We start from the raw sequence: 72,089 nt of genomic DNA, 5'->3' as shown, positions 1-72,089 counted from the left end.
TATTCCACCTGTTCTCTGGAGTGAAGCCTCCTCCCTCTCCTTTGCCTATCAATGCTTCTGATCTCTTAGAAACCTTCTCTAACCAACCTCTTCCTCCAGCTGGCTCTAGGGTCTCCTTTGGCCTCCTGCTGCTTCCTGAACATACCTCAATCATTAACTTACTGCCTGTAATAGCAACTATGGTGTATATATCTACTTATAAAATACAATGGAATCCCCACAGGCAATACCTTAGCTCTGACTTTCCTCATTTCTGAACTTTATTATTTAATGGTTTTCTAATTTTTCCTCCTATCTCCAGTTTCAGTTTTCATTTTCAATTTATACCCCGTAGTGAATTGAATAGTCTCCCCCTAAAATTCGTGTCTATTGGGAACCTCAGAACATGACCTTATTTGGAAATAGGGTTAAGGATCGTGTGGTGATATCATACTAAATTTGAAATGAACCTTAAGTCTAATGACTGGTGTGCTTATAAGAAGAGGAGAGGACACAGAATCACAGAGGTAAAGCTGATAGAAGAAAGAGGCAGAGATTGGAGTGATGTGTCTACAAGGAGCACAAGGAACCCCCAGGAGCTGGAAGAAGCATGGAAGTATTCCCTCCTAAAGCCTATGGAGTGGGTGTGGCCCTGCTGGCACCTTGGTTTTGGACTTGTGGCCTCAAGAACTCTGAGAGAGACATTCACAGAAAGATAGACAAAATGAAAAGGCAGAGGACTATGTACCAGATGAAGGAACAAGATAAACCCCAGAAAAACAACTGAATGAAGTGGACATAGGCAACCTTCCAGAAAAAGATTTCACAATAATGATAGTGAAGATGATCCACGACCCTGGAAAAAGAATGGAGACAAAGATTGAGAAGATGCAAGAAATGTTTAACAAAGACCTAGAAGAATTAAAGAAAAAACACCTAGAAGAATTAAAGAACAAACAAACAGAGATGAACAATACAATAACTGAAATGAAAAATACACTAGAAGGAATCAATAGCAGAATAACTGAGATAGAAGAATGGATAAGTGACCTGGAAGACAGAATGACAGAATTCACTGCCGTGGAACAGAATAAAGAAAAAAGAATGAAAAGAAATGAAGACAGCCTAAGAGACCTCTGGGACAACATTAAACGCACCAACATTCGAATTATAGGGGTCCCAGAAGAAGAAGAGAAAATAAAAGGGACTGAGAAAATATTTGAAGAGATTATAGTTGAAAATTTCCCTAACATTGGAAGAGAAATAGCCACGCAAGTCCAGGAAGCACAGAGAGTTGCAGGCAGGATAAACCCAAGGAGAAACACGCCGAGACACATAGTAATCAAACTGACAAAAATTAAAGACAAAAAAAATTATTGAAAGCAACAAGGGAAAAATGACAAATAACATACAAGGGAACTCCCATAAGGTTAGCAGCTGATTTCTCAGCAGAAATTCTACAAGACAGAAGAGAGTGGTATGACATATTTAAAGTGATGAAAGGGAAGAACCTACAACCAAGATTACTCTACCCGGCAAGGATCTCATTCAGATTTGATGGAGAAATCAAAATCTTTGCAGACAAGCAAAAGCTAAGAGAATTCATCTCCACCAAACCAGCTCTACAACAAATGCTAAAGGAACTTCTCTAAGTGGGAAACACAAGAGAAGAAAAGGACCTACAAAAACAAACCCATAACAATTAAGAAAATGGTCATAAGAACATACATATCGATAATTACCTTAAACGTGAATGGATTAAATGCTCCAACCAAAACACACAGGCTTGCTGAATGGATACAAAAACCAGACCCATATATATGCTGTCTACAAGAGACCCACTTCAGACCTAGGAACACATACAGGCTGAAAGTGAGGGGATGGAAAAGATATTCCATGTAAATGGAAATCAAAAGAAAGCTGGAGTAGCAATAGTCATATCAGTCAAAATAGACTTTAAAATAAAGAATGTTACAAGAGACAAGGGAGGATGCTACATAATGACCAAGGGATCAATCCAAGAAGGAGATAGACCAATTATAAATATATATGCACCCAACACAGGAGCACCTCAATACATAAGGCAACTGCTAACAGCTATAAAAGAGGAAATCGACAGTAACACAATAATAGTGGGAGACTTTAACAACTCATTTACACCAATGAACAGATCATCCAGACAGAAAATTACTAAGGAAACACAAGCTTTAAATGAAACAATAGACCAGGTAGATTTAATAGATATTTATGGGACATTCCATCCAAAACCAGCAGATTACACTTTCTTCTCAAGTGCACATGGAACATTCTCCAGGATAGATCACATCTTGGGTCACAAATCAAGCCTCAGTAAACTTAAGAAAATTGAAATTGTATAAAACACGTTTTCCAACCACAATGCTATGAGATTAGAAATCAGTTACAGGGAAAATAATGTAAAAAACACAAACACACGGAGGCTGTTACTAAATAACCAAGAGATCACTGAAGAAATGAAACAGGAAATCAAAAAATACCTAGAGACAAATTACAATGAAAACACGACGATCCAAAACCTATGAGATGCAGCAAAGCAATTCTAAGAGGGAAGTTTATAGCAATACAATCCTACCTCAAGAAACAAGAAAAATCTCAAATAAACAATCTAACCTTACACCTAAAGGAACTAGAGAAAAAAGAACAAACAAAATGCAAAGTTAGTAGAAGGAAAGAAATCATAAAGATCAGAGCAGAAATAAATGAAATAGAAACAAAGACAACAATAGCAAAGATCAATAAAACTAAAAGCTGGTTCTTTGAGAAGATAAAATTGATAAACCTTTAGCCAGACTCATCAAGACAAAGAGGGAGAGGACTCAAATCAATAACATTAGAAATGAAAAAGGAGAAGTTACAACGGACATCGCAGAAATACAAAGCATCCTAAGAGACTACTACAGGCAACTCTATGCCAATAAAATGGACAACCTGGAAGAAATGGACAAATTCTTAGAAAGGTATAACCTTCCAAGACTGAACCAGGAAGAAATAGAAAATATGAACAGACCAATCACAAGTAATGAAATTGAAACTGTGATTAAAAATCTTCCAACAAGTAAAAGTCCAAGACCAGATGGCTTCACAGGTGAATTCTATCAAACATTTAGAGAGGAGCTAACACCCATCCTTCTCAAACTCTTCCAAAAAATTGCAGAGGAAGGAACCCTCCCAAACTCATTCTACAAGGCCACCATCACCCTGATACCAAAACCAGACAGAGATACTACAAAAATAGAGAAAATTACAGACCAATATCACTGATGAACATAGATGCAAAAATCCTGAACAAAATAGTAGCAAACAGAATCCAACAACACATTAAAAGGATCATACACCATGATCAAGTGGGATTTATCCCAGGGCTGCAACGACTCTTCAATATATGCAAATCAATCAGTGTGATACACCATATTAACAAATTGAAGAATAAAAACCATATGATCATCTCAATAGATGCAGAAAAAGCTTTTGACAAAATTCAACACCCATTTATGATAAAAACTCTCCAGAAAGTGGGCATAGAGGGAACCTACCTCAACATAAAGGCCATATACGACAAACCCACAGCAAACATCATTCTCAATGGTGAAAAACTGAAAGCATTTCCTCTAAGATCAGGAACAAGACAAGGATGTCCACTCTCTCCACCATTATTCAACATAGTTTTGGAAGTCCTAGCCACGGCAATCAGAGAGAAAAAGAAATAAAAGGGATACAAATTGGAAAAGAAGAAGTAAAACTGTCACTGTTTGCAGATGACATGATACTATACATAGAGAATCCTAAAGATGCCACCAGAAAACTACTAGAGCTAATCAATGAATTTGGTAAAGTTGCAGGATATAAAATTAATGCACAGAAATCTCTTGCATTCCTATACACTAACAACGAAAGATCAGAAAGAGAAATTAGGAAACAATCCCATTCACCATTGCAACAAAAAGAATAAAATACCTAGGAATAAACCTACCTAAGGAGGTAAAAGACCTGTACTTAGAAAACTATAAGACACCAATGAAAGAAATCAAAGGTGACACAAACAGATGGAGAGATATACCATGTTCTTGGATTGGAAGAATCAACATTGTGAAAATGACTATACTACCCAAAGAAATCTACAGATTCAATGCAATCCCTCTCAAATTACCAGTGGCATTTTTTTACAGAACTGGAACAAAAAAATCTCACAATTTGTATGGAAACACAAAACACCCTGAATAGCCAAAGCAGTCTTGAGGGAAAAAAACAGAGCTGGGGGAATCAGACTCCCTGACTTCAGACTATACTACAGGGCTATAGTCATCAAGACAGTATGGTACTGGCACAAAAACAGAAATATTGATCAATAGAACAGGATAGAAAGCCCAGAGAAAAAACCCATGCACATATGGTCAACTTATATTTGATAATGGAGGTAAGAATATACAATGGAGAAAAGACAGCCTCTTCAATAAGTGGTGCTGGGAAAACTGGACAGCTACATGTAAAAGAATGAAATTAGAACACTCCCTAACACCATACACAAAAATAAACTCAAAATGGATTAAAGACTTAAATGTAAGACCAGACACTGTAAAAGTCTTAGAGGAAAACATAGGAAGAACACCCTTTGACATAAATCACAGCAAGATCTTTTTTGATCCACCTCCTAGATTAATGGAAATAAAAACAAAAATAAACAAATGGGAGCTAATGAAACTTCAAAGCTCTTGCACAGCAAAGGAATCTATAGACAAGACGAAAAGACCACCCTCAGAATGGGAGAAAATATTTGCGAACGAATCAGCGGACAAAGGATTTATTTCCAAAATATATAAACAGCTCATGCAGCTCAACCTAAAATCTAGTGTCTTCATTTATTAGATTAGACTAGATTAGGAGAAGTGAAGTCAAATTTAGCTAAAGAGGTAATAATTCTCCTGGTATTCATATACTAGTCTACAGGGAAAAAAATATCCAATTTGCTCTTAATACCTCCTTGCTTTAAAAGTTATTATAAAGCTAACCTTTCAATAATGTGAAATGAATCACCTCTTAGTTTATCCATTTGTTTTAGCAAACCACCCTAAAAATTAGAGGTGTAAAGCAACCATTATATATATATATATATATATTTTTTTCAACCATTATATTTTGATGACGATTTTATAGGTCAGGAATTCAGAAAGGACTTAGCTGGACAGCTCCTTTCTGCTCCTTGTGTCCTAGGCTAAGGCAGGAAAGGAGGAGGGGATGGGGAAGGGGGCAGGAGGGTAGATAGTCCACTTCCAGGAGAGCTTCTTCACGCACATATCTGGCGCCTTTGGTTTCATTGGACTCTTTCTCCATGTAGTGTCTCATGCTCATTATCAGAGCATGATGGGCTCAGGGTGGGCATACTTCTTAAATGGCAGCTGGCTTCCAAGAGAGAAAGCAAGAGCTGCCAGGCCTCTTAAAGGCATCATTTTTGCTGTATTCTGTTATTCTGTTGGTAAAGCAGTTTCAGCCCAGCCCAGATCCAGGGGGTGGCAAAATAGACTCTCTTTCTAGATAGGAAAGAATGTGTGTCCACTTTAAATTTGACACATCATCTGTCAGTTATTGTTTGGACATATGAGGCCTGAATCACATTTCTGGAGCCATCGTGAGTCCCTGATGAGAACTGCTTAGCTTATATCTATTGGCTGTATAAGTATCTTATTCTGCCTTAAGATCCTCGCTGAGTTCAGACAAATATCAAGCATTTAAAAAATAATAACTATGAAAGTTATATCACCTTTTATTTGGTTGAAAATGCCAATGTTTTTATCTTGCAAAAACTGTCATTTTTTTTTCCTCGCCCAGTCCACCAAAATATTCACTGGAAGAAGGCTAGAAAATAACTATTTAAATAGAAGTGTTGATTGAAGAATTATTGTGATAAAATCCTGCAAAAAGCAAAATTCAGCACAAACCAGGTTCTTCTCGGTTAAAAAATCTCTGGGTAAAGCAAAGATCACTTGTAACTAAGCAAGTCCCTGTTTACATCAGAACCTGGGAGACCGGGGGAGATCTATGATGCCTGCCTGTTGTTCTGATATTTAATGTTTGGAATACTATTTAATATTAAAAAACATTTCTATTCCTAATTATTTTTTGCAATTTTCTGCAATCTCATTGTAGGCTCATTTCCTCCAGTTAGTCAAAGTGATTACAGTAGCATGGCTCAGTTTTAGGGGAGAATAGGGTTAGAACTTTTAACACCCAATTATAGATATGTCAAGTTTTTAAAATTATTTTTGCTTTTGTTTTGTTTATTTTATAGTCCACTAAGCTTTAGTAAATCAGTATATGTTTCTACTACAGAGGAAAAGTAGGATTTTACAGAGGAAAAGTAGGATAAAAGATAGAATTTTTTCCTATCTTTTAATTTTTCCACCATATTTTTATTTAATTTACTACCTTCAAAGTGAAAACATCCAACCAGGTTTAGGTTGAACTAAAGTTAATTTCATTTGCTAATTTCCTGAACACTTTCATGACATACCTTGAGGCAGTTGGAGAAAAATAGAGATTCGAAAACTCAGGACTAAGAATCATTAAGTCTGCTTATTAGATAAAGCAGAGGTTCTATTAGAAAGTTTTTTAGATCATTTGGCCTTCCTTGAAAACAGCAAATGGACACAGTCTGTTCCTCTGATGTCAGCCAGCTAATAGGCACATCTGTATGTCTCTATCACAAATGGGACCAAGTAACAGGACAATACCAATATGTGTGTTGATGATGAATCAGCAGCGTGATAGTCAAAAACAAAGAATTGCATCTTTTTTTTTTTTTTTTGCGGTACGCGGGCCTCTCACTGTTGTGGCCTCTCCCGTTGCGGAGCACAGGCTCTGGACGCACAGGCTCAGCAGCCATGGCTCACGGGCCCAGCCGCTCCGCGGCATGTGGGATCCTCCTGGACCGGGGCACGAACCCGTGTCCCCTGCATCGGCAGGCGGACTCTCAACCACTGCGCCACCAGGGAAGCCCGACACAATACTTTTATATCAAATTTCATAATCTTATTCCTGCATTCCTTCTTTCAGTTCCTGTGTATACTCCGTCTCTCACATTATCCTTTGAACCAGCTTTATTTTCTGATTAATGAGAGAAATAAGTCTGTGATACGTGCTCACTTTATATGAAAGTCACGTTTTTAACATTTAAAATATTATACTTTGATAAACCCTCATTTGAAAGTTGAAATTTTTATGGAGTAGTAGTGAGGCCTTTGAGAAAGAATTTTAAAAATAAAACTTAATATGAAAGTCTTTTTCTTCTTTTAGCAAGTTTGGAAGAATTAGAGGTAAATAGCCGGAGCACCTAGTCACCAGTGATAGAGAGTAGGTCCAGACAGTGCTGTTCTGAATGATGCAAATGTGATCATCAGAAAGATGTACTAAGACTGAGATATTACATGACAAAGAGCTGAACTGAGTGATTTGCCAGCCAGATGCCCGCCCCTCCCCGCCAACCCTTCGTTTGGGTTCATTTAACTTTAAAGTCTGTGTCAGTTTTGAATTTAAAATAAACTATTACTTGACAATTCTTCTAACCTAAAAGAAACCCAGGAAAATGGATTAAGATGAAAATGCTGTAGCTCTTTTATTTTGCTTTCAGTACAACTGGTAATTTTCAGCATTCTCTTGATTCCTTTCTTTGTTTGCCATGTATCCACGGGCATATGTAAAGGCTAAAAACTTACTTTGAGATACTACTTTCTTTTGCTTTGAGAGATTTGACAGTTTTCGGTCGTATCTTTCCTGGCAAGCCTTTGGAAGAAACATCAGTCTTCCCCAAAATTGAGATATGTTGGAGTTTGGGCCCTAGGCCCAGTATAATTTGGTGGTGGAAAGTTCAGGCTCGCTGTGTATACTGTCTGGGTTCAAATCCCAGCCCTACTATTCCCTAGATACACTCCAATTATTTAACCTCGCTAAGCTTCAGTTTCCTCATGTGTGAAGTGGGGACAATAATAGGACTTATGAAACAGAGTCCTTCTGAGGTGCTCGGCATAGTGACTGGCAAACAGTAAGCATTCAATTAGTGGGAGCTATTATTATTTTGAAGGTAGGGAACATGTAAATGTGTAAATGTTTCCCATTTGTACGTGGCTCACATTTCGGGTATCTCTAACCATTTCCTCTCTTTCTCCTTCTTACCCAGTAGCACCGTAGTGAGAAATTAATAGGATTTTAATATTCATTTGTGTGTAATCCAATAAAGTTTTTTTTCCTATTTTATTGGAAAGCAAAACAAAAAAATGAAAATCAGAAAAGTTAAATATTTCCTATTTCTGAAGGAGAGGATTGATTAAGTTGCATTATTTCCCAGGAGTATATTCGTATTTTTTTCCCTTGTGGACACCAATGCTCCCTCAGCACACTGCATTGGATTATTTGACTTTTTCTGCACCTTTAAGTCCAGTCATGGGGAGGAGGTCACGGCTCTCCCTTCATTCCTACAGCGGCAGTCTGGGTGTAACCTAACGCCGTAACATTCCATGAGACAGGAAAGAAACATCCACATCAGTCATGATTTGAGCTGTGTTCCCATCCCTGGTTTCATCAAGTATGACAGCCTAATTATAAGGCTTCCTATACGAGTTACGTAGGCAACCAAGATCCTCTGCCTGCTTTCTCCTTCTGATGTGTCTCTTGTCTTGTAATGAAGTTCTTTACTGGTGTGTTCTTCATAGAATATGTTTATATGAGACTAATCTTTTAAGGGTCTCTGCGTGATTTCACCCCAAATTTCCTAAAGTTGTCTAAGACAATCTACTTATAATGACAACTCCAGGGGCCATGGGTGGCATATAGTGGAGGAATTCTAAAGATGCTGGAGGAAGTGTTGGTGCTTAGTGTAAATGTTAACTATGCTAAGATGAACAACTGGATGAGAGCATTCAGGGCTGACAAAAATTCAGGTGAGAAGTCCTAGCTGGTGGGGGCAAAGAGTTTAGTTAACTTCCAGCCCAACATGAGCCAGCAGTGTGATCCAGCTGGGGGTGCCTGAAGACGGAATAGACCCGGTCTATGATTTTGTGTTTCCTCTAGTTGAAGCTTAGCAGTCGTCCACTTGGGCTGTTGTATGGAATTTTCCGGCATTGAAATAGAGGAGATAAAGGTGAAATGATCTTGAAGATCCCTTACAACTGTAAGTTTGGATGCTGCTTTATTTTCTTTTTCTCAATTTTTTTAAAGTATAATTTACCGCTAATGAAACATACAGATATTAAGTGTTTGATAGTGTTGATGAGTTTTGTTGAAGATATACATCCATGTTACTCCCTCCCAATTAAAGACATAGAACACTTCCATTACCCCATAAAGTTCTTTGTACTCCTCTACAGTCAATGTCCCCTCTCCGTAGGTAATCACCACTCTGATTTCTATTAACACAGATTCTAGAACTTCATACAAAGGGAACCATATAGTATGCACTCATTTATATCTGGCTTCTTTCACATAACATAATGTTTTTGAGATTCATCCATGTTGTGTGTATCAGTGGTTCATCCTGTTTTATTGCTGAGTTTTATTCCATCATGTGCATATACCACAATTTGTTTATTCAGTCTCCTGTTGATGGACGTTTGAGTTGTTGGCTACTTCGAATAAAGCAGAATAAATATTCTTGAACAGACCTTTCAGTGGACATATGGTTTTGTTCCTCTAGAGTAAATACCTAGGAATGGAACTGCTTGATCATAGGATAGTTGGATTTTCACTTTATAAGGAGCTGCCAAAAAGTTTTCCAAAGTAATTGTACCATTTAACGCTGCCAGCAGCCATGTATTGAGAGTTCCAAGTGCACCACAATCTGGCCACTCTGTTTTTCTTTTCATCATAGGCATTCATTTCCCTTGGGTGTGTTCCTAAGGAAACCATAGAGATGATCACTGTTACTAGCAAAGGTTCACTTGAAAGTTAGCCTAAGCTAATAGGAAAAACCAGAAAACAGCATGCATTGGTCACATTGGACTTGACTTTTGATTAAGGATTAGCATAAATCATGTGATTTACGAATAATCATGGGTGGGGGAAACATGCTTGTTAGTTTGTCATTTCCTCATAGCTCCTTATATGGCCAGAAAGCTCTCCTTTCTGGTGTTGTTTTTTTTTTTTTTTTTTTTTTTTTGCGGTACGCGGGCCTCTCACTGCTGTGGCCTCTCCCGCCGCGGAGCACAGGCTCCGGACCCGCAGGCCCAGCGGCCATGGCTCACGGGCCCAGCCACTCCGCGGCATGTGGGATCCTCCCGGACCGGGGCACGAACCCGTGTCCCCTGCACCGGCGGCGGACTCTCAACCACTGCGCCACCAGGGAAGCCCTTTCTCGTGTTTTTATATTAAGAACTTTGACAGTTGTCCTGTCAGGACAGGACAGTTTGTCCTCTTATCAGGAGGAAAGTAGTAATTTGCTCAACCATCAAATTTTGAGGTAGTTTTGGAAAGGGAATCCCTGGAAAAATGGTGGTTGGTGTTAGGGGCTCTAGGAATAAAAAAGCAGGGTTGGACAAAATATCATGGATCTAGTATATATGGAAGAAAATGTTGCGTAAGGTGGCTCTCTTTTTTCTTTTTTTCTTAATTTATTGAAGTATTGTTGACTTACAATATTAGTTTCAGGTGTACAACATAGTGATCATAGTGATTCAGTATTTTTATAGATTACAAACCATGCAAAGTTGCTATAAAATATTGACTATATTCCCTGTGCTGTACATTACATCCCTATGACTTATTTATTTTATAGGGTGGCAGTTGGTACCTCTTAATCCCCTTCACCTTTTCGCCCCTCTCCCACCCATCTTCCCTGTGGTAATCACTAGTTTCTTCTCTGTGTCTGTGAGCCTGTTTCTGTTTTGTTTTATTTGTTTGTTTGTTTTGTTTTTTAGATTCCACATATTAGTGAAAACACATAGCACACAAGGGTTCCCTTTTATCCACATCCTCGCCAAAACTTGTTATTTCTTGTATCTTTCACAATAGTCATTCTGACAGGTTTTAGGTGAGATCTCATTGTGGTTTTGATTTGCATTTTTTTGATTATTAGGGACGTTATTGAGCGTTTTTTCATGTGCTGGCCTTCTGTATGTCTTCTTTGGAAAAATGCCTATTCAGGTCCTCTGCCCAGTTTTTTTTTTTTTTTTAATTAATTAATTTATTTATTTTTGGCTGTGTTGGGTCTTCGTTGCTGAGTGCGGGCTTTCTCTAGTTGCAGCGAGCGGGGGCTACTCTTCGTGTGGTGTGCAGGCGTCTCATTGCGGTGGCTTCTCTTGTTGTGGGACATGGGCTCTGGGCTCGCGGGCTTCAGTAGTTGTGGCACATGGGCTCAGTAGTTGTAGCTCACGGGCTCTAGAGCGCAGGCTCAGTAGTTGTGGCTCAAGGGCTTAGTTGCTCCACGGCATGTGGGATCTTCCCGGACCAGGGCTTGAACCCGTGTCCCCTGCATTGGCAGGCGGATTCTTAACCACTGCACCACCAGGGAAGTCCCCCTCTGCCCAGTTTTTAATCTGGTTGTTTGGTTTCTTGATATTGAGTTGTATGAGTTCTTTATATATTTTGGATATTAGCCCCTTATCTGACATATTATTTGCAAATATCTTCTCCCATTCAGTAGGTTGCCTTTCTGTTTTGTTGATGGTTTCCTTTTTTTTTTTTACTGTGCAAAAGCTTTTTAGTTTGATTAGGTCCTATTTGTTTATTTTTGCTTTTGTTGTAGGGCGGCTCTCTTGTGAGTAAAGAAGTATTTTGCATGGTAGATTAATAATGTGCCATCATTTATTAAATGGTTACTATACGCCAGGCACTGGACTAAGTATTTTCATATATTCTTTTACTTTTTGCAACAACCTTACAAAATAGACATTAATTTCCCAGTATTATGGAAGAGAAAAGTGAAGTTCATAGAGGTTAAATAACTTACCCAAAGACACAACTATTACATAGTAGAGCTGTGTAATAGCTCTACTATTTGAACCCAACAGTGCCATGGCTGAGCTATACTTTGGTAAGAAAGTTGAACTGGATGGTCACATGGAAAAAAGTACGTGTGTGTGTGTGTGTGTGTGTGTGTGTGTGTGTGTTACAGGATGACCAGAGTCTTTCCAGCATAAAAATAAATTTCACTAGGATAAAATTCCATGTGAGAAATGGAATGGAAATATGAGATTAAGGAGGAAAAGAAATACTGTAAAATTTCTTTGTATATTAAAAAAAAGAATGATGATAGGTATCAAATGGTATTTAGATTCTGTTGGATATATATATATATTTATTATTATTTTTTTAACATCTTTATTTTTTAACATGCTTTACAATGGTGTGTTAGTTTCTGCTTTATAACAAAGTGAATCAGCTATACATATACATATATCCCCATATCTCTTCCCTCTTGCATCTCCCTCCCTTCCACCCTCCCTATCCCACCCCTCTAGGTGGTCACAAAGCACCGAGCTGACCTCCCTGTGCTATGCGGCTGCTTCCCACTAGCTATCTATTTTACGTTTGGTAGTGTATATATGTCCATGCCACTCTCTCACTTTGTCCCAGCTTACCCTTCCCCCTCCCCGTATCCTCAAGTCCATTCTCTAGTAGGTGTGCATGTTTATTCCCATCTTGCCCCTAGGCTCTTCATGACCTTTTTTTTTTTAGATTCCATATATATATATGTGTGTGTGTTTTAGCATACGGTATTTATTTTTCTCTTTCTGACTTACTTCACTCTGTATGACAGTCTCTAGGTCAATCCACCTCACTACAAATAACTCAGTTTCGTTCCTTTTTATGGCTGAGTAATATTCCACTGTATATATGTGCCACATCTTCTTTATCCATTCATCTGTTGATGGATGTTGGATATATTTAAATAAATAATAAATGACGTATCTGCTTTAATTTAAAATGTCCATATTTATAATGCTTTGGTAATTCTAACCTTTATAAATATTTAAATTTATGATGAAAAATGTGAGATGTCAACTTAAAAATGGGTGAGGAAGTTACATGGTTTTCAAACTTCTTTTAAGCAACACGGTGGTTAACTTTTGAATATCATGACTTGTGAAGGGTAGGGGTCCTGACTACTTAGTCACTTTTTAATCCTTGCACTTAATACAGTGCCCAGAATATACAAAATTCTCAATCTCCATCTGGGGAATGAAGATGCAAGGACAGTGATGCATTGTGAGAGGCTGTGCACAAAAGGCCCAGGGCTGCAGAGAAGACTTCATCAGGACCAGTGCACAGAACTATCCAGCCTTCCAGCTTCATTTCCTCTGCTCAGAAAATAGCGTTCTAAAAGGGTTACCTGATGCCAATAGACTGAAATAATTTTAATGATGATAATTGTTGTGATCATGGTAGTTTACAGCTGAGAAACCCTCTATAGAGATCAGTTCATTATTATCCTGGATGGGAGAGTATGGCCTTTCCTTTCTTTTCTTTCTTTTTTTTTTTTTTTTAATTTTGAGGTTTAATTGACATAGAACATATTAGTTTCAGGTGTACAATATAATGATTTGATACTTGTATATATTTGAAATGATCACCACAATAAGTCTAGTTAACATCCATCACCATCCATAGTTGACAGAATTTTTTTCTTGTGGTGAGAATTTTTAAGATCTATTCTTTTAGCAACTTTCAAATATACAATACAGTATTATTAACTGTAGTCACTGTGCTGTACATTACATCCCCAGGGCTTATTTATATTATTACTGGAAGTTTGTACATACGTAATGACCCCCTTCACCTATTTTGCCCACCCCCACCTTTGGCAACCACCAATCTGTTCTCTGTATCTATGGGTTTGGTTTTTTTAGATTTTACTTTTAAGTGAGATCATACCGTTATTTGTCCTTCTCTGTCTGACCTATTTCACTTAGCATAATGCCCTCAAGGCCCATTTGTGGTGGCAAATGGCAAGGTTTCCCTTTTTTATGGCTGAATAATTTTCCACTGTGTTTATATACCACATCTTTATCCATTCATCCATCAATGGACACTTAGGTTGCTTCCACATCTTGGTTATTGTAAATAATGCTGCAATGAACATAGAGGTGCAGATATCTTTTCGAGTTAGTGTTTTGGGTTTCTTCAGATAAATAACCCAGAAGTGGAACTTCTGGATCATATGATAGTTCTATTTACATTTCCTTTATATATTTTGGTTCCCATTGGCTATGGGCTTTCATCAAGTTGATTTCTCTGCCTCAAACAATGCTACATGGCTTGTGCAAGGGCCAACAATTTGGTGAAGGAGGTAAGGACTGGGGCAGGAAGGAGAGAAAAGGACTTTCCAGCTAAAGTATTCTTTACTCCTAAGACTGTTATGAGTGCAGCATAGGGTCATCGATTTCTATCCATACTGGGGACAAGTGGAATTTCTTTGTGGTTCATCCATCCATCCATTCATTTAATAAACATATATTAAACACTCACTTTGTGCAAGATCTTGGAATAGAGAGGTAAATCATACCCACAGTGACACTTTGGAAGAGGGAAACAGATCAGTAAGTAAATGCATATAAATGGAGAGAGCCTGTTTTCACCTTACAACCTCCCAGCCCTGAGATAAATGCTTTTGCCATTTTCATCAGAAGGAGGGAGAACACAAGGTCAGAGCCTTCCGTTTCCTCACCCACTCAAGTGAATCGAGAAGGGCCTCAGCATTCTCTAAGTGATGTGCTGTCCAAACATATAAGCCGAGGAATGGGGTAAAACTCAGTGGAATTAATGTGAGCTGGGTTCCTGGACTTTTTCCATTTGCTTTAAAAGGTCAGCAAGTTTAATGTGGAATACGTGTGGGGAAAGATGAGCTTTATGCAAGAATGAAGGAAAGATTCAAATACTATCCAAGGTGGATGAAAGGAACTAGCTGTGTTTTATCTTCAAAGAGGCCATGTAATTGGGGTCAGCAGTTATAAGGGGTGGGCATGATGTGTCTGCCAGCCTCACACATCTGTTTAGTGGCAATTTGAATCCTAATGGCGTTTAACCTGGCTCAGGCAATCCTGCCCCCCAGTTCATGCCTATTATCCTGCTGTAGTTATTAACAGCACGCCCTTTTGCTTTCAAAATGTCCTAAGTTAGAAGGCAAATTATGTGGCCATGGTAGTAACTCAAGAAGCGAAAGTCAAGCCCCATCTGCATTCCTCATGGAGAAGTATGACCAAAATATGTTTGTTATTAAAATCTTTCATGTTAACATTTTACTGGTGTGGGAAGTTGTAAATCTGCTGGAAATAATAAGGTCCAACAAACATTGTTTCTGCAGGGCTTGTGTTAAGAGAGTAAAGGAGACAGAAAAATGAATAGGATAGAGGCCTACTCTGGAAGAGTTCATGGACTGACAGAGGTGACACAGAAAGAATAATGTGTGCTTGAGACACTAAAGGTTTACATCCCTAGAACTAAAATGCTGGACCAGGAAGGGACCTGGGGATAATCTTACCACCTCACTTTACAGATGAGGATGCTGTTTGCCTGGGTTTACAAAGCCTTTAGGTGTGGAAACGGGGGCTTTGCCTGGGACTGTCCTTGTTTATGCCTATTGTCCTGGCATAGCTACTAATAGCATCCCCTTTTGATGTCAAGAGTGTCCTGGCTTAGATGGTAAATAATATGGTTCCTCTACGGTAGGGAGAGGGTTTCTTGCCTCTGACCAGTATTTCTCCACTGTGGCACTATTGACATTTGGCACTGGATAACTCTTCATTGTTCGCCGGGCTGTGTCCTGCGCATTGAAGGATGGTTAGCGGCATCCCACTCAAGGCAAGTAGCAGTTTCCCTCCCAGCTGTGACATTAAAACTGCCTCCAGACATTGCCAAATGTCCCCTGGGAGGCATAATCACCCTGGTTGAGAACATCTGCCCTAGACAGTGACCTCGACAGTGGTCAGGCAGACTTTACCAGGTTGCCACAAAACTCTAAAATATAACCTACCAAGAATACTTTTATTTGCTTCTTTTTTTTTTTTTGACCTGTTCATATGACAACCTCAAGGAAACAATTTAAAGCAAATGCTTTAATGGGAAGATATTTATTTCAAAAAGTCCTCAAGCAGAATTATTGTTTTCCAGGTAAATTAATATTTTCTGTGAACAGAATATCCTCCTACGCAAAGGATATAGAATCTGAAATGTTGGTGCACAACTGCGCAACACGTTAAAAATCATATGGATTGCTATTTTAACCTGTTGCCCAAGTGGAAACCAAAAAGGAGAGAGGATAGTAAAATTATTTCTGTAATACTTGGAACCTAATTTTAAAGTGATATTTCTGAGTATTTTTTTAATAAACAGGAAGAGACAGTGCTGCCCCAAACTGTGAAATTGCTATTCTTCTCATACACCCCACTTTCACTACATTCTCTCCAACATTCTCTCCAACTTGGAATTATTATATTAAATTTTACCGTAATGAAAAAGACTTACCTGTTCTCAAGAATAGTTTATTGATTCAAGCAATATATACTAAGTGGCTCCATGCCAGCCTGCTCCAGTGCTGCAGATTCATTGGTGATCCCTAGTCACTGCCCTTGAGATGCTCAATGTCTAATGGAAACTCATTCATGCCCAGGTGGACTTCAATGATAACATTTAGTGCATGGTGGTTCTCAGACTTGAGTGTACATCAGTATCACCTGAAGGGGTTGTTTCTGATTCCCTAGGTCTGGAGTGGGGCGCAGACAAGTTCTTCAGTGATGCTGATATTGCTGGTCAGGAGACCACACTTTGAGAACCATTGGTTTTATCTCAAGGATATTTAGGCTTCATTAGCATTCAGGAGCGCCCAGGCAGGGTGGTAACCTGGCTTCTTTGGCTTCATCTTCCTCAAGTCTCTCCTCCCTGTTTTTGCCCCTTTCCTTCCCCTTTTCATTTCCCATTTCACTTCATGTACCCAGCATTCTCATGCTCCCTTGACCCTCCTCTACCAAACATTGCTCTTAAGGAAGAATTTTATATCAAACATTAGCGTGGCATTAAGGCAATGTCTTACCTTTTCTAGGGTAATTGGCATTAGGACATATCCCTGCTTATGAAATGGGACACAGTGTGTATGTTGACTTTTTAGGACTGATTTAGGCAAATCTCCTCTATATAGGAATCCTTACTGCACTGGACCTGTTGGTGTAGTTGTTACACACACATCAAGGGGTCTCTGCCCTGTGATACACATACACACAAGCACCAAACAAACAGCCACCTGTATAGTGAGGGTGTGATTATTAAGGCACCTTGAAGTCCTGATCTTTTATGATGACTTAAGCAAATCCAGGGTCTGAGTAAACCTTGCTGAAGTGTCAGGATTGTCCTCTCTCTTGTTTAGATGCTAATGACACTTAGAAGACCCCACCACCAGCACCATCACCACTTTATTCATACCTATCAGTTGGCAAGAGAGCAAAACATGTATCCACCCTCCTACTTACTGGGATTATGAAAATTAATCTAAATATGGAAGTATGTGCAGAATGAAAATTTTTAAATGACATCTTGACTTAAGGACTATTATTAAAGTTAAGTCCTCTCACATTCAAAGTAATCACTAGCTATTAACAATAGGAAGAAATACTTCCTTTTTAAAATTTTGATGGTTGTTTTCTCTTCACCCCCAAATTACTGGGGTTAATCTTTGATAAGAAAGGGAAAGAACCTACGATTACTTCTAGTGTGTGAAGTTCAGGGAGATTCAACATGAACACTCAACCTACCAATGAGTTTGTAACAGGTCATGTGTCTGTTCATCTGGGTTAATGTCATGTGCAGTTAATGACTGACTAGTCTAATTGGTTCTTGATCTAGTTAACTTTTAGGTTAATGGTTGGATCTGAATCCCAATTAGAGCAGTGAGTAGAAAATAACATATGTGTAAGTGTTGTGACCAAGAAAGAAAGAAAAAAAGCAAATGCTTTTATCTCTAGAAAAGTGTGGCACAGGCAGAAATTGTCTTACTCTCTCCCATTGCTCCACCTCCACTCTAAGGAGAAGCAGAGAGGAGCTTTGGTGATGAGGGGACAGGAAGGGAAGGAGGAAGACAGTTTCTACCTGGCCTAGAGATTATGTTTCAGGAAAGATATTTGTGTATTACCTCGCATTTCCCCTTCATATTTTAAAAAGTCCTACCCACCCATCCTCTTACCATCTGACCATTCTAGAAGCCAGATACATAATGATGATGCAGACTTAGCAGCCTGCTGAAAGCAATACTAGGTACAGGTTCTGGACATATTATTGGTAGCCTTATCATGCTCTGAAACTGTTTGCAAAGCTACCAAATATTTAAGGGAGGATGAACTGTCCAATCCGAATGAATTGAAGTATCCTAGAACAATAATGATAATAATATCAGCTGCAGATTATAAGACTTCACTGTGTATTCCTTTTTTGAGAAGTACCTTTTACCCCTTTGGTTCCTCAGAGTATTACACTGAAACATTGTGATACATGGAGAGGCTGAAAGCATACTGAGTATACCAATTAGGAATGCATTTGGCTGCAGGTAACAAAACTCACCTTCTAAATACCAGGCAAAGTGTGAAACCCTTTTCAAATATGGTTTTTATCTTTATAGCAACCCTGCAAGATAGTTTTTGTTTTTTAATAAGCACAGAGCAGTTAACTAACTTGCCCAAGGACCAATCTTAAAATAATATCTTTGCCTGGTATTTTTCAAATCAGTAAAAGTTATAACATTGCTTGAGAATATCAAAACTTCTAAATCAATACAGAAAACTGAGGATTAATTTCTATGTCACCTGATGAAACACTCAGATGGGCAAGTTCCTAAGTGGAACAGAGGCCCAGGGACAAGGTTATTGTTTAGTTAGGGATATCCATGGGATGTGTATTTTGTAATTATTACAAGTGGATACCTGAAGGTAAAGATTGCTTAGAGGTAGGGGTGGTTGAGTACAGGGATCACATGTCCCTCATGTGGTAGATATCGTCGATTGTCTCAACAACCCTTTCCAATAGCTTTCATCCTTGCCTTCTTTTGTTATAAAGGATATAGAGCTTGAAACCTTATTTTCTAATGAGATATAAGTGGAAATCTACTTAGGGTGGTTCTGGGAAAGTTTTGCTTTCTGAACATAAGAAGAGACTGTCAACTACCATGGTCCTCTCTCCTTTCTCCCTGCCAGGAATGTAGACTCGACATATGAAGCTACACCAGCCATCTTACAGCCACAAAGACAAAAGCCTGTGCACTAACAATCATGGAGCAGAAAGAGATAAAGAGCTGGGTCTTTGATGATATCATCTGTCTCAGATTGCCTGCCTTTGAACTGCTCGTCACATGAGAAAAATGAACTCCTATTTGTTTCAGCAACCGTAAGTTGAGTTTCATGTTATTTACTGTTGAATGCATTCCCAACTGACATCCCCTCCATGGGATAAGCCTCACCTTCCCCCATAATGTTTTAATATAATAGCCTGACTAACCAAAGGAAAAAAGTATCGTACCTGTCAGAAAAATGATAGAAAGTGAAGCCTTGTAATACATGTAATCAGCTTTGTAAACTGTGAAGCATAAGTCATGTTGCAAATTGTGAAACATAAGTTTCTATTTGTCTACAGCAGTATAAGAATGATAAATGTATAGAAACAGACAAAAAGAAGAAATCAACCTGTAGATTAGACTGTTGTTCATCATGTATTCATTCCTTCCCACCCTACTTCCCCAAAACTCCATGGGAGAAGTGTATTTCCCTTCCACATTGATGTTAGACTTGGCCATGTGACTTGCTATGGTCAGTGGGTTGTGGGCAGAAGTGACCGCCATAGTCTAGGCCTTAAAGAGATATCAGGTGTTTCTGCTCTACACTCTTACATTTCTGTCATCACCATGAGAAGAGCACACCTCGAGTAAGCTGCTGTTCTAACGAGGATGAGAGATGTATGCAGCAGAGATGAACTGAACCCATAGCCTAGAGCCAAGCCCAGCCAAAATCTAACTGACCCCAGGATGCATGAGTAAGAAGTAAATATTTGTTACTGTACCTCACTGGGTTTTTGAGGGGTGTTGTTATGCAGCGTTAGTGTGACAATAGCTAACTGATACACAACCCAGATAGCAAAATCTCACAAAATAAACTATAGTTATTTTAATTTTTTAAACAAATATTAGTGTTGTAATGACCTATAATAACATTCTAAGTGGAACCCAATTTATTAACAAATAAAAAGCCAACATTTACAGACATATTTTTATGCAATAAATTATTTATTTGCTTAATCCCATTACTTCAGGAATTAGGCATCTCCCTAAATTTAGCCAGTTAAAGTAGGTGTTCTGTTTTTTCCTCACCGAAACTTTAGCTTTATTCATTCAATCTGCTTCTGTCCTTCTTCTATTAGTTATGCTGTGATCAATAATACCTACTCTTTAAATTTTTGTTTAACTAGATCAAAGAAAGCCTCTCTTATAAAACAAACAGAAACAAACTATTGAACAGAGAAATGTTTTCTTTGCTTGAAAGTAATATTTGTTCTAAATTCTATTAGTTATCTATTACTGTGTAACAAATTACCGTAAAACTTAGAGGCTTAAAACAGCAGTAAACAGTAAGCAGTCTCAATACGTTAGGGATTCAGGAGTGGTTTGCTGGGTGATTCTGGCTCAGGGTCTCTTATGTGGTTGCAGTCAAGATGTCATCGAGGAATGTACTTCCAGGAATGGCTTCACAGGGGCTGGAGGATCCACTTCCAAGGTGGCTGACTCAAGGCTCTTTCCATGTGGACCTTGCCCATTGGGTTGCTGAGTGTTCTCATGACACAGCAACTAGTTTTCCCAGAGCAAGAAATCTCAAAAAGCAATGTCTCTTATGACCTAATTTGAAAAATCACACTCTCTCAGTTCCACAATATCCTATTGGTTACACAAGTCAGATCTGTTAAGTGTGGGAGAGGACTACACAAGGGTGTGAATACCAGGAAGCAGGATCGTGGGGAGCCCTCTTACAGGCTGGCTACCACACTTTCTAATATACATTTTGGGTTTTTTTGAGGTACGCGGGCCTCTCACTGTTGTGGCCTCTCCCATTGCGGGGAACAGGCTCCGGACGCGCAGGCTCAGCGGCCATGGCTCACGGGCCCAGCCGCTCCGCGGCATGTGGGATCCTCCCGGACCGGGGCACAAACCCATGTCCCCTGCATCGGCAGTCGGACTCTCAACCACTGCGCCACCAGGGAAGCCCCATTTTCTTTTTTTAAAAATAAATTTTATTTATTTATTTATTTTTGGCTGCGTCGGGTCTTCGTCGCTGTGTGTGGGCTTTCTCAAGTCGCGGTGAGCGGGGGCTACTCTTCGTTGCGGTACACGGGCTTGTCATTGCAGCGATTTCTCTTGTTGTGGAGTACGGGCTGTAGGCACGCAGGCTCAGTAGTTGTGGCGCACGGGCTTAGTTGCTCCGCGGCATGTGGGATCTTCCCGGACCACGGCTCAAACCCGTGTCCCCTGCACTGGCAGGCAGATTCTTAACCACTGCGCCACCAGGGAAGCCCTCTAATATACATTTTTCAATGCAGTCTCTCTCAGACTCTTCCAAGCATCTTCTCAAAATGGATTTACAGTTTAAACTCGTGGTTCTCAACCCCCCTTCCTGGGGACATTCAGCAATGTCTGGAGACAGTTTTGGTCTCCTGGCATCTAGTGAGTAGAAGCCAGGGGTGCTGCTAAACATCCTATGAATGCAAAGGACATTCTCCCCCCATCAAAGAATTATTCAGCACAAAATGTCAATGGTGTTAAGCCAAAGAAACGCTGCATTTAAACTATTTAAACTATTACAGTCTGTTAAAATTTTAAACACTTTCCCCTTACAAATCCTTCAATATATCATATAAACACTGCTTTTTGTTTTCAGTCAGGTATAATCAGATCAAGCAAAATTGAGTTATTATAGGTGCACAACCAAAAGGGAGTGAGCAGGAGAAATGAATTTGGCCAAGAAACACACACACACACCCCCCTCCCCAGAAGAGCTGGAGTCGAGGGAGAGCTTTCCCTTTTGTGTGATATACTTGATGAATTTGCACAAAACAGCACCAAATAATTGCTATTTCATTTGAGAACTCCCTGCCAACAACTAGAAACAGCCCTAGCTGGGTGACACTGTGAATCCTGAGATAGTCAACTGGGGATTTTAAAGACAAGCAGAAGAAGAATAAGAAAGTGAATTCAGTAGTTTTATTGACAACTTAGAGCTTATAGAGCTTTTTCTATAACTCTTGACAAGTTTTCTTTGCATTCAAGGTTAGTTTGAGTGCTTAAAAGGGGCTAAGATAATACATTCACAACACAGTAGCTTTTTCTGTCAGAGACTGATCTCCTCCTTCCTTAGAAGCCAGGGAGGAGTGATTATTAAGCAGACTGCTAGATTTGGGACAGCCTCAGGACTCTTTGCACTCACCAACAATTAGGGAGATAAAGAAGATCAGCCTGAACTCTAATCTTCCTTGAACAAACCATGAAGAACTGAACTGGCTTCTGGGCAATGTTCAGAGCCACTGGGACAATTGGAAGAAGTCAGATTACACCAGATCCCCTAAGTGTCTCTAAGCTAGCACATGGGTAATGGTTCTTAAAAAAAGGAAAAACATTAATGTATCTTTGCATTGAAAGTTCTACTACTTGATGAATATATATGCCTATATTCTTAAACTTATATGATTCCATAAATAACTATAATATATACAATACATATATTCTCTCTCTCTCTCTCTCTCTCTCTCTCTCTCTCTCTATATATATATATATATATATATATAATGATTTTTTTCTTTTCCACATGGGAAACCATGTGAAGCATTGGGAGGGAAGGAATAAAGTAATTCTTAGAGATTGGGGGACGTACAATGAGAGGAAACCATTATCTCATTCCCCAGTTTGGCATCTGCTTCAGCAGCAGGGGTGGGGATGGGGGTGGAGAGGGAGAGAGAAAGAGGTGGAGGGGGAGAGAGAGGTGTTACCTTATAAGGAAACAGGATCATTGAAGATGTGATTGAGCTAAGGATCTTGACAATATCATTAGGCTGAAATCAAGGTGTCAGCAGGGTGAGACTCTAGGGATGGTCCATTCCTCATCTCTTACAGCTTCTGGTGGCTGCTGGCTTCCCTGGTTTGTGGCTGTATCACTGCTATCTCGGCTTCTGTGGTCACATTACCTTCTCTTCTTTCATCTGTCAAATCTCCCTCTACCTCCCTGTGCGTATGATTGCATTTAGTGTCCACCCTGACAATCCTGGATAATCTCTTCATCTCAAGATCCTTAATTTAATCACATCTGCAAAGATCTTATTTCCATATAAGGTAATATTTACAAGGTTCCAGAGATTAGGACCTGATATATTTGGGGGGGGTGGTATTTTTCAGCCTACCACACCCAGTATCTTGTTCCACCCCTATTCCTTCCAAGGTTCAGCCCTACACCCTATTTATACACACACACACACACACACACACACACACACACACACACACCCCTACCTCTTTCTCTCTCCATCTCTTCTCCTCTTCTTTCTTGATAGAGCTGGATGAACCAAGTCGTTAGCCTTCTTTAGCCTGGCGGGCTCAGCTCTGTGTATGCATTCCACCTGTAGTGGCAGTGCTGGTGGTGGAGTAGGTTTTTGTATATTCTTCTAACGCAGCAAAGAAAAGGAAGAAAAACAAAGGAGAAAGTTAACTTTCCATACTGAAAAAAAGTTAAATAGTGTTATTTTGCTATGTGAAGAAATTACATGGTATAGTCGAGAAGTTGTTATAAAAAAACGAATACAGAGATATCTTACAAGGGAAGAGGCTAATGATTGCTGGTCCCCAAAGGTAAGCCTTGATTCAACCCTTTTGGCTAGAATTCCATAAGCTAAAATATAAATGCTTCGCAGGAGTCTGGGAGATGCTGACCCTTCTTCCCCTCACGTCTGTCTGTCCAGGAGACATACTTATTTTTAGTCAGTAAAGAAACAAGGAGTTCTTTCTGAAACTTTTACTTTGAAAGTCAGAAATTAAATGTATACTATTTATCTGAGGATCAATTCTGCACTTTTCATGTGGCTCTTTAGCTATGGTTGAAAGACTTTCTATTGCTCAGTGAGTGTTATTAAATATTAGAACTGACATATCCAGCCACAGGAGCAGCACTTCTGAAATCAGTGTACTTTAGAAGTACAAGAAATGATAAAGAAAAATATTCAGCTACATAGAAATGAAGAGGAGTTCATTTTAGAAATAAAAATGTTAAAGCTAGAAGAGATCTGAAGTTATTTAGTAAACTTACTCCATTTACTGATGAGGAAACTGAACTGAGGCCCAGAAAGATAACAAGATGTGTCAGTCAGCTATTGCTGCATAACAAACAACTGCAGACTCTTAGAAGCTTAGAACAAGCATATATTTAGCATGCACCTCTGGGCATTTGCTGATTTGGGGTTTGGCTGATCTAGATTTTTGTGCCTAGGGTAGTTCTGTTTCACATTTTAGGTCCTTGGGTTTGCTCCAGGTGACTCTCATCTTCCTTGTACCAGTGGGTCAACTGGACTAGGTTTTTCTCATGGTAATGGTGAAGGCACAAGAGAGCAAGTGGATGTGCACAGGGCATTTTAAGGTCTAGATTTGGAACTGAAACACTGTTATTTCTACCCAAATGTCATTGGCCAAAGTAAGTTACATGGCCAAGCTCAAAGTTAAAGGGCAGGGAAATACTCTCTGCCCACAGTGAGGCCCTGCCAAGGGTATGGATTTAGGATGGGATGAAGAATTAGGGCCAGTCATTTAATCATCCATACAAAGTTTGCCTAAGGTCAAAAAGCTACATAATGCCTCAATTAGGAGACTAGAATTCTACTACACTGCACAAGTGGTTACATTTATTTGATCTAGATTTTTCTCTTTTCCACCCACATAATTAAAAGCCATTCATAGATTTCTATAATTATTATCCGAAGAGGCATATGACACATTGCTGCATGTTAAACGTGGTACTGTTTTCATTCAGTGTCAACCCAAGTTTCTCCAGCCCATGGGTACTAAACTGCTCATATTAAAAAGAAAAGTCCAGATTTCACTGGCTTTGCAAAATCCCTTTCTAGCGGCTCATGAGAGGCCTTCTCATCTTCTTCCCCTTGAACACCTCAAGAATATCTGCTATTGGTGCTGCTCACTGCTACACCAGCCCCTCTGGGAGAGTGCTGATGTCCCAGGTGCCCCAGAACTAGGAACCCTTGAGTTGCCCAAGTGACGTTGTGTTCCCTTCTGTTTTATGGCTGAATAATATTTCATTATATGTGTGTGTGTGTGTGTGTGTGTGTGTATAAAACATTTTCTTCATCTATTCATCAATCAAAGGACATTAGTATTGTTTCCATGGCTTGACTCTTGTGAATAATGCTGCAGTGAACATGGGAGCACAGCTGTCTCTTCGAGATACTGATTTCCTTTCCTTTGGATATACCCAGGAGTGGGGTCAGCAGGATGTTTTAAATTTTTGAGAGAAACATGGGGCTATGCAATGTCTTTTTGACACTATGCAAGCTAATTGCTTTATGTAGCTCACAGTTTCAACATTAGATCTGGTGACATTACTTCTGATAGCATGATGTCTTTGTGAAGGTGGAAGTTCAGCAGTTGCTGTGGTAAAAAGAAAATACCAAGTGAAAATCAGTGTAGAACAGAAAATGAGGGTGGTGGTGGCCAATCTTACTCCAAGGTTTGAGAAACTGTACAGTGTCCAACAGGTACACCCATCCCATTGGGAAGTAATTGTGGTCATTCAAGAATGAAATTCTATAATATATATTTTTTATTTCCATGCATTATTTTTTTCAGATGGCTACTTAGTTGTTAGGATACAAATATTCAATAAGTCATTTGGACTTAACTACTTAATAAATGGAGTTGTTAGGTGTTCCTTTTGGCCCAGGGGTTCCATGAAAAAATTACAGAGCCACAGAGTGTTGTAAACTGAGAAAGTTTTGGAACCTTGGGTTTATTATATTTTGTCTATTAAATAGCTAATTGAAAATTGAAATTGATTAAAAATATTTGGCACATACAACTTTGTATCAGCCTACTACCTAAGAATCTCAGTGTCTTTGCATGCCTACCAAGAAAACACCAAATTTCCCAGACCATTATTGCAGACCTTTCATGATCTCCCCCCTCAACATACCTTTTATTTTATTATTATTTTTAAAACATTTTATTTTTTTTAATTAAAAAATTGTTTATTTTATTTATTTATTTTTGGCTGCATTGGGTCTTCGTTGCTGTGTGCAGGCTTTCTCTACTTGCGGTGAGCGGGGGCTACTCTTCGTTGTGGTGCGCCTACTGCTCATTGCGGTGGCTTCTCTTGTTGTGGAGCACGGGCTCTAGGTGCACATGCTTCGATAGTTATGGGATGCAGGCTCAGTAGTTGTGGCTCACGGGCTCTAGAGTGCAGGATCAGTAGTTGTGGTGCACGGACTTGGTTGCTCCGCGGCACGTGGGATCTTCCCAGACCAGGGCTCGAACCCATGTCCCCTGCATTGGCAGGCGGATTCTTAACCACTGCGCCACCAGGGAAGTCCCCCCAATGTACCTTTTAGGTTTAACCTTCTATCACCATCATCTGGCTAAAAATATTCACCATTCTCAGAGTTCTGATTTGCCCTCTCTACCAACCTCTTTCCCCAAAATGTACTCTCTCTTCTGTTTATGGTATCGTACCAATTCTTTAAGAATCTTCAAAGTCCAAAGTAAATTCTGTCTCTTTCATTGAAGAAGTTTGTCTTTCTCTTCTGTCAGATGTGAGTTCTCATGCTTTGGAAATCTGTAGACATACAACTCTCAAGAGCATTTATCTCATATTTTCTCTTATGTTCTTTTCTCCCCTATTAAATGGAAGGTTCTCATATGGCAAGGACCATTTCTTATATGTGTTTATATGCACTGCAGTGTTAGTCCCTTGAGTGGATTAGTGGAATGGATGGGTGAATAGAAGGATGGATGCATGGGTAGATGAATGGCTGGATAATAAATTAATGGATGGTTAGAAAGATGGATGCATGGATGGAGGATGGATGAATAATAGATGGATGGGTAGATGAAGTAGTACATGGATGAGTGAGTAGATGTGTGAATAAATGTTACAGCAGTTTAAAAACCCATTTTTCCTAATATTTTAGTCCCTTATAGTCATAAATTACCCAGGGGTTACATTCAATTAACAATCCTTTTGCCATTCCATGCCTTATTAGAACTCTAACATCCCTTTTCATCATATCATAAATTAGAACAAAATTTCTCCTATTCACCAATAAGATTTACTTTTTACAGTCAAATGTACACATCAGCTTCCTTATCAAATCATTTGATTTGTGTGTCCAAAAATAACTATAGTGATTATGATGTATTTTTATTATATATAATATATTTATATTGTATAATCACATAAAGGCAGTGTGCTTATAGATAAAAATCAAGTCTTCCCATAAAAGATAGGAATTAGTTGATTGTATACAATGTGGTTCAAAAGACTATACTGGAGCTGACTGTGAATATCAAGCACAAAGTTAGTCAATGATATCGCAAAAGGGAACTAGTGTTTATTGAGCATTGCTATGTGTCATTTAATGCTCACAACTACCTTGTGGGTTAGAGATTACTATTCCTATTTTATAAATGATAAAATAGAAATACATGGAGGTTGCGAATCTTGCCCAAGGTCACATGTCTCATACATGGGGGAGGTTGTATTGAGAGTTGCACTATTACTACCAATTTAACGTGTCTCCGACCCATGCTCTTTGCTCCTCATCTCAGTGGGATGTATACATGGGCGCCCAGCAATAAGAACTAAGAAGAAATCACATTGTTCCTATACCAAAACTGTAAACAGAGAAAAAGTGGCATAGGTTTGTCCTCCACTCCCCAGTCTGCAGACCCTTATAACAGCAATTCCAGTTTTCTACTTCACGTTTCAGGGAATCAAGGAGTAGAAAGGAGAAGAGACTGAGGAGAGAGGAAAGTAAAGGGAATAAAAGACAAGAGGGCCCTGGGAAATCTGCAGAATTAACTTTATCAGCAGCAGAAGCAGAGAGTCTTTCCCTCTCTTTCTCCCACCAGGCCTCTTAAGTATTAATCAGATTTAATTGCAAGTTGTTCACTTCTTAAGAAGAGATGTCTAGGAAAAGACAAGAACAGGGCCTGCTATTTCATAGCATAGTCCTTCAATATCTGGAGCTTGAGTCCTAGCCCCATTCCTTTCCAGATATGTGACTTTAACTTCTCTGTGCTTCTGACTTCTCATCTGTAAAATGGGTACAATACTATTACCTACCTCATTGTGTGGTTGTAAGGGTCAAATAGGTAATTCAGATGTAGTTCTGGTAATGAGTAGTATTCAGTAGATGTCAACAGTGATGATGTATGGTAGTGGTGGTAGTGGTGATGATGCTGTGGGACAGTTCTGCCTGGGGAACTCCAGGAAGGTCTTATAGGAGTGACATTCTGGAGGAGAGAATGAAGGGGATTTAGGGCATTTCAAGCAGCATGTTTGAAAAATTATAGGGCAGCAAAAGAGCCTACCTAGAGAAGAACAAGCACTGCTGTGGGATACGTTCATTACATTCTTAATTGTATAGGAATTTCTTAAGGGGGAATGTTACATTAAGGATCACCTTCATGGAAGAGACTGTTGAAAGCACAATGTTGTATCTTAGCACTGAGAGATCTTACATGTAATAAAGACAAGTGAGAGGAGCAAAGGCAGTATTCAGAACACTGACTCCTAAACTTGATTATTTTCTTCCACTTACAATGTTGGAAGTATCAAAGAAGTCGACTTGGTTCCTGTTCCCAGTGGGTCCTCCCCATAAAGCAGGCAATGAAACAGCATTAGGTGAGGAAGAGATGTGCTGGGGAGGTAACACCTGTGAAAGATACAAGGGGAAGGAAAGATACAAGGGGAGAGCCTCAGACCACAATGCAGCTCCAAAAAAGTCTTCACCAACCCAGTGGGAAGCTCTGGGCAAAGATTGCCCATTAGAAGAGTCCCTCACTGGGCAGAAATGACCAGGTCTTAGTGTTCCCGCCATGCTGGGGTCTTTGGCTGGGGGCTGCTGAGAAGAGCATGGCCTCAGCTCAAAAGTTAATGTGGATCTTGAAGCCACTTATCAACTGGAATTTCTTAGCTAACTGTATTCCTTGTAGCTGAACAAGGAAGATCTGAGAAACGCATCTCTGTATATGCATTGTTCCTCTGATGAAGTGTCTCCTAAGAGAGCACCGTGGATGGGAGGTGGAAGAAGAGAAGTCGGTAAGCTCCCAGAAGACCTAGTTTCTGACCCCCACTCAACATTAGTTTACTGTGACAGTCTGTTAATTTTTGGGGGTCTCAATTTTCTCAGCTAGGAAGGTGTGGGGATTCTGGTTGAAATCTAGAATATATTTGATTCTAGATAGCAAGAATTCTTATTCAGAAATCCCATGGAATGAGAATGGTATTAAGAACATGGATTGCCTGAATTTGAAAGCTGACTTTAGCCGTGACTAATTGTGTAATCTTGGGTGAATTATAAAATCTCTCTGGACCTTGGTTTCCTCATCTTTAAAATGGGACTAATACTAGTACCTACCTAACAGGGTTGAAAATCCAAAGAGAAGAGAGCGTTTAGAATAGTGCCTGGCACATGGTGAATGAATCCTCAGCAAATACTAGTTGTAACTCCCATTCCCTGCCTATACATGTTCCTCAAAGGACCCAGACCTTAGAGTGAGAATTTAAGGGGCGAATGGGTCCAGGTTAGGCCCAGCAACAGCTAAGTCTAAGGAAAAACTTTACCCTGCTTTTTGTATCTCCTTGCTTTTGAGAAAGGGTAAAAAGTACTTTTCTTCCAGAGCACAGTTTGTGATGCTTCTGGATTGCCTAGTAACAAAAGCTTCTCCTCACTCTTTTTCTGGTCTGATTGTTTTCAACTCAACAATTTTTTTTTAATTGAAGATTTTTTAAAATTATTAACTGAATTCTGCTCCCCTGACCGTTTGAAGTCACTGCATCTCAAACAAAATACTTCAGAAGCCCGTAAACATCATCGTTTGTTCTAACCTGCTCAAAGTTATTAACTGTCTATTCTTTTATTTTTTGGATACTTGGCAACCAGGCTGTCTTTGCTGTAGACATAATAAGACATCCCTCTTAAGTCAGCTTTGCAGCCGGGAGGTTGGTGGTGGCAGGGGAGGTCGGGTCAATCTCTTCTCAAAGGCAGGGTTCCCACACTTTCACACCTTTGATTAAAGCAAGAGAATGTGCTTGGGGAATTGATTCCAATAGTACAAAACCCAAAGAGCAAGACTATTGTCAATCATAATCATCAAACAGAGAGGTTACACATGAGGGGAGAGGAGTGGATGTTGTTAAAGGACTGGAGTGAGGTCTTTCTCATCCCAGCAGTACAGTTGAAGCTGTTCGTTTTGAAAGGTGGTGTCCTTACTGTTGGCAAAGTGATGCAGAAGTGGAATTAGGACTATTAGAGGAGTAGGATATGTGAGAGTGGAATGAAAAACGATGCATCAAACCTTGCTCTGAGCCCATGAGTAGCCTCTTTGCCAGGAGATCAGAAATGGAGGCGTGTTCACTGTTGTTAAGAGTCACTCTGAAGCTAGTGTTTTCAGCAAAATGATGCATAATTTGCTCATGTTTCCATGAGGATGTTTCATCTTGTTTACTGAAAGAGGAAGCACAGTTGAGGTCCCGTCACCATTAGAAACCAGTGAGTTTCTTCTTCTCTCTATTCTACATCTTAAATTACTTTGATATTAAAGAAATGTGACTGTAGACATGAAACAGGAACTAAGCATCCTGTTTATTTCCCTAGAGGCAAAACCCCCAAAAAACAGAAAAAAAAAAACACAGGACACCATTGCCAGGGAAGAAATAGAAACCACAGCTGCTGGACTCTCTGTGGTTTTCTTCCACTAGTTTTTCAGCTCCCTAATTATCCCTAATTTCTACTTCCTTGTGTTTCAGCATTTCCCCTCTTTCCTACTTATCTGTTTCACCTCCCAGGAGAACTATGAGGCATGACTGTCTCTCTGCTGCTACCCTTTGTCCCCTGAGAGGTGTGTGGTCTAGTGGTTAAGCACCCGGTTACCGGAACACCCTTATTAACTGTGTAAATTTAGGCCAGTTGGTTCCCCTCCCTATACCTCATTTCCTCATCTGTAAAAGGGATGTTAATAGTCCTATATATAGGGTGGCTGTAAGGACTCCATGAGGGAACACGTATAAAACATCTGGAATCAATGTTAGTTCTTTCTATTATTTTATCCTTTGTCCTCTCCCCTTCCCATAGATCCTGTACTATTCATTATCTGGCAGTTTACAAGAAAAGGGTGAGAAAACTTGCTAAGAGAAATAGAAAGGTAAATGCTGGTAGTAGATTTCAAGCAGGGGGAAAATGGAGCGTTTAGTTGTCACTGAAGTATAAGAAGCCCCTTTGGGGGCCTTCTAACTTTTCTAGATTTGACCATACTTTCCTTCACACTCTAACCACTCAAGGTTCAACCTGGTTTATAGCACTTGCCTTTTCTGGTATTTCTTTTCTGTTTTATTTTGTCTTTTTGGTGGTTCCCCCCGCCCTTCATCCATTCTACTTACCAGGTGTTCCACATCTATCACTGCATAACAAATTACCATAAAGCAGTGGATTAAAACCAAAAACATTTATTAACTCACAGTCTCTGTTGGTGAGAAATTCGAGAGTGCTTTGACTGGATGGTTCTGGCCTAGAGTATCTCTTGAGATTGTGGTCAAGATGTTGGCTGGGGCTGCAGTCATCTGAAGGCTTGACTGGGGCTGGAGGATCCATTTCCAAGATGACTTACTCACAGAGCTGTGGACAGGAGGCCTCAGTTCCTCAGCCTGTGGATCTGTCCTTAGGGTCACTTGAGTGTCCTCACAATATGGGGGCTGACTTCCTTCAGAGCAAGTAATCTAAGAGACAGTGCATGGAGGGAGCTGCAATGTCCTTTGTCATCTAATCTTGGAAGTTACACACTATCACTGATGCTTCATTCTGTTTGTTGGAAGCCAGTCACTGAGTGCAGCTCATATGCAAGGGGAGGAAAATTTATCTCCACCTCTTGAAGGAAAGAGTACCAAGAACTGGTGGAATATGTTAAAACAGCCATACGAGGTGTTCTGCCAGCCTTGGGTCTGACTGAGAGTCTGGTCTTCCACTCCAGGCCTTCTCTGGGCATTGACCTGCCCTTCTGCAGCTTTGTGTGGCACAAAATGAAACTTGACTCTTTCTTTCAGGAGACTCCCCGCATCTCTCCTGAGTTTCCAAGCACCATGAAAAGTCACAGAATGTTAAGAAAAAAGAAGGGAACTTGAAGTGATCCCAGCATTACAGGATCTGGATACCGTCATCCATCTCTTTTGTTCCTGCTGCAGCACTAAAATTTGACATCTCTGATTCTTCTCAAGCAAGGGTTGCTGCAATCTTTTCAGCAGCTTCTCCATGGTGCTGCCACAAATGTAATATTGCAATCATGTTTGGTACCCACTGATTTTCAGCACATGACCTTTTCCTCAAAGCCTAACTTCACTTGATTCTTGGTGATTTCTCTGTACAGTTAAACTATTGTCATTCATCATCCTGGTTCCCAGCCAGACCTCTTAATTATTTACCTCTCTGCCTCCAGACTTCAGCTGTCATTTCCGTTGACTTCCTTCCTTTCCCTTGTTCATATAGTGAACTCGATTTGCCTGAAACCAGATTCAGCATTTCCCTCCAGAGTGGCTTCCCTCTTGTTCTTGCTGTTTATACTGAGTCACAAGCCTAAAAAATTTCACCATCTTGGGCTTCTCCATTGCCTGTATTCCCTACATTTGTAATGGGATTCTGGCCCCTGTCTTGTGGCAAAAACAGCTTGCCTGCCATGCAGTCCAGGACAACTCCCAGCCATTGTCAGGGGGATATCAAAAACCCCAAATGAGGGATTCTTCAGTCAGCTTCCAGTTGGTCCAGTTGCTGGTTTCATTCTGAGCTTGAGATTCCAGTTTCCTATCTGTTCCCAGTTCCTGCCCTGGTTTCTTAACCTTTTCTTCCAGAGCTCCCTAACGCCTAGAGCAGTACTTTTCAAACTTTAACGTGCACATGAATCCCTGGGGAGCTTGTTAAAATGCAAATTATGATTAAGGAGATCTGGGGTGGTGCCTGAGTTTCTGCATTTCTCACAAGCTCTACGGTGATACCCAAGCTGCTGGCTCAAGGACCACACTTTGGGTATCAAGGGCCCATAGCAACAATCTCCTATTGTGCTTCCTTGCTCACCCTCTCCCTCCACAGAGGGCAGGCACAAGGACTGTAATGTTGCCGTGATCTCTGGGTCACACACTGCCTGCATCATTGGTCCCCAGCATAGCAGAGGGCTGGAATCCCTTCAGGACCTCATGAAAAATAGTGATTCTTGGGTTCCATCCCTGGAGATCTCATTCAATAGGTCTGAGGTATGGCCTCAGAATCTGTATGTTTAAGAAGCACTCCAGGCAATCTTGAGTTTTTTGAAGAACCAGTGTTTTATAGACTGAAGTCCAACCAGAAACCTTAAATGTAGAGTCTTTCCCAGCAGATCCAATCTCCTTTTTCTCATTTATTACTCCCCTCTACAGCTTTGTTCCAGACTATCTCACAGACAGACCCAAAGCATCCCCTTCTCTTTACTCTGGTTCCACCTACAAATTCTACCCACTCTATAATTAATTTATCTTTTCTGTGTATGTTCATTGTCAGTCTACCAAGAATGCCAGCTGCTGGAAGACACAGTGCCATGCACATAGCTGGTGGGCAGAGACTTTGTCTTTACTCTCTTTGGTCCTGTTGAGTCTACCCATCCTCCCAAATTCTACCAAATGACTGTGCACTGCCCCCATATTTAAAAAAAAAATCCAATTTTCTGGAAGAATGGAAAATGTGACTCTCTTGACTGAAATAGAAGTGACGCTCCTGCCCCAACACATAAGAAAGGATGCTGAGTCACACTCCAATTCTATTCAGAAACTGGAGTCCCTGAGGACGGGGACTTTGTATTATGTTTGTTCTATGTCATTTTCGTAAGTCAAAGGCATCTCATGCTCACCATTAAATAAAAAGCTAAGCAAATGTCTAAGTATGTTTGGTGATCTGCTGGAAGGAGACGCATAGTGGTAGGGATGGAAAGAGTCATTATAGCTAATTAGTTGAAATGACATCAAAATTCTCTAATTAGCTTTTTAAAACATCCTTGCTCCCAGAAAATATTAGGTGTTGAACCTCAATATATCCTCACTCCTAAAATGCCATCAGAACAGTCTATAGTGTTGTGGGACACCTAACACCAGCAACAGCCATGAGGAATCACTGCTAATTCTCAGCATCAGTGTAACTTACAGGGGAAGAAACACTAACAGCCCAGTTGGATTTAAGAGGTGTGGTTGACTCAGCACACGGGGGTGTCTAAAGAAATCAAGGGAAACAACAAAACAACATCTGGGAGTCCTCTTTGTGAACCAAAAACATGCCCTTCAGACCAAACTTCTTAACAAGAATACAAGATCCATCACAGTTTCACCCAAACCTGCCTCAGGCTTCATTTCACACTGCTCTTTCCCTGCCCCGCCTCTTCCAATCTGGCTGCCCTTTCCGGGCTTGAAGCTGTCCCCTGCTCAATGCCATGCTCTTTCCTTTAAGCCTCCATCCTAGGTGCATACTATTTTCTCTGTTCAAAGGGTTCTGCCAAATAGTCTTTAAGGTCAAATGTCGGGACTTCCCTGGTGGTCCAGTGGTGAAGAGTCCACCTTGCAATTCAGGGAACATGAGTTCAATCCCTGGTCAGGGAACTCAGATCCCACATGCCGCAGGGCAACTGGGCCCGTGTGCTGCGGCTGCTGAGTTCGCGCGCCTCAACTAGAGCCCGCGTGCCACAGACTACAGAGCCCACGCGCTCTGGAGCCTGCACGCCACAACTAGAGAAGAGAAAACCCGCTCGCCACAACTAGAGAGAAGCTCGCGTGCCTCAGCGAAGATCCCGCGTGCAGCAACTAAGACCTGATGCAGCGAAAAATAAATAAAATAAATAAATAAATAAATCTTTAAAAAAAAAAGATCAAATGTCACCTTCTCTGGAGAAAAGGGAGGGGATGGGGTCTAAATGCTGCGACTTTTTTTTTTTTTTTTTTAAAGAAGCCAGAGTTTATTTCTATTTAAACAATACTCAAGGAACTTTCAGAAGGTTACAAGGCCCAAAGATGCCTGGGTTTCATATAATAATATAGCCAGGTTCTGGCTTTTGCTACCTCTGTTTCGAAATGCTCAGGACTACCCTGGGCAGTTCAATGCCTCACTAATTCTTCTATTCCAAGAGTGGTAAATTTCTCAGAGTTTTGGCATAATTCCTACAAGGCTGTCCCTCTGGTAATGACAACAAAAACAACGCCAGAAGCAATGATTGTCATTGAGAGGAAGAAAGGTAAATGATCAGAGAAGAAAGCCACCACAGCAATTTCAAGAAGCAGAATTATGAATACGGTATAGAACGAACAGAAGCATTTGCAGAATCTTCTTGAAAACCCTTCTTGGCATTATTCTTTGAAACCAGGTCCTCTGACTCTACGCTTGAGTAGTTGGGATCATGACGGGTCTTATAATAACATGTATCTTCGTGTTATTTTTCTCAGGCTCTTACACAGTGCCTGGAAACTGGCAGGTGTTTGATAAATGTCTTTCAAGTAAATGGAGGACTGGCTGCTATGATAGAACTTTTAGCCTATTGATCTGAGGTCAGTCGCTCTTCTGACTTTACTGGGCTTTTCCAAAACAAAATCACAAAAATAGTCTCTTTCAATCACAACAATAATAATAGGTTTAATAATAGCAGCTGATTATTACTTGAGCACTTACTATGTGCCAAATACTATGAAGTCTTAACACGGGTAATTTCATTTAACTTCACGAATTATCCCCGCTTTACAGATGAGGAGCTTGAGGCTTAAGACACCAAGTAACTTGCCAAGGTAATGAATGAGGGAGCCAGGACTTAAGCATGGAGTCCATGTACAGCATTATTAAGCTCTACTGCCAGTAACTCATCAACACCACTAGGCTTGTGGTTACTGACTCATTACTGGTGCTACTCATCACCACTAAGAAGCTCTTCCCCCTCTGGGCATGTAACATTAAACTCTACTGCTGGCTGAGAGGAGCACAAGCCCTTGGGTTTGTGGAAGAAGCATGGCAGCCGCCTCAGTGTTGTAAGCTGCCACTGGAAATTTCCATGGCAACACACTTGGTGGGCCCTGGCATGGTGATGAGTGCAAGCTTCTTTATTCCTTATGAATCCTGAAAGACCAAACTTTCAGTGGCAGCGCCCGCTAGTAACTGGCTTCCTGCGATGTATCTGGAAGAGCTTGAAGAGCTTCACGTAACCCTTGTAATGTATTTATACATTTTTGCTAAAGGTCTAAGCTTAAATCTAATAGTACCTCCTCAGTAAAGCCTTTCCTGGCACCTGCCAACTCTAAGTTACTCTTTCCACTCCCCAATTCCTCGGTATTCTATCTGTGACTCCTTTACAGTTCATTTCCCACTCAGAGCTTACGAGGAAATTTGCTATAAAATGCAGCAAACATTAATTAAAAATTGCAAATAGCTGCACCAGAATGCCAATTCATGTACCTTTTAGATCCAATGAGAAAATTCTTCTGGAAAAGACTACTTATCTGTGAGAGTTAGAACACAGCTGGCTTCTGATTTTATTTCTCTCTGGTAAAGGGAAAAAGAATGGCCTGGCAGATCTACAGGACAGAGCATGTGTGCGTTCTGCTTTCTGCTCTTCCCAGATGTGAGGTGCTGAAGGTTTAAGGCAGGAGTCCTGTGCCTAGTTGCCCTCAGTAGCAGTCCCTGTTCAAACAGGCAGTGGGAAGGCTGAGTGGGGCCGCTCACATGTGTCCGCCTTGCTCATCTGTGTGCAATTTAATTCAGGGACAGACCTCATTTTATAGCAACCTTAACATGTCATCCTAATGTATTGGAAAAGATGAGAAAATGGGATGTGAGTCTGGATTTGGAGCCTAGTATCAGAAAGATTTCCAGTGCTTTGCAGAGTGCTGCATCTGAAAAAGAGAAGCCCAAATTATCTGCTAGGACCCGCAGATTGCTGCAGGGCGAATCTCATCTGGGCAGAGCAGGTGGCCGGGCAGTGACTGAAGTGTCCAGCAGGGGGCTGGCATTCTCTGCCTATAAGTAGCCCTGTTCCTCTTCAGAGCCTCAGCTCAGCAGAGCTGCCGTTTGCTGGTGAAGCCGGTGACGTGCAAAGCATTCCTGCCTATAGCATTTCAGGCTTTCTCGGTACAGTTTTTTTCTACCCTGTTTAAACCTTCAGGTTCTAAATATCAGGAAAGATGGGAAATGCCGTGTGAAAATAGCAGGCCAAAAGTTCTTAGTAAACTGCAGCCAGGGAGACTCAGACTAGAATGGAGGTAGAAGGAGCTGGTACAGAGTGGGTTTGATTCTAAGCCCTTTGGGAGCTGAGTTTTTGTGGGTGTTTTGTTGTTAACTTACTGAATTTAGAGATGTATTACATTGGTCACGTAAAGACCAGAGCAGCACCAGCATCAGAATAGTGACAATTTTGAATGCCATAGTCTCTATGTACTCAGAGTATTTTTATTAAAGAAGATAAAGAGCCCAGCATAGATTTTATCATCATCTTCACCAAACTGCAAAGTCAAAAGTTAAGCAACAGCATCTAAGGGCACTTTTTAGGTGGGAAAGAACCTAGAGGATGGCTCTGAATGACTGTTTGCTTCTAAACTTGGAAGTGGACCATTTCGTACACTGCAACATCTCTAATCACAGTGTGGATCGCCCCATGAACGACGACTGGTTCCACCCGGGGGTCCTGTATGTCATCCCTGCAGTTTATGGGGTCATCATTCTGATAGGCCTCGTTGGCAACATCACCCTGATCAAGATCTTCTGTACCGTGAAGTCCATGCGAAATGTACCGAACCTCTTCATCTCCAGCCTGGCTTTGGGAGACCTGCTTCTCCTGGTAACCTGTGCGCCCGTAGATGCCAGCAGGTACCTGGCCGACAGATGGCTGTTTGGCAGGATTGGCTGCAAACTGATCCCTTTTATCCAGCTTACCTCAGTAGGGGTGTCTGTCTTCACACTCACAGCTCTCTCAGCAGACAGGTAAGTCCTGGAGGACAGCGACCTTCTCTCTGAGGGTGGTAGATGCCTCGGTAAATGAGCTACCACATCGGGACAAACAGGGCTGTTTGTGCGCAGGGAAGTTTCACTCAAACTCCATTCCCTTCCAGGCATGTTTCTGTTCTAGGGACTACTTCTTGAGTTTGACATATTGGTTTCAGAAAGAAAAGTCAGTGGATGGGGGGGTTGGGTGGGGGGAGTTGGGGGGTGGCTGAGGAAAAAGATCTCTGAGTATAAGATTGAGGTGCATTTTCTGGAGACAGCTGATTTAGCCTTGCCTCTTCCTAACTTCTCACTCCCTGCAAAATTAATTGACTGGTGAGAAAAAAAAATCACACCTAATAGAGTTTAAACCCCAGGTAAATGTTTCTTGGAAGCAATTCAAAGTCTTCAGAGAACAGAAAAGTCCCACTGCATTTCTTCTTCAAATATTCTTTCAGAAATAACCAAGAAGAGAAAATAAGCAGCATTTCCTTGAAATCCATTCTCTTCAGACAGTTTAACTTTTCTCACAGCTGATGTTGTATTTGGTTCTCTGGAACTGAACAGTTTGTGTGCTGGTTTTTCTAAGTATCTCTTAGGTGAAATCAAGCATTATTTGGATTTTTTCTTTCCTTGAGAAAGCTCCATTCAAGGTTGATTTCAAATTTTAGTATCTTTATTGATGTACTTCCATATACAATACTTTTAGGGTTTTTGTTTTTTGGGCGGGGGGAGGGAGTCCAGTACAGTGTTTTATTCTGGGAAATATACATATTTGTGAACTGCATTTCTTGTGTGAACATATTGCTTAAAAATTCACATTTATTGGGCTTCCCTGGTGGCACAGTGGTTGAGAGTCCGCCTGTCAATGCAGGGGACACGGGTTCATGTCCCGGTCCAGGAAGATCCCACATGCCTCGGAGCGGCTGGGCCCCTGAGCCATGGCCGCTGAGCCTGTGCGTCCGGAGCCTGTGCTCCGCAACGGGAGAGGCCACAACAGTGAGAGGCCCACGTACCGGAAAAAAAAAAAAAAAAAAATTCACATTTATTCATTCTTAAACATTCATATTAATTCTTTGAGCATTTATCAGGTGTCTATCACGTAAAAAACACTTGCCTTAAATAACCAGTCAGGAAATACCTGCAGATTGTTCACATAAATTGCTGAGCATGTCTTATGTACTTCTGGGCAATAGAACTGGACACAGTAATGAATAGGCTTCAGACACATTGTCGACCATATGGTCAAATTAAGAAAAACTGGTGCAAGGAACCAGAGACTATCAATTTTTATTTTAAAATCAACTGTATGTTATGGAGTTAAAGATACAAAGGGATTTGAGAGTGTACTGAGGAAGGCATAGAAGCAGCTCTTGAAAATTTATACTCTGAAGAAAATGTCCCACATTTTAATACATACGGTGCTGGATTCTCACTTTGTAGAGGAACAAACAGTCCCCAGGTGATCTGGGTTTGTGGAGTAATGGACAAATAAAGATAGTGTTATCAGTATTTGTAGACATGTGTTTATGCTTAGCTGCCTGAGTACACTGCTCAGCACACACAACTTTTTCAGACTGAAAAATAATAGCCCAGGAACGAGGTTTGCACATGGCGCCCACTAGGCAGGGTTTCTCGGTTCCTGCCACTCACCCCCAGCTCGCTGTAACCCTGAACATATGCCCACCAAGGCCTGATGACCACAGGCAGTCTCACTGTTGAGCCAGGGCAGGCAAACTGTGGAGCTGGCAGCAAGTTTGTGGCTGGTTACCAGTGGCCAAGGGCACCTCAGGATGACAGTCATTTTCTTGATGGGATAATGAGATTTTGGTTTCCGGGTTGGTGAGTGCAGTGGTACAGATGGCGTTTCCTGTCTTCCTGGGATGGGGTGGGGAGTGGGGGAGGAGGGAGTGAGGGAGAGGAAAGTGAGGGAGTGCAATGGAAAGATACAGCTTCAGGGAACTCTTCTCCGGGGTTTCAAAGCAGACCAAATTCCCCATCAACAGAAAGGTTCTCTCAAAAGCCAGGCTGCACCATTTGGCAGCTCTGGTGTGTTCTCAGTAAGTTTACAGTTACCGCACGTCTTTCCCAAGTTCAGAAATTACTGTAAGCTTCCATATAACTAACTTTTTGTTTTGTTAAGGCTTAAAAAAGCTGACCAATTACCTGAATCACAAGTAGTGCCTCTAACCAATTTCAACAAGAATAGGTATTGAGCTAGTTAAAATATATAAGACTGTACTTATCTATGTGTCTCATCCTTAAAAGCTATTGGAGTTCTATAACAACCTCATGAGGTTGGCAGGGCAAATACACACGCACGCACACCACACACACACAATATCTGTATTTTTTCTTCTCAACAAGGTATAATTATATACAGTAAACTGAACAAGTGTACAGCTCAGTATATTTTCACATATTCTGTATAACAACATAACCACCACCCAGATAGAGATATAGAACAGTTCCAGCACCCCAGGATTTTCCTTTATGTCCCTTTCCAGTTAATACCTAACCCCATAGAGAGGCAATCACTATTCTGAGTTCAATTACCATGTATTATTTTTGCCAGTTCTTTAATCTCTTATACATGGAATCATACTTCTTATGCTTATCCTTATGTCTGGGAGAGTCATCCACGTTGGTGCACATAGCAATGGTTTATTCTTTTTCATTGTTGTGTAGTGTTCCACTGTATGAATATACCTCAGTTTATTTATCCATATTAATACTGATGGACATTGGATTTTTTCCAGTTTGGGGCTGATCATAACCTGCTCTGGGTATTCTTATTCATGCCTGTTGGGGGAACAAAAGTTTTTCTCTTGGGTATATGCCTGGGAGAGGAATTGCTGGATCATAGGGGCAGGTATTTAGTAAATATTGTCAAAGAGTTTTCCAAAGTGGTAGTCTGTATCTGATGGATTGGTCAAAGGGTGAACCAGAAGACCCTCAAAACTGGATGATCATCGCAATCATTGGGGAGCTTAAAAATATGCAAATTCTTAGCCCCCATCCTAAATCTATTGACTCAGGATGGATGGTAGTCATCCATCCCTGCCCCCTATAGATTGACCAGCAATGCAAGTACTCATCCCAGCCTCCCTTCTGCAGCTTTCTCTCCCCCAGGTGAACTTGAGTCTTTGCTAATATGAAAAGAATAACATTTTTCTAGAAAAGTTTATACTGGGGCACTAAAGGGAGACTTCAAGGCAGTCCCAGAAACCAGAATTCTGTGTTTCACGAAACTGACCAATTGCAGATTTGCATTCAAACCCCTTCACTATTGGTCCCAGCCTCCCCCTCACCCCATGCTATCTTCCCCTCCTTACACACATTGAGATCCTCATACACGGTTGTTACACCAACAAGTTCGTGGCTCTGCTTCCTTGCTTATGCTGAGTCACATCCACTCTCCAGAATCCTTTCTCCTTTCCTAAATAGAAGACTCTTCTCACCAACCCATGTGATGTATGGAAGTGGAATGGATATCAACAGCCCTGCATTTTAGGCTTCTTTTTTTTCTGCCATTACTACCCATACAATGGAGTCAGACCAAGTCTCTTACCTCTCTGACCTTAGTTGAATCATCTGTAAAATAATAGACTTGAGCTAGATTATTTCTAAGGTCCTTCCAAATTTTAAACTCATGATTTTTATCTGTCATCTTGCCCATCACTCAGATTCTGGCTCAAGCCTCCTCCTTAAAGCCCTAAGTTGGACCATTCTAGTCCAGATTTTCTGGCCCTCTTCTAAACATGAGGCTTATTATCTGATACATGAATTATCTCGTGCCATCTTTCATCTTGCTGTTTTGAAGTATTTCATTCATTTCTCTTTTTTTAGTCTCTCATATATTCATTGTAGATTATTAAGAATGTAGAAGGCAGAGATTTCTTATATATTATATCTTACAGTGCCTCACATGGTTTCTTGTACCTAATGGGTGATCAAAAAATATTGATTAGGGATTCCGTGAGGGTGCAGTGGTTAAGAATCTGCCTGCTAATGCAGGGGACATGGGTTCGAGCCCTGGTCCGGGAAGATCCCACATGCCGTGGAGCAACTAAGCCTGTGCACCACAACTACTGAGCCTGCGCTCTAGAGCCTGCTCGCCATAACTAGAGAGAGCCCGCGCGCAGCAACGAGGACCCAAAGCAGCCAAAACTAAATAAATAAAATAAATAAATTTATTTTTTTTAAATATATATATTGATTAGGGGCTTCCCTGGTGACGCAGTGGTTAAGAATCCTCCTGCCAACTCAGGGGACACGGGTTCGATCCCTGGTCTGGGAAGATCCCACATGCTGTGGAGCAACTAAGCCCATGCGCCACAACTACTGAGCCGCGTACCACAGCTACTGAAGCCCACGCTCTAGAGCCCGTGCTCCACAACAAGAGAAGCCACCGCAATGAGAAGCCCACACACCACAACAAAGAGTAGCCCCCACTCGCCGCAACTGGAGAAAGCCTGTGCGTAGCAATGAAGACCCAACACAGCCAAAAATAAAATTTTAAAAAATTTAAAAATAAAGTTAAAAAAATATATTGATGGGGGCTTCCCTGGTGGCGCAGTGGTTGAGAGTCCGCCTGCCGATGCAGGGGACACGGGTTCGTGCCCTGGTCTGGGAAGATCCCACATGCCGCGGAGCGGCTGGGCCCGTGAGCCATGGCCGCTGAGCTTGCACGTCCTGAGCCTGTGCTCCACAACGGGAGAGGCCACAACAGTGAGAGGCCCGCGTACCGCAAAAAAAAAAAAAAAAATATATATATATATATATATATAGATTAATTAAAAGTATGGTTAATCATCTGAAAGCATACTCTTAAAAAATATATCACACAGGGGTTTCCCTGGTGGCGCAGTGGTTGGGAGTCCACCTGCCGATGCAGGGGACACGGGTTCGTGCCCCGGTCCGGGAAGATCCCACATGCCGCGGAGCAGCTGGGCCCGTGAGCCATGGCCGCTGAGCCTGCACATCCGGAGCCTGTGCTCCGCAAGGGGAGAGGCCACAACAGTGAGAGGCCTGCGTACCGCAAAAAAAAAAAAAAAAAAAAAAAAAAAAAAAATATATATATATATATATATATATATATATCACACAGTCACCTGCTTCTTCTCTATTCCTCTCTATTAAACTCTCATTATTTGGGCAAATGAGAGAAAATCTATTCTTTGTGAGTCAGTAAGTAGATTTGGGGGATGAGATGGGTTGATGGATGGATAGATGGAAACAGGTGGATGGATAGGAGGATAGATGGTTGGATGAGTGGATGGGCAGATGGATGGAGAGATAGTGAATGTTTGGGATGGATGTATTTATTTTTTACACACTGGTCTTTGCTACTAGATGCCCATCTCTATACTAGGTGCCTCAGTATTATATAAGTGGAATTTAAGACCTAACAGGAAGAGGGTAAAGGGAGTTTGCGTTTTCTTTTCCAGTATAAAGCAAAGAATAAAGCTGGATTTAATGTTAATAGCATTTATATTACATGCCCAAGTTATATTGTGTCTGCTTCAGTATTATTACTCAGCTTTATTTCTGCTAGAATGGGGCTGACAGAATAAATCCTATGGCCAGATGTGCTCCACTGTAAAGTGATCCTTCTTTGGTTCCACAGAAAAGACTTTTCCTAAGTTTTCCCCTCCCTTGTGATTTGGAATGTGTAAAGAAACAGGAAAGTATTACATTAATGCAACCTTCTTGGAGTACAGATTCTTTGAGTTCACTGCAAGGAATTTATGAGATAATGTGGTTTTCAGCCTTTCCTGACATCTAGAGCTGCATGGTCCAACATGGGAGCCACTAACCACATGTGGTTATTTAAATTTAGATTTAATTTATTATTATTATTATTATTTTGTCTGTGCCACACGGCTTGTGGGATCTCAGTTCCCTGACCAGGGATCGAACCTGGGCCACAGCAGTGAAAGCCCGGAATCCTAACCACTAGGCCACCAGGGAACTCCCAAGATTTAATTTAAATACAACTAAAAATTCAGTTCCTTAGTCAAACCAGCCACATGTCAAGTGCTCAGTGCCACATGTGATTCTACTGGACAGCACAGACACAAAACATTTCCATAATTGCAGAAAGTTCTGTTGGACAACGCAGAAGAGAGTTTGTTCTGTGCCTTGGGGTCCAAATCTCTTTCCCAGGATCCATGTTAGCTGCTTTCTTTCACTGAGGGTATCAGGAATCCCTCAGGCAAATATCGAATGCCTCCCAGCTGCATGGGCTCTTCCTGTCTGTAAAATACCTTCTATTGGAAGATGCTCAGAGATGAAGAGAGAAGAATACAGGCAACCCAATACAATCACCAGTCACAGGCTTGGGGGAATTTAGGCATCCCATTGATGAGGTTTTGAGACTTTCTGAAGAATACCTATGGGGTTCACTTTCCAGTCTGTGCTATGAACTTCTGTGTGATCCTTCCATTCTCTTTTGCCTGGCCCTCTTCCATCTGCCAGTCTATCTTTTTACCTTCGTATCTCAAAATTCACCAGAGCAAACACTGCTCTAGCTATACTCTTATCGCCTCCCATACATGCTCCCTGACTCCTCCCCTCTTTTACTTCACTTCCCCCTCCCTGATGACTGGGCTGTTCCCTCCATCTATCCAAATGCTACCAGTCTTTCAAGGCACAGTTCAAGCCCTTCTCTTCCATGAAGATTCCCCGACCCTTTGGCTTTCATTGATATTTTCCCCTTTCCTAAGATGCTTTTGCCTGTACTGTTCTTTAAATATCAAATTTATCCTACCTTGTATTACTAGGTCCTTTTTATAGATGTATTTTCTACTTCCTTCATTATATGAGACGCTTCATGGGGTCTGTGCCTGCTACAACGCCCAGGCCCACCTTATATCTAGTAAGAGGACAATAACTACAGCTTGGTTGATGTTTAAGCAGTGACAAAATGATAAAGTGTAGCAGCTACAAGTAGAAGTCATCCTCAAGTTCATACCCTTATAAATGGTGTTCTGAGACTCAATTTCCAACATTGGGGGAAGGGGTTCCCCACACATCCAACAAGCAATTCTCAGAACACCAGCTAGGTGTCTGAGAATTCAACTCAATTCTGACACTATCAACCCAGAGATAGCGTCAGATTTCACAGGTTGAGGGCTCAGTCCTACGAGACTGCACCACCCGCCACTCCCACTTCAGATGCCAGTCACAAACCTGTGCTTCTGACCATCTGGCTAAAAATCAGAGGTCCCCATGACCCCCTGTCCTCAGGTTCCATTAATTTGCTAGGGTGACTCACAGAACTCAGGAAAGCATGTTGCTTATTAAATCACTGGTTTATTGTAAAAGGGTACAATACTTTTATCCTCAGGAACAGCCAGGTGGAAGAGATGCATAGAGCAAGATATGAGGAAAGGGAGCTTCCCGGCCCTCTCCAGGTGCCACTCTCCCTGCATCTCCATGTGTTCACCAACCCAGAAGCTCTCCGAACCTTGTCCTTTTGGGTTTTTATGGAGGCTTCCTTACGAAGTCATGATTGATTAAACCATTGGCCACTGACAACTGATTCAACCTCCAGCCACATCCTCCTCCCCAGAGGTCTGGGGCTGGGACTGAAAGTTTCAGCCCTCTAATCAAGAGTTGAATCACTTGGTGACCAGCCCCCATCCTTAACTGCTTTCCCAAAGTCATTAACATAACAAAAGACACCTTTATCACTCTCTACACACTTAGGAAATTCCAAGGGTTTTAAGAGTGTGAGCCAGGGACTGGAAGAAGACCAAATGTATATGAGAAATATGTATTTGGTCATCTGAATGACCAAACATATATTTCTTATAAATCACAATATCTCACCTTGTTTGACACAGAGACCAAAAGAGGTGATGGAATTTGGCCTCGTCACAACAAATTCAGAGTAGAGTCACACTAGAACCCTGCTTTCCTCATTCCAAGTCCCAATTCCTTCAGGGAAACTGAAAACTTTTCTTCAGAAACCATCAAAACAAAGTCTGATTCCATTTCCCTTCTCTGGGCAGTGGGAGCTACTGATCCTGAACTCTACTGTTCTGTGGGAAGATACCCTGAGCGATTCCAAGTTAGCCCTCTTCTGATGGGATCACCCCAGTGATTCCAAAGCTCCTCTACTGTTCTAGAGCTCAGCTTCACTGATCCCAAGGAGACTGGCCATTTCTCACAAGGGAGGACAATTTAATCTCTCATAAAGCAACTTTCCCAGGAAGTCTGTCTGTTGAAGGAGTTTACATGAATCACCAGTCCATAACTTCTCTAGGGTATGATTTTTCTGAAGCATATGCTGCCTCTCCAGAAGGAAACTCAACTCCTGTCTCCCCATGGGGAGGGATCTGTCACAGCTGCTGGCAGGCTCTGGGAGTACTGAGAGGGCAGGTGCAATGGAAGGGGGAGTTCCCAACAAGACTCTTTGAGTTGGAGTGCTATGGAGATAAGGGCAGCAAAGAAGTCTGACCTTGTCTCTCACGCATTATCTTTTAAAGTGGTAGACTTTTATGTGATTAATTATCATTTTTGGCAACTTAAAATGCATGGAGGCGAGACAGATCGCATGCTTAATCATGAAACATAGAGCATAGACTGAAAGGGCTCCCTGGTGAGGTTTTTTTGAACTGTGCTTGTCAATACCATCCTTTGAAAATAGACTAAATTTGCATTTTTGCACTTGTAAATCCTCCTAGTGTGTGGGGTTTGCATAAATTCTCTCAATTAAAACACATATTTTGCAGAATAAAAGAAAAAATTTTTCTTCATTCCTTTTTCTACTTCCCTGTAATAGATCAAGGGATCTTTTTTTTATTACAGTCATCTTTGAAATTCTGGTTATTAAGTATTGGATTAGTGTCTGATATTTGCTGCTACATGAAATGATTTGATTTGCCTAGGAACCCCTAAGAGGCTGCAGGTTCATTTTACACATTAAATGTCACCTTCTGTAGGAGGTCTTCGTTGGCCACTCAGACTAAAGGAATGACCAATGCTATTCTATCATCCAGTTTCTTCTTTCAGGTTGATTGAGGTGTAACTTACACAGTAAACTTTTAGTCGTGCATTTCTATGAATTTCGACAATCTTCCACAGTCATGTAACCACCACCAGCACAATCAAGATATAGAACATTCCATTAGCACCCCCCCCCCAATTCTCTCATGTCCCTCTGTAGTCTATCCTCTTCCTCCACCCAGGAGGGAGTTTTTTTTTCTACATCCAAACTTTCTTTAGTTTATAACCTCCATTACACACTAAGTTGTTCTTACAGAAAATAAAGCTCCTAGAAAAAGTAAAAGAAAAAAAAAGAAAGAAAGAAAGAAAGAAAGAAAATAAATCTCCTGGCAGCCACTGATCTTTTCCAAAATATATGAATGACATCATACAGTGTGTAGTTGTTTGAGTCTGGCTTCTTTCAACTCATGTTGTTGCATGTATCAGTAGTCCATTCCTTTCTATTGCTGAGTCCATTGCATGGCTAGGCTACGGATTGTTCATCCGTTCTTCAGTTAATGGGTATTAGGGTTGTTTTCAGTTTTGGATGAAGATGAATCAAGCTGTCATAAACATTCACATACAGTTTTTGTATGGATGTATGTCTCCATTTCTCTTGGGTAAATATCATCCACTATAATCGTTTTGAGAATTATTTTGTTCATTTGTTTGTTTACTTGCTTACTCTCTGTCTCCTACCACTAGAATATAAGCTCAAAAAAAAAAAAAAAAAAAAGAGAGAAGCTATGGCATTCATTAGCATGTTCACTGACACTAGGACAGTCCCTAACCTGTAGTAGGTGCTTGATAAGTGTTTGTTGAATACATGAATAGATGGATACATGAAGGAAGGAATAAAAGAATGAATGAATTCTGGTAGGTTCTACTATCCATGTTGCTGCGAATGGCAAAATCTCACTTTTTTATGGCTGAGTGGTATTCCATTGTGTGTGTGTGTGTGTGTGTGTGTGTATATATATATATACCACATCTTCTTTACCCATCCGTTGATGTACACTTGGGTTGCTTTCATATCTTAGCAATTATAAATAATGCTGCTGTGAAAATTGGGGTGCATGTTTCTTTTCGAATTAGTTTTTTGGTTTTTTTGGATATATACCCAGGAGTGGAATTAATAGGTCATATGGTAGTTCTATTTTTAGTTTTTTGAGAAACCTCCATACTGTTCTCCACAGTGGCTGCACCAATTTACATTCCCACCAACAGTGCAGGAGGGTTCCCTTTCCTCCATACCCTCTCCAGCATTTGTTATTTGTGTTCTTTTTGATGACAGTCCTTCTGACAGATGTGAGGTGATATCTCATTATGGTTTTGACTTGCATTTCCCTAATGCTTAAGGATATTGAGCATCTTTTCATGTGCCTGTTGGGTGATATGTTTTTTCTATAGAGAAATTGGAAAGATACCTCAGTCTTCTAGCATGGTTGATTCAAATTGACTTATTATTAATGAGAGGTTAGAAGAGTTTCTTTCAGCTTCATAACTCATTATTGGTAATGTCATATAAGTGTTTAAGATTATTATCAAATGTTTAGGATCATCCGAGAAAGACACTATCAAGTTTCTTTCCTATACGGGCTGTAAAATTTCACAGCATTTCAAGTTTTCTTGTGCCTTGAGTAATCTTAAATACTCATTTAATTGATGACACCCATTAACCAATTAGCCATGGATGTCTTTGCATTATGGATTTTAAGTTACCTTCGTCAATGTTGGTATTTTGTGGGTATGCATGACATGAGTGACTTCACACAAATGTATTTGCTATTTGTAACTTGGCTATAGGTTTCTGCCCTATAAACACAGACACTCTGATAACCTCAATTTTGCTGATATATTTGGGGTTTTTAATTAATTAATTAATTAAAAAAAAATTTTTTTTTGCTTCATTGGGTCTTCGTTGCTGCGCATGGGCTTTCTCCAGTTGCAGCGAGCGGGGGCTACTCCTCATTGCGGTGCACGGGCTTCTCACTGTGGTGGCTTCTCTTGTTGTGGAGCATGGGCTCTAGGTGCGTGGGCTTCAGTAGTTGTGGCACACGGGCTCAGTAGTTGTGGCTGGCAGGCTCTAGAGCGCAGGCTCAGTAGTTGTGGTGCATGGACTTAGCTGCTCCATGGCATGTGGGATCTTCCCGGACCAGGGATGGAACCCATGTCTCCTGCATTGGCAGGCAGATACTTAACCACTGTGCCACCAGGGAAGTCCCTATATTTGGGTTTAAATCTACCATTTTATTATTTGGTTTTTGTTGGTTTCACCTGTTTCATAATCCTTTTTCCCTCCCTTCTTGCCTTCTTTTAAATTAATTAAACATTTAAATTATTCTATCCTCCCCCCACCTCCTGGCATGAATTTGTTAATTATACAAACTCAATATTCTTTTAGGGGCTACTCTTTTTTTTTTTTTTTTGCGGTATGCGGGCCTCTCACTATTGTGGCCTCTCCCGTTGCGGAGCACAGGCTCCGGACGTGCAGGCTCAGCGGCCATGGCTCACGGGCCCAGCCGCTCTGCGGCATGTGGGATCTTCCCAGACCGGGGCACGAACCCGTATCCCCTGCACCGGCAGGCGGACGCTCAACCACTGCGCCACCAGGGAAGCCCTAGGGGCTACTCTTGTGTTTATAACATGTATCCTTGACTTATTAAAATTTACTATAAATTAGAACTTTCCTAGACAAGGGTAATAGGACACTTTAACTTCATTCTAATTTCCTCCTGCCTTTTTTTTTGGTTATTGTTATTCTGTATTTCAACTCTATCCATATTTTAAACCCCACAAGACATTATGTTAATTGCTTTTACATACTTATATTTACTCACATATTTACCTTTAGATTTATTCCTGTATTCACCTTTTCTTGCTCTCCACTCCTTCCTGCATCTCTGTGACATCATCTGAGATTATTTCACTTCTGCCCAAAGAACGTCCTTAAGTATTTCACTTAGTGTAAGTCTAATGGGGATACATTTTATGGTTTCATTTGTCTGAAAATGTCTTTATTTAATGTCATTTGGAGAGGATATTGTCACTGGGCATAGAATTCTAGGCTGGCTGTTTTTGTCTTCCCTACTTTGAAGTTGCTATTCGTTGTCCTCTGACTTCTGCTATGACGTCAGATGTCAGTTTCATTGTAGCTCCTTTAAAATTATTGATTTTTTTCTCTTTGACTCATTTTAAGATGTTTCTCTTTATCTTTGGTTTTCAACAGCATTACTATGTTGCACTTAGGTGTGGTTTTCTTTGTATTTTTCCTGCTTGAGATTCATAGCTTTTTTTTTTAAACCTGTGGCTTGATGATTTTAGCCACATTTGGAAAGTTCTCAACCATAACAACTTCAAAGATTGTTTCTGCCCCATTCTCTTTTTGCTCTCCTTCTTTATGCTGTCTACATGTAAATAGAATAACTGCAGGTTAACTTAAAGCTTTTCAAGCTTTTTTCCACTTTTGGTCGTTTTTGCTTTTATTGATGCAGGCAATTTCATACTTCAGTCAGGCCTCTGTGACTGGGAACTATTTTAAACACAATTTTATTTCACCATTTTGCCCATACATTTCTATTACCTTTTCTGTGTTTTCCATCCTTTTTTCTCACTGTACTTCAGTCTGACCATTTTCAGCTCAAAAATTCTCTCCAGCTGTGTCTAGTCTGCTTCTGAAGCTTCCATTTAATTCTTAATTTCAGTTACTGTATATCGCAATTCTAGAATTTCCATTTGATTCCATCTTGTCACCTAATTTCTTGAATTAGTCCCAATATATTGTAAAATCCCTCTTTGGTAACTCTAACTTGTGGAACCTCTATAAGTCTGTTTCTATTATATATTTCTTCTCTTGTTTTTCGACCATTTTGTTTTCTCTCCCAGTATACGAGGCAATTTTTGTTTGACTACTTGATTTTGTATATGAAGAAGTGTAGATAATTTGGGGCTCTGGATAGTATTATCTTCCAGAAAAGATTAGCTTTTGCTTCTTGTGGGCAGGTAGGAGGTGGCGGTGTATCTGACCTTGTCAGGGATTGAATAGATTGGAGGCTGGGCTTGGTCTTTGTGAGAACTGGTCTATTTCTGGTTCAGTGCTACTACTAGGATGTACCTCTTTGGGCATCTCAACTGTAAGCCTGGAGTGTTTACCCTGGCTTCTCTCCTTGGTGGGCCCTGATCTCCATTTATTATTCCCCTTCATCCTGAAACTGCTAGAAGCTCTTCTCAGCTCTCAGTTTCTGTTGGTGCTGCTTGAAATTTGGTAAATGCCTTAAGGGGAAAATGATGCTGAATAACAGCTTCATCTCTTTGCACTTCCTTTCTCTCCAGGATTTTGGCCCCTCAAATCCTTACTGCCTTGGTATTTCTCTGATGTTTTCAAAGGGATTTTCTAGCTTTTCATTTCTGGAGAGTTGTTCAGCAACAAGCTAAGTTGCCATTATCAGAAGTGGAAAATCCTGTACCACCTCTCTTAAAGACCCGATCTGCTGACCACCAAGCTATCCACATCCCAGTTCCTCTAAAGAGGAGTCCAGAACTACCTAGTCAGACCTTTGAGATCAGCATTCAGAGCCTCAAATTAAATCAGCAATTTAGATGCAGAGAAATGAGCTCTGGCTAACCTCAAAGTGAGTAAGTCAGGAATCTCAGTTGAGGCCTGCGGCAGTGGACACTGCCAAGTATTATAGGTACATCAAAGCCTCTGGGATCTTTCAACTAGGCCAGGTCTCTTAGCCCCAATAAGCAGGAGCTAGAGCTGACATTTAGTTATGCAGTGATTGATAAAAGCTGAAATTTCGTGGGAAGGACAGTGCCAAAATGTTGCTAAGATACACTTCTTTAAACTTCAGTTCTTTATTACTTTTTCTTTTTTTGTATTGTACCCAGACTAATTGGCCAGTGGTGATAGCTAAAGGTTACATAGGAAAGAAATAGGGGGAAAATGTGAAATGCGGCACATAAAGACATTTATTTCCAGTGTGAGAAGAATTTACTGTGACAATAGATAATAGGTCCATGTGACTCACTTATTTCTATGCTGTCTACATATAAATAGAATAACTACAGGTCAACTTTAAGCTCTTCAAGGTTTCTTTTTTCTCTTTGGTGGTGCTTGTTTTTATTGTCAGGCAATTTCATACCAGGGTCAGGCCTCTGTTATGAGAAATACTTTAAACATAATTTTAAAACAATATAAAATTATGTAAAAACAAAATTACAGTAGTTTCTCCATGAGAACATATGGGAAATGCTTATTTATTTTAACATAAATGGTGGACAAAACAGATTGTTAAGAATTTCATTGTTATCTTTTCCCTCTCCACTTTAAATGATTGGAAACATCACAGAAGAGTAGAAAAATCAGAATTTGGTATCTTTTCTTTCCTAGATTGTCAACAGAGGTGAAATTGAAGGTTAAAATGATGGCTTCAGGAATACATATATATACTATAAGATGAAGATAAATGTGGTCAATATTTAATTTTAAGCATTCTTCACTTATGCTTTAAAAAGCCTGCAAATCCGAAGTGCTGTAGACAAATATAAGTGACTTGGGGATCCAGAGACGGAGGTTCTAGTTTTGGTTTTCAGCTAACCGGCTGTGGGAACTCTGTGGGCACCAGTTTCCTCTTCTTTAAGTTAAGGAAATGGGACTTGAGGATGCCTAAGTTTTTTTTTTTTTTTTTTTTTTAACTAATTTATTTTTGCTGTGTTGGGTTTTCGTTTCTGTGTGAGGGCTTCCCCTAGTTGTGGCAAGCGGGGACCACTCTTCATCGCGGTGCGCGGGCCTCTCACTATCACGGCCTCTCTTGTTGCGGAGCACAAGCTCCAGACGCACAGGCTCAGTAGTTGTGGCTCACGGGCCTAGTTGCTCCGTGGCATGTGGGATCTTCCCAGACCAGGACTCGAACCCGTGTCCCCTGCATTGGCAGGCAGATTCTCAACCACAAGGATGCCTAAGTTTTATATTCCATAGTTATATATAAAGCAGGTTTATAATCAAACATATTCTCATATGTCTGTACCATGATGACAGTAGGGCATATACAGACCTAGCATCATCTGTTCTGAGTGTTCCACGAAGGAGAATATACATGTGTGAGTATCATTCTCTTGTTCTTTAAGAGCTTTACCTGGATGTATCTCAGTCCCTCGACCAGATTTTAAATCCTTAGTGGCCAGGGACTTTTATATCCATAGTGCCAAGGAGAGCCTGAGATACTAAATTAGTATTTAAATGTGCTGACAAATTGACTAAGCATCCTGAGCCATGAGTGTTTAATACTGGAAGACCAGTGCCAGAGGTTAGCGGCCTGTAGTCTTCACTATCACAAATTAATAAGCCTAACGGGTGGTTCAGTGTGAAATGGAAGACGGGCTTTCCTCTGTCTAAAGAAGGAACCAACAGCTCCAGTGTGGACAGGCAGAGAGCAACAGAAACGTGAGCCCTGGTCACACATTCAGTGCACATAGGCCAGGGACTGGGGAACTTTTTCCGTAAAGGGCCGTATAGTGGATATTTTTGGCTTTGTGGGCCATGAGGTCCCTGTTGCAACCACTCAACTCTGCCGTTATAGCGCAAAAGCAGCCATAGACATGATGTCAGCAAATGGTCATGGCTGAATTTCAGTAAAGCTTTATTTATGGACACTGAAATGGGAATTTCATGTAATTTTCACATGTTGTGAAGTATTCTTCTTCTTTTGATTTTTTTCCCCCAACCATAAAAAATGTCAAAACCACTCAGCTTGTGGGCCATATGAAAACAGGCAGAAGGCCAGGTTTGGCCAGCTGGCCTTAGGTTGGTGTCCTTGATATACAGGCGTGTACACACTTGCTGAGGTGGTCATTTAGCAGAGAGAGTTTCCTATTTAGATGGAGTGGGACCTAAGGGGATCCATGACCTCTGTCCACTTAGCCAGGACAGACTTCCTAGGGAAGATCATAAAGACAGATCATACAGCTGTGTGATGTTTTACGGTATGAGGCACCATCATATCAGGCACATTAGCTTTTGGATCATCAAAAAATTGAGAGTCAAGCCAACGTTTTTAAGCCACGTGTCTTTTCCAGCATGCCTGGGTCCTCTGTGACACTAACAGTTGTTTAAATAAAGAAAATGAGAGTTTTAAACCCAGGCTTAGCTGGGTTCCAGCTCCCATAGGAGGGAGCATCTTTTCATTATGTACTCATGTAAGCAAGTCACCTTAAAATTTTTAAAAAGGGAAATTGTGCTCAGGGAGAATCATTTCCTCAGTACCCCCAGGGATTCTTTGGGGCTTGAAATGGTTAGAGAAATAGGATGTGTTTGGGTCACAGGAGATCTCTTGGGAAAAGCCTAATAAGATGGTGTCCAGACTGATCTGGGGTAAGTGGACTTGAGAGGAGGATTTGGCTAGGAGCATGGCAGCGGAGGAGTGGGTTATTCTGAGCATTGTGAACCCATTTCCTTACCTGCAAGAAAGACAGTACAGGCCAGACAAATTGGGTGCACAGTTCTAGGTTTTTAGTTTTAATTATATATTTGTTCAATAAGCAAAATAGGCATAAACTGAACAAGACATAGACTCAACCCTTAAGAAACTCATAGTCCTGTGACCCAGGGTGCATGAACCTTTTTAATTTCCAGGATGGAATAAGAGAAAATGTCACTGAGTGTCCAGGGCTTATGCTTCTCTTGACCTCTTCTGTACCTAGAACAGGACCGTGCAAAAGTAGGTGCTGAAGATATGCTTTTGATGATTAGAAGTGCTAGTTTTTGAGGAGTGGGGATGCTTCGCTTCAGTTAGACGGGACGTGTTGCGCTGGAGCTAATCCTAGGAGGGATCTGTGAAGGCAGGGGCGTTGTCCTCTAGTGACCACCAGGCTCCTCAGAGCTAAATGGACATGGTGCCCAGAGAGGCCAGCTGGTATCTGCAGAGTGCCACCTGCTGGCTAGAGGAGTCATGGGCATCTTGAGGCAGAAATGCTTAGCCTATAGACCCTAAAAAAGATATCAAATTGTATGCTCTGGATTCTGTCCAAAAGACAAAGGAAAGTTGGAAAGAAATATATCAAAACATTACATGTAAGACTTATGGATGATTTTCTTCTTCTTCTTTTTTTTAAGAATTCTCTGTCTAAATTTCTACAATGAGCTGTTAACACTTTTATATTAAATTTTTTAATTGAAAAAAGTTGTTCAAGTGAACTAACTGCCTCTAGACCACCTTCCTTGACATTGTCTTTGCTGAATCAAAGCAAACTTTTCCAATTGGTTCTTAAGATACCCCCAAAATTTCATAGTGACAGACTTACAAACTCTTTTTCCCTCCCTCCCTCCTTCCCTCTTCCTTCCTTCCTTCCTTCCTTCTGTTATGTTTTGGAGGTTCACATTTAATAGAGCACTATTCATAGTAAGGATAAATTCAAAAGCATTGAATTTTGTTGAAGAGATGTCTGAGTTTGAGCTCTGAATCTTCTAATTGTCAACTGTGTGACTTTGGGCAAATTTTAAGCCTCAGTTTTCTGATCTGTAAAAAGGGATAAGGGTATTTACTTTTCATATTTCACAGGACTGTTGTAATTTTTGTAATGGTGAAATGAAATAATGTGTTGACTTCTTTATGAAATGTTAGAATTCCCAGTCAAAAAAGTGAGTGTACCATTAGCATAGTTGTTGTTTCTGTTCATAAGGGAGCTAAGAGGGTGTGGTTGAAATCTCACCTGATTGATGATCTAGTGGACAGTCACTTGAAAAGTGTTGGGAGCTGTACCAGGCACACAATAAGTGCTAATAAGTTTTGGTTAAATAAAAATTAAAAAAGAAAAAGAAACTGAGACAGCCTACTTATACAGAAATAGCTAATTATGGAAGTGGGAGTAGAACACGGGTCTCCCAGTCTCCCTCCAGTCCCTCTCTCTCCCTGTCTTGGGCTCCTTCACCACTAGCGTTTACCTCCCTGATGCTGGCAGGATCAGCCTTCTGGGCCAGGAGACCTAATAAGCTACAAAGTTGGGTCACCATATCTCCACGTATAAAACCTCTCACAAAAGGTTATTTAAATATAGTGCTCTTCGTGCTGCGGAGCGGCTGGGCCCGTGAGCCATGGCCGCTGAGCCTGCGCGTCCGGAGCCTGTGCTCCGCAACAGGAGGGGCCACAACAGTGAGAGGCCCGCGTACTGCAAAAAAAATAAATAAATAAATAAATAAAAATAAATAAATATAGTGCTCTTAAATTTGTATAATTAGCCACAATGACTCATATGCCATGATGGTATTTTTGAGCTTTAATGATTCTTATTTTGAAATTTTAAAAAAAGATAATGTATTTTACTGAGATAATTTAGAAACTTAGAAATTCTATTTTTATCTCCAGTAATTTGAAATATATTTAAAAACTGAAATTGTCTCATTTTCTGTATATGTTTGATAACTTGACTGGACCAGGGGAAGAACTGACATACTGGATGCGGTTGGTGGACCCCAGAGGTCACTTACAGACTTGGGCTTCCTGTGTTTCTCTGACAGAGGGTGATCCTGGCCAAGGGAAAGTGTGGGGCAGGACGGAGTGCCCTGAATTAATACTGCAGGACAGTTCTCGACCAAAGAGGGACGGGAGTCGGTGGGTAGACACCCCAGCCTCCTCGGCCCTTGGTGGCAAGTTCTGGAATGTGCTCACCACAGTCTCTCAGGGGGTCCCCAGCTGGCCTGTGCTCCAGTTGCCCTGTGTGGTACCCTATATTGCCTTTCATCCCCTCCCTGTGCCACCTCCCCACTCCCTCCCTGTGCTTCCGGAGAGCCCCTCCCAAATAAACTACATGCACCTAAATCCTTGTCTTAGGGTCTGTTTGGGGGTGAATGACAATTTATATAGACAATTAATTACCCAGAGTCTACTATACCCTCCACACTAGAGCATGGGTGATTTTTTTTTCTGTCTTTGTGATTTTTTTCCTGATTCTCTGTGTATCTTCTGTGCCACGCAGTAGAGTAAATGCAGGCCGCGTAACTATAATTTGAGATGGGATTTATAAACGTTCTTCAAACTTTTTCGCTCATAAATTGCTGAAAAAGTCTAACAAGTTATAAATATATGTTCCTCTCTCCATAACATCTTTGAGGAATTGCCTTCAAACAACTTGTGCCAGGATGTTTGCACACCTACTGAAATTTAACTGGGTTACTGCTTTCCTTTGTTGTTTTAAACATACCTTCTGGCAACTGTAATATTTCATCCTGTTTATACCCCTTCTGATGGGCTCCTTACAGGATTATCACCGAGCTTTGGAATTAGATCATCCTGCTGAAACCCATTTTGGGCCCAAGGGTCAATAGTTGCTCAACTCTTTCTGCCAAAGCACCATCAGATGTCCAACAGTTGCTTATGTTTGTCTTCCCATTTTATACCTCAGCTTCTATATCCCTCAGAGCCCTACACTTCTGAAACCTTCCCCATGTCAGTGGCTCTTTCTCTAGCCTCCTTCCAGCCTTTGGTTTTTAGTCCTTCCCTGATGCCTTTTTACCTCTGCTCCAGTGTCTCACTGAGATGGCCTCTTTAAGCCCTGAGAGTTCGGAATATATGAAAGAGTCCAGACCTCACTCTCGGCCTCAGGCCACAGAGAACTTCAGGGTGTATATATGGGGGTGAAAATGCAGGAGATTGGGTATAACAGACTCAAGGAGGAAGAATAAAAATTTTGTGTCTGTCTAGAAAGACACTGCTTTCCCCACGGCTGCAGCAGTCAGGGAAGAGACGCTCTGATCCTTTCTATGGTTTTCTTCCTTAGTTCTAACACCAGTAAATGGGAGCAGAATTTGCCCCAAAATGTGCCTCATTGGCATAAGGATAATTTTCGACTTTTTTTTTTTTTAAGAAAATAGCACAGGGACTTCCCTGGTGGCGCAGTGGTTGAGAATCCACCTGCCAATGCAGGGGACACGGGTTTGAGCCCTGGTCCGGGAAGATCCCACATGCCGCGGAGCAACTAAGCCCATGAGCCACAACTACTGATTCCACATGCCACAGCTACTGAAGCCCGCGTGCCTAGAGCCCGTGCTGTGCTACAAGAGAAGCCACTGCAATGAGAAGCCCACGCACCGCAACGAAGAGTAGCCCCCGCTTGCCGCAACTAGAGAAAGCCCGCACACAGCAATGAAGACCCAACGCAGCCATAAATAAATAAATAAATAAATTTAAAAAAAGAAAATAGCACATATAGGAGAAGGTCTAAAAACTGAGTAGAAGTTACCCTGTTACAGGAGACATTTACATTTATAAGGGAAATCTCCATTTGTAAGGGTGTCTCCCTTTTGGTACCAGGAAAAAGAGGATGACTCTAAATCTCTAGAAACTTATCAATGTAGAAGGCATGGACTGAAATCTGTAGAATGAGCTTATACTTTACTGTTCTTTGCCTGGTAACCTCCTAGGACTGGCTCCCCCACCCACTTCTTTTGTCTTTAGCTGAAGATGGTATTTAAGGTGATGGCTCGGGCCTTTTCAGGGAGTTACTCAGTTTTCCTGGGCCTCTCCCATGTTGTCAAGGAGGTATACATGTTATTAAACTTCTGTTTGTTTTTCTCCTGTTAAGCTGCCTTTTATTGTATGGGGTCTTAGTCAAGAACCTAGAAGGGTAGAGGGAAAATGATTTTTCTTCCCCTACACTAGAAAGCCCAGGTTGCCTGGTCAACCACAGGACCATCATTATAGGAAGCAGTAGGGCCTGGTGGTAGAGGCTTAGGTGAGAGCCTGCATGGGCTCAAATCTTGTTTCCAATGCTTAGCACTGATGGCCGTGGAAAACTTACTTCCCATCATTTCCCTCATCTGTGAAAGAGCAATAATACTAGTACCTGCCACGTAGAACTGTTTGTTGTGAGGATAAAAAGCAACATTTTAAACAAAATTCATAGCTTAGTTACCTGATCCATAGGAAGTCTCCAATAAGTGTTAGCTATTATTATTGTTGTTGTTTTTAACAGAATCAATCTAATTGAAACCCAGGTACAGAATGGTCTTGTTCCTCCGCAATCTGGTACAAGAAAGAAATCCCCACATGGTAGTTACAGAGTAAGCCTTTGAAGAAAGTAAATATTTAGAAGTCTAACTGCCTGCATCCATTGCATCCCAAATGTCTCTTCCATCTGCTGGATGGAGGAATAAACAAAAACACCTTTATTAGGAAACAGAGCCTTCCTTACATAATCAGAGGTAGAACTCTACATACAGGAAAGTGATCTCATTGACTTGAATCCATACTAAAGAGCAAATGACTGATACACACTCCCTTCCTCAAAGCAGGGAGACAGTGGGCTCCTACAGGGGGAGAACACAATGGAGGGGAAATTTTGATTCACAAAGGTGTAACTTCAGGATTTTACTCAGAGGTGGTCCTGCGTGGATCCACGATCTGTATCTGAATCTCTCTGAAGAAAATAAGAAAAATTATGAGTACACTTTGTAACATGGATCTTGATCCTCTGACTTGGTCTGAGTTTTAAGCTCCCCTCTTCCGGAGACAAGAAGGTCTTCACTGCAGACCATTAGAAAGCCCCCTGAAACCTTAGCTAAATTTTCTGGAAAGTGTGTTCTGGGACAATGGACCCCAAAGTGGAGTTCACTTCTACTTATTTTGATTTTTATTTAAAAATAAGGATGAATTAAAAGTTAATACTGTGTAGTATCCAAATTGAGGCTCACCCTCAATTGAGGTCACTGAGTCCACGTCAGAGGATCCCTTGTCATGTGCAGCTCAGGCAGCAGGAGTGGGGTTCCCCCCATGTACAAGTCTCAACAATGACCTTACTCTTCCCTGCACTTTCAGCTAATGGAGAGGCATTACAGACTGACATCTGCTTGTGCATGATCTAGTTTTAATTAACCTCCCTAAATGAACATTAGCTTAAAAATATTCCTGCCAAAACAAAACAGAGCAAAACAAAACCCCACAGATTGTAGATGATACTAAAATTGCAACTCCAAGAGAACAATATGAACATAACAGAGAAGACGAATTCCCTCATTCCTGATAGAGGCGCTAATCAGATATGACACATTCAATCCCATTGAAATTATAATTATAATAAAGTTTTTCCCATGACAACAGCATTTACTGTTAATAAAATATATACCACATTATTTTAAGATTATTATTTTACTACTTGCTCATCTTTTAAAAATTCTATATTTTAGAGTAAGTTTTCTCCCCAACCTGTTTATGACCTCTTGTATAATACCCACCCACATTCCACAATGAACATTTCCTAGATTTTGTTCTTGCTCTCTTTGTAGCCTATATATATGTAAAGTATATAATAATTATATATCTCTCTAGTATATATATTTGTTTGTTTGTTTTGTTTTATTTTGCTGAACTCTGGAAAGTAAGGTACAAACATCCTGACCTTTCACTTCTAAGTATGTTTGTGTATTTCCTAAGAACAAGGACACTCTTCTACATAACCCCAATGCTGTTATCATGCCCAATGAAATTAACAATAATTCCTTAATACCAAGTAATATGTAATCCCTGATCAGATTTCTTCCATTGTCCCCAAAATGTCTTTTATAGCTTTTCTTGCCCCCTAAATCCAGGACCAAATCAAGGCATATGCATTGCATTTGGCTATTATATCTCTTTTTTTCTGGTTTTATTATGATATAATTGACACATAACATTGTATAAGTTTAAGGTGTATAACATAATAATTTGACATATGACATATTGTGAAAAAGATTACTTGTTATATCTCTTTAATCTCCTTTAAGGTAGAATAGTAGCTCCCCTACATTCTTCTAAAACAATGATGTTGACTGTTTTGATGAATCCAAGCCAGTTATCTTGTAGAATGTGCCAGAAGTGGATTTGTCTAATTGTTTCTTCATAGTAGATTCAGGTTAAAAATTGGAGACAAGAACACTGCACAGGCAATGTTATGTCCTTCCCATTGCATTGCATAGGAGGCACAGGATCGCAGATTGTCCTGCTATCAGTGATGCTAAGTTTGATCAGGACCACATTATGAATTTCCTGGGCCCTTTGCACTTTTACCTTCATGGGATCCTTTCTCCATAAAACATATAAAAAATTATATTTTATAGTTGTATTGGCACAAAGATAAATATAATCCAAGGTGGATTATGTTCATTTTTTTTCCTGATTTTAAAAGAAATTAAAACATTTTCCCGAGCCTCTAAAGGTATCATGGGCCCCAGACCCGTGCCTGCCTAATGGAGAAGTTCGCCCTGGGTTTGACCACTTGATTAGACGGGTGACCTCTGTACCTCCCCAACATAAAGGTGCATTTTCCTTTTGTAATTAAATAGTAATCTGTGGGGAAACTCTTTGAGACTATGTGTATATCTTGTTCCCCGAAAACCTCTCCCTCAGTGGTTTTACTATTTTTGCTTGAATCAGTTATTACATTGAAGGTTGCAGGAATTATGTCCTGTTCAGGGATGAGAATACTGAGGTGCAAGGAGTCTGTGATTTGTCCAAGATCATAAAGCTAGTGGGTAGAATCACCATTAGGAACTAGGTCTCTCTGCTCCCAAATTCACATTAGGGCCCCAAGGAAACTAGAGTATATTAAGAAGAGTGAAAAAGAGCATTGGAGTTATTTCGCTCAGAGAGGAGAACAGAAAAGGATGACTGTAATCTGTTACATAACTAAAGATAACAGTTGATGGGTACCAAGGACCAGCAAACTCTCCATTTGCAGCGTAATAGCTCAAAGAAGATAAGACTCCATTGCTCTGGACTATAGTCATTTTACAAACCAGCTAATAATCGCCTCACATTTCTTCAGAAAAGTTCTTGGCGTTATTCTCAGGAGAAAATAAAGCCAATGTTTAATAGTCTTGTCAAATCTTATTAGGTATTAGGATTCTAATTTAAATGCCAACAATGTGTCAGTTACCCTAGAGAACATTTAGTTCATTTCGTTTTCTCTTCACCTCAGTCCTCTCCAGGTAGCGTGCATTAGGATTGTAATGGAGGTTTTAAAATATTGTTGTTCAACAATTCCCACAGACTTCGGTAGGTAATTATGAACAAATAGGGGCTGAAATGCTGAATCCTTAAAACTAAACAAACTGCCCGTGTTTGAATAAAAGACATACCTTTCTGTGGGCAAAGGTTTCCAACCCTGGGTGTGGAAGCCAGCTACTTCTACTTGCCAAGAATCCCTTTGACACGTTAATCTTGCACAGAGAATGTTTTTGACCTTTCCGGTGTTTGCATAAGAAAAATGAAGCACAGATGTTTTCAGAAGTGGGAAGCAATTGTCTTTGGCCCCATATTGTCAGAGGAGTGAATTGGTCATTCTGTGGAAGAATGACTCTTACTAGGTGTGCGAAAGTGAATCTGCTGTCGCTTGTTTATTAGAAGTTGAAAATAAAAGACACATCTGCAAGTCACATATTATTAATCTTAATTGATTAGCAAGTATTTGCTGAGCCTCTACTTTGAAATAAGTGGTAAGCGGAACAGGGGACCTGGAGCATTTTCAGTGATACAGAAAGAAGAGAAGAGAAGATATAAGCTTCTGACCTCAGGAACTTATGAGAACGTCAGGTAGAAAAGACATGCCCGGGCTTCCCTGGTGGCGCAGTGGTTGGGGATGCAGGGGACATAGGTTCGATCCCTGGTCCAGGAAGATCCCGCATGCCGTGGAGCAGCTGGGCCCGTGAGCCATGGCCGCTGAGCCTGTGCGTCCGGAGCCTGTGCTCCGCAATGGAAGAGGCTACAACGGTGAGAGGTCCGCGTACCACAAAAAAAAAAAAAAAAGAAAAAGAAAAAAAGAAAAGACATGCCCATGGAAAGCTAGCAAGCAATTCAAAGTAGTGCAGAGTAAGTGTAACACGAGAAGAGTAAAATTAGACAGGTTGGGAGAAGGAACGGGAATTATCGAGGCCTAGATTGATCAGCAAAAGCTTCAAGATGATACTTATAAGCTGGAATTTGGAAGGACAGGCTTCAGATGAATGGAGACTCTGGAATCAGGCATGACGAAAGGGCGGAGGCAAGAAAGTGATGGCGAACTTAAGAATAGGACATAGACTAGTCTCTCTCTTGCGTACAATCGAAAGTTGATGGCTCTTTCTTACAAAGGACCGCAAGTGGGGGATAATCTATGCGAAATGATCCTGGAAATAAAATCTGATGATGGCTTTAAATGACCACCATGTCTAATTGTTCTAAATAAGGCTCTTTTGTTGACAAAGAATGGTTGCCACTTAAACTAACTCAAGTGAAAAGGGAACGGGAGAATTGTAAGATTATAACAGAACACCTCTTGGACATTCAAAAGTAGCTTGTGGGCCAGGAACCAAGGACCCTCTGTAGGACTTAGAGCCACATCATCTCAGCTTCTTCTGCTTTTCTATCTGCCTCATTCTCTTTGTCTCACTCTACCTACTTGGCTTATTCATCTTGCACTGATCCCTCCCTCGATATCATAATATTTTATTTCTGTCATCTATGATTGACTAACTACATCCTCTCAATTTTTTAGTTTAAATGCTTAAGAGAAAGAGAGACTCTTTGGTAGTTGGCCAGGCAGTTTATTGGCTGGTTTCGATTATTGAGTATCCATCCTAGTCCAACCAGTCATCACTCTTAACGAGAACCGCCCAGTGGGGTCTCCCTTCTTTGGGAGCTCCAGGCAGAGCAGCCCAAACCAGAAGATATAGACTGCTATGTTCCAAGCTCTATAGAACCATTAGACTTCCAGGGAACAGTTGGTATGTTCCGTACACATCTGGGAAATGGCTGGTCTATTTTTCTCTCTCTAGGAAGGATTTGCCCAAAGCTTGCTTCTGAAAGAGCTGTACTATCCTGAAAAGAGCTGGTCCCAAATTGAATATTGACTTCACCACCTCTGAAGCCATCTGAGCTTCAATTTGTTGCCTGTAGAGTGGGGATAATAGCACCTACCTGTTGGAGTTGTCTGGAACATAAATGAGGTCATGTCGATGCTATTCTCTGCTTGGCACAAGGCAAGAGCTTAGTAAATGGGATTTCTGTAATTTCTTTGATATTTTATGAATATTCCATAATAGAAAACTGTTGGCAATGCATTTTTACTTATTTTTTAATTGTACAAATGATATATGAATATATCTGACTATTTTAAAGCAAACCCTAGATATTATATTATTTCACTGATAAATATTTTAGGGTGTGTTTTTGTTTTTTGGGGTTTTTTTTGTCTGCGTTGGGTCTTCATTGCAGTGCGTGGGCTTCTCATTGCGGTGGCTTCTCTTGTTGCAGAGCACGGGCTCTAGAGCACAGGCGCAATAGTTGTGGCACATGGGCTAAGTTGCTCCACAGCATGTGGGATCTTCCCGGACCAGAGCTCAAACCCGTGTCCCCTGCGTTGGCAGGCAGATTCTTAACCACTGCGCCACCAGGGAAGTCCTAGGGTGTGATTTTAATAAATAAAGTTTTTTAAAAAGCACAGAACAACAATACCACTATTATACCTAATACATTAAAGATAATTCCTTGATATCACCAGTACTAAATCTATATTTGATTTTCTTCAATAGTCTCAAAAATATCTTTTTATGGTTGTTTGGTTTGGATGAAAATCCAAAAGGAGTCTACATATTACACTGATATCAGTCAGTCTATAAACCATTTTCTCTGCTCTTTTATGCCATATATTTGTTGAAAAATGTGGTCATTATTCCTGTAGAATTTTCCAGTTCAGGATTTGACTCACTGCATCACCAGCCAGTGACCAAGCCAGGTGGTGATACAAGGGCTTGGCCATTTCCACCAAGACAGGACCCCTTCATTGGGCAATCTTTGCTCCTGAGCTTCCCATTGGGCTGGTGTAGGGTGACCAGCTGTCATGGTCACTGGGACTGAGAAGTTTCCCAGGGCATAGGACTTTCAGTGCTAAAACTGGGAAATGCCCAGGCAAACTAGGATGGTTGGTCACCTTGGCTGGTGTAGACCTTGTCAGATCTGCATCAGGGTCTGATAGCTCCCTTTGCCCAGTCCTGCCTCCTTCCCTTTCCCCACAGGTGTTCATCAACAATAAACTCTGTGTCCTCCTGACTTCACCTCAATGTCTCATTCCCAGAGCACTCGACCCACGACAGGGGCACATGTAGCACAGAAACAGGAAGGACCTAAATACTGCAAGAGAAGATGAGGCTGAAAGAGAGTAGGAGGGCGGGGGGTGGGGGGGGATTCATTTGATAATTACAGGGATGCTTCTGTGTATGACTTTTTCAGTGGACTGTTTGTTCTGCAACCTTCGAAAAAGAAAAGAGGCGTATGTAAATACTCAGTGACTAAATGTTTCCTAAACTGCACTTGAATACTCAAAATGAAGGCTTTGCCAAAAAAAAAAAAAAAAAAAGCCAACCTTCTTGTTCCAGCGTCCTTTGTTAAACATGCCTTGTTATTCATTTCTGTGATTTAAGAAGAAAAATAAATGGAGCTTCAGCTTTTCTGAGAAACATTCTTAAAATCAAGAAAGAACGTGGGCAGAATATTACTGCAGGGGAAAGGGAGCAGCATCCTTCAGGGCCAGGACTAGGATGAAGTGAGCCAGGTACTTGGGGTGCAACATTTAAGGAGGTGCTCGCTGTGAGTTCAGAGTCGGCACTTGCTTGAACCTGACAGTCAACGCCTCCTTAAGTATTGCACCTCAGGGGCCTCACTGGCCTCACCCTAGTCCCGGCCTAGGCATCCATAATAGTACTAGATAACTTCCCTCTTCCCTGCCCCAGGTACAAAGCCATCGTCCGGCCAATGGATATCCAGGCCTCTCATGCCCTGATGAAGATCTGCCTCAAAGCCGCACTGATCTGGATCATCTCCATGTTTCTGGCCATCCCAGAGGCTGTATTTTCTGACCTACATCCCTTCCACGAGGAAAGCACCAACCAGACCTTCATTAGCTGTGCCCCATACCCACACTCTAATGAGCTGCACCCCAAAATCCACTCCATGGCTTCCTTCCTGGTCTTCTACATCATCCCGCTGTCGATCATCTCTGTTTACTACTACTTTATTGCCAAAAATCTGATCCAGAGTGCTTGCAATCTACCCGTGGAAGGGAATATACACGTCAAGAAGCAGGTGGGTACTTAGAAGTGATGCATTTCCTCCTTGGGGATTTGATTCCTTGCGTTTCTTTAGGACTCCACTGACAAGTTCAGTATTTGGGTGGTCATGTTGCCTGATTCTGCAGTAGAAGAGGTGAGTGATCTGTGGCCAGATGGTAAACAGGAACTCCTAGCTTCAGAAGACTAGGCATGCAGGTGTTCTTTAAGAATCTTGTTCTTGGGCTTCCCTGGTGGCGCAGTGGTTGAGAGTCCTCCTGCCGATGCAGGGGACACGGGTTCGTGCCCCGGTCTGGGAGGATCCCACATGCCGCAGAGCGGCTGGGCCCGTGAGCCATGGCCGCTGAGCCTGCGTGTCCGGAGGCTGTGCTCCACAACGGGAGAGGCCACAACAGTGAGAGGCCCGCGTACCACAAAAAGAAAAAAAAAAAAAAAGAATCTTGTTCTCTTATTAAAGAGACCTAGGCTAGCAAGGTATTGAGAACCTGAAAGCTTTGGAGTATGGGTTTCTTTTTGAGAAAAATCTGTTGTTGTTTTTTAAAAAATAAAATGTTGAGGCTCATAGGAATGTGACTTCTTTAAGCTCCAATCACATTGTTTGGGTAGGAAGACAGTTACCACATGTGATAAAGCAGAAAGGGCAGGAAAACGAGGCTGGTTGAAGAAAAAGCAGTAGTTTGATTAAGATGGGTTCACATTGATTTGAGTTCAAATCCAGGCTTCCTGACTTACTTGCCCTCTCTGAGAGTCAGTTTTTTATCCATGATGAGGGTAATAACCTACATATTGTAAGGCTGTTGGAGGATTACAAGAGAGACACATGTACCCCCAGATGGCCCAGAGCGCAGGATGCCCTCCTTATGCGTTAGGCTCCCTTCCCCAATCCCCCTGTCACCCCCATCATTTCATCCTGTGGTATAAATGGTAGAAACCAGGGGCTCTGGCTTTGTCGTCTTCATCAGTTTTTGTCTTCTAGTCCAAAAGTAGATCATGTGGTATTTATGATGGAAAAGCAGAAAGACTCTCCCTCCTTTTAAAACGTGTAGCTGACTCAGTTGGAGGCTTCACCCTCTAAAATTCTTTTTTTCCCTCATCAATTATGGGGGGAAAATGGCAGTTCTCAGTGAAACTGTCTCCCTGCTTGAAAGACCTCTCAGTGGTAAACATCCATTGTACCCCAGATTCTTTATAGAGAACAATGTTTCCCCTTGCTGTAGCAGAGGGAGTTGGGAAAAAAAAGGGGATGCTCAGCCCGCTTTTGTCTGAGACCCTTCCTGTGTTATATAGGCCAGAAAAAACTTGAGAGTAAAAAACATAATAATAGGCAGTTATCTTGGTTTGGCGAATGAGGAAGAACAAAGCTGGCTGCTTTTTTAAGCATCAGAGGGAAGAAGAAATTATTAACTGTGGAGCCAAGAAAGACATGAAGTCATATGGCTGATAACTGCACCAATGCCCTCCTGAGGACAAAGAGGGCACTTACTAGAATTTCATTGTGCAGTCCACTCAAGCATGTAATCAACTTTGTTTAAAGAGCTCAGAGGCACAGTGGAACTATTGAACTTCTTTTCTGTGGCCTTGTGAGCCCGTCCATTTCCCTAATTCATTTTCCCCGTCTTTTGCTCTGCCCACATCTTTGTCTCTGTGTCACTCTCTCCTCAGATCGAATCCCGGAAGCGCCTGGCCAAGACAGTGCTAGTGTTTGTGGGCCTCTTTGCCTTCTGCTGGCTCCCCAACCACGTCATCTACCTGTACCGCTCCTACCACTACTCCGAGGTGGACACCTCCGTGCTCCACTTCGTCACCAGCATCTGTGCCCGCCTCCTGGCCTTCACCAACTCCTGCGTGAACCCCTTTGCCCTCTACCTGCTGAGCAAGAGTTTCAGGAAACAGTTCAACACCCAGCTCCTCTGTTGCCGGCCCAGCCTGATGACCCGGTCTCAGAGCACCGGCAGGAGCACCACCTGCATGACCTCCTTCAAGAGCACCACACCCTCCGCGGCCACCTTCAGCCTCCTCAACGGAAACATCTGTCACGAGGGGTACGTCTAGACTGACCCTTGACCCTGCCCCCTAGGGACTCCTGGTTTTGCCTTATGGCTGGTAAGGAACCCTCGCCTCTATTGTTGTCTCTGTACTGTCCGAAGACCCTTTGGCAGGCTCATGAGCAATGTGGGCGGGTTGGGGGGAGGCCCAAATGGGTCACTATTATGTTTGAAAGGCCCATCAAGGCCTGTGTTTTCCATTTCAACTTGTGAATGCTGCTTCTGACGCAGAGCAAACTTTCCCTTTTTTAGAAAAGGGAACAAATAGGAAATCATTATTTTAAGCATTAAACCCTGACATACAGATGTGCTCAACTAAGTCATAGAAACTATATGAACAACCAGATTTATATAGCAGAGAAATTGTACACTGAATTTGCACTTTGTGAAAGACTTCACCTTGTCATTTCTTTAAGCAGAAGTCAGTGCTTTAAGAAGACGATTTGAGTCGTTTTTCAGGAATACTTATAATCACAAACCAAGGAACTTTTTTTTACACTTGTAATATGAAAAGTCAACCCTAGGCGAGTCCCATGTATAAGGGACAGTCCCCAAACTGATAACACCGGTAGCCAATTTAAAACAAATCCCTGAGTGTCGATTATTTTTAAAAGACATTGCTGAGGACATAGGAGAAACACTCACCACATCATTTTAAGGCAAAAACACAACCAAACACACTGACACGTATATTGAGGTCCAGGTGTGGCTGGGGAGTGATAGCTCACACTCTGAATTCTAACTCAATGCAGGTCCTTTTTGCTGTTACCCAATTGCAATCATCCATGGTGCAGTTCCACCATATCAGAGAAATCCTTCGCAGGGAAAATTGATCATACCATCCATTCATCAAACATTTATAAAAGTGCATAAAGTATAGTATTTATTTTAGGCATATGGGTTTTCAGACAAATGTATTTACTTCTATTTCGCTGTCCTTGTCTGCTACACTGAAGAAGTAGTTTCACATGAGAAGAAAGGGATCATATTTGAGTGGAAATAGAAACATGTTTACATTTAATGTCTGCTTTACCTAAAGTCTGTGGCAGGAGATGAATTCAATGTCAGTAATATGTGTTTCTGTCTCAGTATGTGTAAGAAAGTTGCGGGGGGAGGTCTCAGCTTTAAGAACTGATTGAAAGACAGCTACAGATACATTAAGTTTCTACTTATGAAGAGTATTTATGAAACAGCCCATGTGCAGAAAAATACTGGACTTAAATCTTTTTTGTTTTCTAAGTGAGTAAAAGGATTTGACTCTCTTTCTTTAGATACCCTGAATCAAGTTTTTCTTGACTCAAGGACAGGCCAATTCTGACAGATTGCAAATGTGTTACCCCACTTTCAGATAAATCCAAATTCTGCAAATGTGCCCTCATGTGTAGCCCTCACACACTAAGGCAGTTTTAGTTCTGGTTTTCTCTATCCAGGTGAGATAGAACAGTCAGCTCTCTTTTCCACATGAGCTTTTTATAAGATTTTTTTGTCTTGATACAAGGAAGTGCTCACTGTCTGCTGAGCTTTAGCAGTTGGGACCAAGACTGTTGTAAAGATCTGTATTTATAATTGTATTAGCTGAAGTGAACCTCTGCACTTCTGTTTGCTACATGCACTTACATACTGTACACACCTGCTTTCCTAGTGCTCCATAATTACATGGGACAGTTTGAAAAGAAGACAGGTAGTATAGCTGAAAGAACCAAGATTTTTAGCTTGACATCCCAACTCTGTCATATACGTGTATATATATACATATATACATATATATATGTATATATATATGGCTATCATTTTTTTAAATCTCTAGAATGAGAGGACAGTCCCTTCTGTTGCTGAGATCCTCTGAGCCCATCATTGTTTCGATTTCTGACTCTTAAGCATTTATGTAGCCACCTGTTCACAGTTGCCCCATTTCTACCACCTTGGCAGCAACTCCTCTTGAGAATCCTTCAACCACCATTCTACACTCATGTTCCCAATAGTGGAATGGAAGGAGACAGACAATTCCATCGCTTTGAATAATTTGTATGAATGATATCCCGTTAGCTTGTTATGTTTTGTAATTAGAACTGAAAGAGATAGAAGAAAACACCTTGCTCAATCTCCTCCTTGTACAAAGAGTACTTTTCCTATTCACACTTCTTCAACCTCCACGCACCTGTTATCTTGAACTGCTACTCCACAATTTTACCCTTGGCTTTCTTCAAAACTCTTGAGTATAAGTGACTCCATACCTAGTTAGTTGCTAAAGTGCATAGCATTCTGGGTTCCTAGCATGACTTGTTCAAGCATCTCTGATCTCCCTGCTTCCGAAGACATTTTGGGAGTAGGACTTATCTTAATGCCTCCTTCAGTTAACATCATGGCATAGACTGTGTCTGGCCTCCTTTCTAGCTTCTGGATAAACAGGAGATCGATGTCTGGGTCTAGCTGTGTGTCCTTAGGCAAATCTTATCACCTCTTTGAGACTCCTCAGTGAAAAGGTTGGAGGAGGCCTTTGCCAGCCAGTGACCTAGAGGACTGATCAAATTATTTTGTGAATCAATTGATGGATTGACTCCAACTTTCTCACTGGGATGAACTCAGCCGGGCCCTTCTCCAGGGAAGTCAAATTTTTATTTCACCTCCGGAACCTAAAATCACGGTGAGGGAGACCCAAGGCCCCATGTGGTATCACCTCTCTGTTAGGGCTGAGTGTGGCAGCAGCTGGAGCTAAGACATTTCACTCCTGGCCTCCAAAGATAATCACGTTTAGAGCTAATGTCTTTGGTGAGGAAAAAAAAAAATCAATTTTGGCTGTGGAAAACCATCTGTGTTTATTCAGTTTATTCAGACACTACCTTTCAATCTATCTTAAATTGAGCCTCCCTGAGGCAGGCAGCTCAACAGTGACAGATTAAGCAATAAACAAAGCAGTCTTCCCACCAACGCTGCACGGCTGCTGCTCAGAGGGATTTTCCACAGCAAGAAGATCCTGGCCCCGCCCTGTTGTTGACGTGATGATTCCCCATAAGTGCAGATGGCTGAACCCTGTTCTTCTGGCTGCCCTCACTCCCCCACTGAGCCTGGCCTTCCGCCTCATTAATAAGCCCTGGATTTCCCTGCTTTGCCCCACAAACAATTTGGGTTCATCTTGAAGGCTGGAGAACCCTTAGATAAATAAACAGTTTAGAGGCTACTTCACACAGACCAAGTTCAGCTTGTTATGAAAATATATGTTAAATAGAAATAAATAAACTTGTCCACAAGACATGGGCACACGTAAGTTATAAAGTCTTCGTTTGTGCCCAAGTAGCCATTGGTTACTGGTTTCGGAGTCTACTCATGTGCCAAGTAGCTTCTGGTAATAGTGATTAGCTTTGTTTGGGGACTACAAGTTGAATGACACCCTCAATCTGTGGACTGCAAGGTGGCTAAGTCACTTTTCCCAGGAGCCAGATAGAAACGCTGGCCCCGGGAACGCGACTGTATCAGAGTGGAATAATTGTACACGCGGTGTTGTGATGAGATGGGGAGGTGCAAACTTTCTGGCCATCGTGCCCTTCACACCCACACCAGGAAGGAGTTCCCATTAAAGAGTAGCTTAGAATTAACCCTGGGTTGCTGAGAGGAAGGGAGCACATTTGAAACATTTGTCTAATATTTGGCTGAATTTTCATAAAATGGATTAACAGCTGAAGACAAAGGAATTAGTCACTCTCCTGGGACCAGGCTTTGTGTGAGCTAGTCAATGAAAC

The 72,089-nt window shown here is 41.1% G+C and overlaps 1 protein-coding gene across 1 annotated transcript; it reads left to right on the top strand.

The window, feature by feature from the left end:
* The first annotated feature begins 37,831 nt into the window (after nucleotides 1-37,831).
* Nucleotides 37,832-68,359, top strand: GRPR (gastrin releasing peptide receptor). Its single transcript, XM_060087715.1, has 3 exons — nucleotides 37,832-38,244; nucleotides 65,972-66,323; nucleotides 67,970-68,359. The coding sequence occupies exons 1-3, from the start codon at nucleotides 37,832-37,834 to the stop codon at nucleotides 68,357-68,359; spliced, it is 1,155 nt and encodes a 384-aa protein (XP_059943698.1).
* The last annotated feature ends 3,730 nt before the right edge of the window (nucleotides 68,360-72,089 follow it).

This window comes from Mesoplodon densirostris, chromosome X (assembly GCF_025265405.1).
Source record: "Mesoplodon densirostris isolate mMesDen1 chromosome X, mMesDen1 primary haplotype, whole genome shotgun sequence".
Classification (NCBI taxonomy): domain Eukaryota; kingdom Metazoa; phylum Chordata; class Mammalia; order Artiodactyla; family Ziphiidae; genus Mesoplodon; species Mesoplodon densirostris.
The sequence above is the reverse complement of the archived record's forward strand: the minus strand, read 5'-3'. Positions and strand labels throughout refer to the sequence as shown.

Bases quoted from the DNA above. Each gene is read 5' to 3' on its own strand.
- GRPR (XM_060087715.1), top strand. From the start codon at position 37,832: ATGGCTCTGAATGACTGTTTGCTTCTAAACTTGGAAGTGGACCATTTC. The intron at 38,245-65,971 runs GTAAGTCCTGGA...TCCCTGCCCCAG, and splicing joins ACAGCTCTCTCAGCAGACAG to GTACAAAGCCATCGTCCGGC. The intron at 66,324-67,969 runs GTGGGTACTTAG...CTCTCTCCTCAG, and splicing joins ATATACACGTCAAGAAGCAG to ATCGAATCCCGGAAGCGCCT.